Raw genomic sequence first — 72,089 nt, forward strand, 5'->3', positions numbered from 1 at the left:
GAACCACGATTACTGGAAATAGAATTTCCTGCAATAGCTCTTGGAGATGTAAATGACCCTGGTTTAATTTTATACTATCAGTAACTAGGTTCCAACTAGGTTTCTAATTTTATGAACTACATTTGCTCTAAGTGCTCTAAATTAACATTAAATTAATAGCTGTAATCGCATTGTTCTCAAATGTATAGAACTTTCTTGCTACACTGCATGACACTACAAAACACTAGGTACTGATCAAAATGTCTATCAGCAATTAAAACAGCTTATACTTACACGTTAGTGCGGACGTCCGTTAGCTTCGATAAACCGCTCTCACTTAAATGGAGTGTAACACACGCTGGATAATATCACTCTTTAGCGTGGTGTAATGTTATAAACAATAATTAAAAGTTTGATCTTTCTGCACTAAAAACAACGAGTTTCACTACCTTCAATTCTTTGAGTTGTTTTTCTGTTTATTCTAGAAAATTAATCGAACATGTCATTTAGGAACCGAGCCTGCTATGTTCAAAATGTTCCATAGAACCATCAGCATTGAGCCGCTCGACAGATGCTTGATCACAATCCACGATGAGAAAGGAGATTCAGCAATAGGTAACTTATGTTAACTTCGCTAACTTTTCGAATAAGTCGACTTTTATCAAATTATTCTATCTCTATTAAAACAAAACGCCACTTGCACAGTTCCACTCACTAAACATTTTTCAGCCTGTAATTTGTAGTATTATATGATTGTTAAAACTGATTATTTCCTTTGGGCCATACTCACTCGATCATTTAGGTAGCGTCAGAAAGATTTCAAACAGTGGCATTCCTCGAATTATTCATATACTTATTAAAATACGTAGAGACACGACTGTCCTGTGATTGCGAAACTATTGCACTTTCACGTTGTTTAACCGAGACCAAACACATTAATTCAATTCGTTGAGCTCCAACGAGACGCACCTACGACCGTTTGATCCGTTCGACTGTCACTTCGGAACTCAGCACGTGAAAGCTTTACGTCTACTTACTGATTGAAGGGTAGCAAAAGAAATGCTTCGTCATAACTGAGACATGGCTTTCATGATGCGGTGCTAATGATAATAATTCCAATCATTTGATCTACTTGCTATCATTAGTCTATTCTGACACGAATATGACAAAAATAGTAAAGTCCTATCAGTTGAAAACAGCTTTAGTTTGTTTGCGTCTCATAAACTATTATCTACTGGTTACAGTGGACGGAGGCGGCGGTAGTAATTTGCTTTTCATAGCGACATAAATATTGATTGGTTCATTATATCGAGAAAAAAACCTCCACGGGAATGTGGACAGTCTATTCATCCTCACTCACCGACGACCGGTACTCTAGCTTAACAATGCAATATGCTGCTTTCTCTGAATAACATAAATATAGTCATACTACCGGTACCGCTCACCTTGACCTAACTGGAACAAGTGTGGGAATTGACACAGCCTGGAATGACCCATGTCCTTTCCAGCAGTATCCGTTGCGTGCTATCGATCATTATGAATTATTGACTTGTCATTTGAACACGGCAACCGGCTACCGCTTGCCGCAGCACATTAGATTCATCGCCACTTTCTATTTAAACAGGATACACCTGTCTAGCGGCTATTTTACATTGAACTTACACCGGCTGGCTGGATCCTTGACCTTTCTGGAAAAAAGGCTGCGTTGATTTAGTTTCACTAGTTTCACTGGTAGGTATCCTACCTTGTAGGCAGACAGATGTTCAACTTGAGTTTCTCAAAAACTATTAACGAGTATTAGTGACCTTGAGAGGATAATCCAGGTGGAAAAATTGGTATAAAAATTTGTAATTTGCTCTTGCATCTTATCAATAATGAATTATAAATAAATGAATTATCATGTTTATTATAGGGGAATAAGAAACTGGCGTTATCCGAACAGTGGGCCCTGCCGAATTGTACATTACTACAGTATCCGGAAGCAACTCCGTCACAGCACAGTCCACATCCTTCCTTCATACTGAATTTAGTATTTACCATCGATGAAGCATTTTATCAAGCCAAGTTTATAAGTGTGGCTTGAGGTACGCAACGAAGCCTCGTGTCCATGGGCAAATTATAACTTGTTCCACTACCTGTTTCTAGGACCGAGATTGGCAATGCAAAATGGTAAGGAAAACACTTCACAACACAACAAAACCTCGCTTTGTGCTGAACTTGGCTTTACCAACGATGAAGCCTCCAGCCGGAGCCGATTTTAAGAATGGTACTAGCTCGAGGCGCGCAATGAAGACTTCCATCCGCGGGCTGAATATAATTAGTATTGGCGTGCCCAGACTAAACCATAGGTGGGGTACCGATCTTTCAAAACTATATTTTGGTCTGAAAAATTCAAGTAATCAAGAACTTATTTATAAAAATTGGTAGAAGGAACCTAAAAGTGCGTTATTTGTCATAGACAATAATTCAATTATCGGTAGCAAGCAGCCAAAATTGGTTGAAATTTTGACGCAAAGTTTGAGTTTGTACACTTTAAGGGCATTTTGAGTAGTTTCAACCTAACTTTAACTAAATCCAACCTATTTACAGGTAGAATCATTTAAGAGTGACCAGGTGACGGTTTATCCTACATGCTGTTCAACATCGCTCTTGAGGGGGTAATCCGATGAGCGGGCATCGAAACGAGAGACACGATTTTTACCAAGGGTAGCCAACTTCTAGGCTTTGCAGATGACTTCGATATCATAGCCAGGAACTTTGTGACGGCGGAGGCAATCTACGCCAGACTGAAAGTGGAGTCTAGGAGAATTGGGCTAAAACTAAATGCGTCGAAGATCAAATACATGAAAGGAAGAGGCTCAAAGGAAACAAACGCGCGTCTCCCACGGACGGTAACCGTTGACGGCGACGAACGAGAAGTGGTAGAGGAGTTCGTGTATTTGGGATCGCTGATGATCGCGGACTACAACACTAGTAAGGAGATCCAGCGGCGCATCCAAGCGGGAAATCGGGCCTACTTTGCCCTTCGTAAAACGCTACGATCAGGAAGTATACGCCGCCGCACGAAGCTAACAATGTACAAAACCCTTATTAGACCGGTAGTTCTTTATGGACTTGAAGCCGTGACGGAGGTGCTCACGGAGGTCATACGCGCCCTTGCCGTGTTTGAGCGGAAAGTGCTGCGGACGATATTTGGCGGAGTACAAACTGAAAGCGGAGAGTGGCGGAGGCGTATGAATTACGAGCTACAGGCACTGCTTGGGGAGACTCCCATCGTACATCTAGCGAAAGTTAGCAGGCTACGGTGGGCCGGACACGTCGTAAGGCTGCCGGACGACAGTGCGACGAAAATAGTCCTCTTCAACAACCCCACCGGCACCAGGAACAGGGGGGCCTAACGTGCACGATGGCTCGACCAGGTCGAAAGCGATTTGCGACTTCTGAGACGACTAGGAAATTGGCGACGAGTGGCCCAAGACCGAGTTGAATGGAGACGAGTGCTTGAAACAGCACGAGCCACCCCGGCTCTATGCTGCTGAAGAAGAAGAAGAAGAAGAAGAAGAAGAAGAAGAACAGCACCATCTCTTGAAAAGCAACGGTTCCTATAGTGTCCTTATAGATTTTATTATAGATTATTTTACACAGAAGCTGTGGCACGAGCTCCAGTGCTCCAACCTTGGCACGCCACTACTTGGAATTGGATATGAAATTTGACAGGAAGGTTTACTAGAAATTACTAGACATTGGACATGAAATAAAATTTTAAATTTTACTTGAAACTAGATTTTGAATGAAATATTTTTTTCCTGTGTGGACTTATCACTGCGACCAGTATAGTTGATCAATTGTAATATCGCCCGGGTGTTTGCTATATGACCTGAACTACATTTCTTTTTGCTATAATCGCCATTGAATGAGCGATATGCTAATTAAATTTTATGCGTGCTTGTGTGTATAGGGGTTTACCCTTCCTTCAAAACTTGATCTACTTTACCCACTTCCCAGCTAGCATTTTCATATCTATAAAAACCTGATTTAATCCACCTAGTGGTGAAAGGAACCTTTGTTATACGGTCTTAGGTGTATTTGAGATGGAAGTCGACACGTCTTCGGAAAATAATTAATGTATTGGTTAAGATTGCATTGTGCGTTGGTTTACATAAAATTTTACAACATTGATCAGTTCAGGAAAGTTGACAGTAGTGGTTTATTTCATTTATTTATGCGAATGGTTCATTTGATCAATGTTACCCCCGTTTTACGGCACTTATAAATTTTGATAGTTCCTTTTCTTATGAATTTGCTGAGTAAGTTATTACTAATGTGGATAAGTGCATGTAAAAGTAAATTGTAAGAGAAAATATTATTCTTTAACATTAGTAAAGGTTTAGTTTATGTGGTTTTGAACATTGCATAATTTTCTGTCATGCCATTCTATTTGATTTAGATCAATAAAGTTTTCTTGAATAAATTTCATCAATTTTTATTAACCTTCGGTTTTTTTTGTATGCCAGAAGGGCATTGGGTTAAAAGGCCACCGCGACAGTCTTAATGATCGTCTTTTGTGGCAGGCCCCGATTGCTGTACACAGTTTACGGACCGCTCATACCCATTGATGAAGTTGAGCGGGATAGTTGTAATCCTGTGCCCCAATTCGGTACTACATGGTTTATAAAGCCAATGACCGTTTTGGGATTTAGGCTCCATACCTAATATGGAGTAAGAAGGAAACTTCCTAAGAAGTTGTGCCTTGATAATGCAAGAGCTCCGCAATAGCAGAGCAGATGCGCTGAACTTCCAACCGGAACCATACCGACCTTCGGTTACTCACGCTGTTGTATTTTATGCAACATGTGTAGGTTTCAAGCCATATTGTTATAAAGTTTCAAATCGTTGTTTAACTAACGTATATTCTTCAATAAACTTGTTATGAGCAAAATGTCAGAATTATTCAATGCATTAATACTTTAAATTGTTAAGAAAACAGATCAGCATAAACCGACATCACAGAAACGAAGCAAGCAGTATGTGAGGTGTACCGCAATTGGCCCCAACTGGAGTTTTCTCGCGTTTCTTCATATGGAAAAATGGTGTCTGTATGCAGTAAAATTATCATTATTATAATGTTAACAAAGAGGTATATTATTTTCAGCAAAGTTGTGTATTTTTACTATTTGTATAATTTTCTAATACACAAAAAAGTCATACAACAATTACAAAAAGAGCTAAAATAGAAAAACTGATTTTACAAATGCATATGCAATTAATAAGATTTCTCTACCTTCGCTGAAGAGATAGAAGGTTACTGTTTTCAGCAAAATTTTGTGTAATAATATGCTCTAAAAGTTTGCAGAACACATCAATGTGTTATATTGAAACTGAAGAAAAATAATTTTTTTATTTCACTTTTAGGGGGAATAATACAAAATTTAAATTCTACCAGACGATAGAGCTTTCAATTTCAAGAAACTCTCCCAAAGGCTCGATAAACTTAAAACCAAGTTTTCCTGGTGAAAACTCTAGTACGCACATTTTCTTTGGTTTTGGGCTATTGTGCGCGCGAGTAACCGTGTTACAAAAGATTGTGCGAGTGTTCGAGGGTTAATATCTTTTGACCGGTAAAACCAATTCTTATAAAATTTTGCATATATATTCATAGTGTCAAAACCTCTCGTTTGATATTAAAATAATTGAAATTAGGTAGATTATCTTGGTTAAAATCATTATAAATTATTGTTAATTTTGGTGTGGTGTATACGATTGCTCATAACTTTCAATTTAAACGTCCAATCAAAAAACCATTCAATAGTGATCTATCCGGCTATATTATCTGCCAAATGAAACTAATAGCGTATAAATCGGTCTGGCCATCTCTGAGAAAGAGGCGATCATTTGGACCTTGTCAAAACTGGTTTTTTAAGGCTAACTTTTAAACCACTTGTTTGTTTTCAATAAAACTTGGCATAATAGTTTAGCAATAGTAAGAGCTTTTATTTGGTACTAAGATCGTTGAAATCGGTTGTGTGGTTCCGGAGAAAATCGTGTCACGTGGTTTTCACATTTTTGCTTATAACTTTTAAACGAAAAGTCGGACCACGAAACAATTCAATAGTGATATTCTCCACTATAATACCTTTCAAACAAAAGTAATAGCAGACAAATCGGTTCAGCCATCTCCGAGAAATAGGCGATAGAAAATAAGCAGCGCACACACACACACACACACACACACACACACACACACACACACACACACACACACACACACACACACACACACACACACACACACACACACACACACACACACACACACACACACACACACACACACACACACACACACACACACACACACACACACACACACACACACACACACACACACACACACACACACACACACACACACACACACACACACACACACACACACACACACACACACACACACACACACACACACACACACACACACACACATTGCTCAATTCGTCGAACCCTATCGATTGGTATATGTGGCTCGGCCCTCCGGGCCTTAGATCAACTTCGTGTTTTTCGACCAATTCCTAAACCTTTGTTATATAGTATAACAAAGGTAAAAAGGTAAAAATCAGCATTACATACAGATATACATGCAAAATAAATCGTATTTCATGCGCAAAATTGGCATATCCGTACTATTTTGGAGGCGATATACGTGATTACAAATAATTTTGAGCGTAACGACTATACAAGTATTTATATACGATAATATCCGATTAAGCGCGAGTCGCTCCGTACTACTCTACGATTTTGTGCTGAAAATCGTATGTATGTCAGCCATTATCATTATATATGACAGAAAATCAACTTGATCCCACTTTATCCAGCTTTAGTTACGATTTCGAGTTTGTTAGGAGATATTTACGATAGTTTTTGTACATTGATATCCCAGCTAGCATTTTCATATGTATAAAAAAGGTAAAAATCAGCTTTACGTACAGATATACATGCTAAATAAATCGTATTTCATGCGCAAAATTGGCATATCCGTACTATTTTGGAGGCGATATACGTGATTCCGAATAATTTTGAGCGTTACGACTATATAAGTACTTATATACGATAATATCCGATTAAGCGCGAGTCGCTCCGTACTACTTTACGATTTTGTGCTGAAAATCGTATGTATGTCAGTCATTATCATTATATACGACAGAAAATCAACTTGATCCCACTTTATCCAGCTTTAGTTACGATTTCGAGTTTGTTAGAAGATATTTACGATAGTTTTCGGACATTGATATACGAGTTGGTGCTAGCTGGGATACGAGTTGGTGCTAGCTGGGTTATTCCTCGCTGCCAGTACTATTCCATATTATAGCCGTCCCTGGCGAGGACTCATTAGTTCCTCTGACCAGTACACTTAACTAAAGGAGGGACTTTTGCACTGGGTAAATATAGAATTCAGCATGAAGGAAGGGTAAATGAGGGGCCTGAGAAAAAACTCATGCTAAAGTCACTTGACATCGAATGGCTTGATTCTACTAAGATTCGAACCCACGACCACTCGCTTGTCAAAGCAGACTCGGTAAGCTTGCGTCTACGGAGCCCCCTTGAATGAAATATACTCAAATCGGAATTCGAAATGGGTTTGAATTGTTCGAAATGGGTACTTGAAAATGAACATGAAGTACATATAATCTTTCATTTTCAATTTAATAGGTGAAGTGGTATTCACTTTTGAAGAGTTCCATATGGACATTAGTCATCAGCTTCATGTAACCAGTATAGACACTAAAGAGTTTCGAATCTTATTATCAATCATTTCAAAATCCCGTTGATTGATAACTTTAAGATTGCATTATTTGCATCTACCGCTCATAAAAATATCAATCTAATGCGAAACGTTAACCTCCTCCTGTCTGTAGACAACAATAATATTGAAATTTATATTGAAACAAAAGGTTTCGATTTCGATATTCGTATTAGGACTAACAATTCGAATCGAAACAATGAAATTAAGCTGTAAATTATAAGCCTTAAATACTAGGGTCCTATATTCTCATCGTCCGCTCATCTAAATTTTTAAGGTAAGCGGAAAATTTTCGATTTTGAAAGTCGCCTATAAAATGGGAATGGGAACGGAGCCTCTAAGCCCGGAATTGTAAAATATGATAAAATAGCTAAAGTGAAACCTTACGTCAACAGGGCACAATTATCTCCCTAAGGACGGCTCGCTTTTAACGATTTTTCGGAAAATTATTAGTGTGAAAATTAACTTTTTATAAAACGTATTTATTTGAATATGAACTGTAACTTTTAAACTAACTTTATTCAACTGCTAAACTTTGTAGAGCACATGAATGATTCAAAATCAAGTTGAAACCATTTATAGTGAATTTGTTTATTCAATTTGGTATGGAACTGGATAACTTTTATGTGTTCATTTGCTTCTATTTAATAGACAAAATTCATCTAGTTACAACCCGGATTGATAGATCTATTAGATAGATCATGCAACTGCTACACAGATCAATCTGAATATTATTTGCAGCTTGATTATTAAGTTTCTTCGAATCAATCTCTTTAGCGTGGCAATCGGTGAAATGCATACTTTAAACCCAAATTCAAATAATATGACCTTCAAAATATTGTATCACAATTTAAGTGTCACAATGAATTAAAAGATGTCTTCCTTTAGAGGATACGCAGACAGCACCAACCACCCCAATACTGCTGTTGCAATCTGTTTGGAACGAAGCAGCGTCATAAAGCGGTAATTAATTTAATAAATTTCTAACCCTAATTGAGTCCATGCTTGTCGGCTCCTAGAATCGGCAAATTGTTTAGGGATTTGCTTATAATAACTCTGGGAGAACTGTTGGTATCACGGTGTTGCAAAAGAGTTACGGGTGAACAGATTTTTAGTATAAAAGCCTGTGCGAATCCGTTTAGCAGCATCAAATCCGCATTATCCATTGGTGAAGTGACCATCAGATCTTCCATCTTCCATCTTAAGTGCAGTGAAAACTAAAAATCTTACTCTCCGATAAAATGGCACATTTAAAATTGATCGGATCATTGGCTATTGTTCTGCTACTCGTTCTGGCTATAACCACTTCTACTGAGGCGGGCTACCGGAAGCCCCCATTCAACGGCAGCATTTTCGGCAAACGAAATGGAAATTCTATTGGTGAGTTAATTTTGTCATTGTAAGAAATTCGCATTTGAAAATGCAATGCTAATTTTCCATTTCCATTTCATTATCCTCTAGACTATGAAGGTAATGCAAAAGTACTGTCGACAATGTGTGAAATAGCGGCCGAAGCGTGTCAATCGTGGTTCTCCCAGGAACAAAAATAATATCGCTCGACGACTACCGGCACCGATGAACCCCCCAAATCGTGAACGCAGATAACTGAAGCAGGAAGTTTATTTTTTTATGGTTTTGCGCCTAAGTACGACTGATATAGCAGCCTGCGTCACATTTGTACGGAAAGGAAAATGCATTCGACGGCCTGTGAATGGAACAACTGAGAGTGGAAATTCTAAACATAATTGCATCTATGTAGAAATAAAATTACCGCAAAAAATTATCTAAATGATAAGTGTGTGTTCATCATTACTCTATCACAAATAAGGTCATTTAAGCTTCTAGCTATTACATCAGTTCTGAAATGATGAGGTTGGTAATTCCGGTGACTATGACTCTGTTCACATTCCTGAACTTCTGTGGTTATCCTAGAATTGTTTCAGCATAACATACGCAAGGACTAATTTAGGACGGCTATGAAAAAAAACTACAAAATATAATTTAATGGAACAAATTTTGCTAAAATCTAATGTTTATTAAACCTTCTACAAAAATGCTTTGACGCCCTACCGGGTGCCTCACAGTGATTGGTTCGAACCTTAGCCATGGTCAAGAAAAAGATGAATGCCGAAATGTTCTTCAACCCTTTTGTGGCCTTGACGATCAGCTGCTTTTCCGTTTTGGCCACGAAATTCCTGTTAGGGGTTCACCCAAAAATTTTCATACGGTCGAAACTGGAGGACGTTGCGAGGACTGGCGGTCTTCGGTGCAACATTTATCTTCGGCCGGTCCCTCTCCTCCAGTCACTGGCTTGTCCAGGCTGGGGATGGTGCCCTTCTCTAAAACATTTTAATATAAAATATAGGTTGTCATTTCAATAGTCGACAGTTTTGCGATAAGTAAATCAGCGTTTATTTCTAATTCCCGTCGTAGTAAGTGAAGCTATTCTAATTTTCATCATTTGTAGGATGGATTTAATTTACTTACTTACTTATGTGTCCATGTCAGCCGGTCCGGCAGAACAAAGGGATGAAATCGGAGATCCCCACTGCTGACGGTTACCCGCCATGGCTTTTACCTGTCGCCAGGACAGGTTCTCGTCTACAGTCCGTATGTCGTTGGCTAAGCTCCGTTGCCATGAGCCTCTGGGTCTGCCTCTTCTACGCTGTCCTTGTGGATTCCAATCGAGTGCTTCTCTGCAAACCTCGTTCGCTCCTTTTCTCAAGGTGTGTCCCATCCTCTTCCACCTACGTTCAAGAATTTCTGTTGTTAGATCCGGTTGTTAGACCACCAGGGACGAATGATATATCGCAGGCACCGATTAATAAATATCTGCAGTTTTTGCGTTGCATGTGCAGAAACGAACCACGTTTCGCAAGCATACAGCAGTACGGATTTAACGTGTGATTTGAAAATTCCGGTTTTCGTATCAGGTTTGAGCGCCAAATGTTTTGCAGACCTGCAAAGGGCACCTCCTTCCAAGGGGCCTTCCTGATCGGTGTGGCTATATCGACCTCCACGTGTTTTAGTACCACCTTGGGCGTTGAATGGCTACCAAGATATTGACAGGACACAGTCCCGCTCTTTATCATTTAAAGAATATCGGCAAGGTATCATTCGACTCCAGCCGCTTTTGTAATTCTGAACCTGGAAGTTCAGCGCATCTACCCTGCAATTGCGGAGCTCTTGCATTATCAAGGCACAACTTCTTCGGAAGTGTTCTTCTTACTCCATATCAGGTATGGAGCCTAAATCCCAAATCCCAAAGCCTGGCTTTCTAAACCACGTAGTACCGAATTGGGGCACAGGATTACAACTATCCTGCTCAACTCCATCAATGGGTATGAGCGGTCCGTAAACTGTGTACAGCAATGGGGGCCTGCCCCGATCATCAAGACTGCGATCATTAAGACTGCCGCAGTGGGATGGTAAATTGCCGAATTATGCGCTCCAGAACTTTCACGAAGTTCCACAGCCTCTTATTCAGCAACTACTATATCTACTTCCTCGTGGTACCATCCGGAATACGTGCCTTAGTGGAAATCGGATAATCGGTGGAAACTAGGATCGTATGCGGACAGACAAGGGGGCACTCATGCGAAGGCTGAGTGTAAATTCACCGCCTGCAAATGACGGATCTCAGTAGGAAAAGGTTCGAATAAACCAAAAATACTGGGAACCAGAGCAGAGGGTCCAAAGCCCCTAAGGAGGATGGGTTTTAGTAGGTGTTATCCATGGCTATAATGTAAAATGAAAATGGATAAAACCCCTAATCCAAGGTGTCATGCGACCCGTGCCCAGGGATGAATGGTGGGGGGGAGGGGGGGGGGTTCTACAAATACTCAGCCGCTAACGGAGCCTTTGCAGTACAAGGGCGCCCTTCACAGTAATCTGCCCTTATTGCACCATGAGGGGCTCTGATGTGGCGGACTTGTCTTTCCCCTCAACTCGTGGGATTCTTTATGAGAACAATATAAAAAATTTAACACTTCAAGGCACCGGTTACCTTCCAAAGCCGGAACCAATGGAGTCGGATAACTCCATCGCACGTGATTCTTCGGAATCGAGCGCAATAAGTCGACCGAAGGATGAAAAGCTGGAGGAAACCTTCAACCTCGACAGCGACTCGCTGTACAGAGGACCTTCAGTCTCCTCGCTGATCCTGAGTTCGCTAAAAGGGAGTGTGGAAAGTCGAGCGGATAACCTTCCCGATCCGGAGACGCGACCAGACGATGACGGGGCACCAACGTCGTCTCGTAGTGGTCTCAAGCGACTCTCCAGTGCACAGAAAAGACGGCACAAGCGGTATCTTAGCAAGGGATACACAGAGGAAGAGGCCATGAAACTGGCCCTCTGCCCTGCCGACCAGCTGCCGCAACCTCTCGCGCAGAGCAAGCGGCAACGGTCTGAGTATCGAGTGTCACTATAGACGGCGGCGGTTTCCCTTTGTTCGTCGAGTAAGTTAGTCCAGGCTCTCTTATCCCACCTACAAGCTTGTTCAACAGCCCTCTCCAGTTCGGCGTATCGTTGATGGGCAGTTGTCTTAGCCCATCTGGTTCCCGTTCGCTCAATGCCGGTTTTCGCATCTTTCCGCTCATCAATCTTCCTCCAAGTTTCATCCGAAATCCACTTCCTTCACCCTCCGCGCGCTTTGCCGAGCGTTTCGTCACTGATCGTGATGATGGCGTCCTCGATGCCGATCAATTGCTCTTCGATGGTTCCTCCAGGTGGCAACTCCGAGGCTCAAGTTGTTCGACAAAGGCTCTTTGCACCTCAGGATTCTCCAATCGGCGGACGTCTCAACGGCACCCAACTTTCTCCTCTTCTCAAACGCATCTCAGCAATAACTAGATGATGATCGAATGCATTGTCAGCGCGGCGTTTGTTGCGTACATCAAGAAAGCTCCTTCGCCATTTTCGGCTCATGCAGATGTGGTCGATTAACTTTATATGCTGGTCTATGGGGAAAGAACGATTCATCAAAGACCATGTTGTTATTGCCACAGAATTCTTTAAACAGCACCCCGTTTTTGCTCATCTCTCCTGGGCTATGGCGTCCCATCACGCGTTCAACGTCAGCGTTGTTTGAGCCAATCTTCGCGTTGAAGTCGTCCAAGTGGATTTTGATGCCTCCCTGCGGGAGTTTCTCAACCGTGCTGTTAAGCAAGGTTAGTCAAGAGAGGTTTTCTGATGTTCAAATTTGTTTTTCACCCCCGCTGGTTACCCTTGACGATCACCGAAATTTTCAAAGCGGAAACTGTTGAATGGATAAACAACGTCGATGGTTGCTAACCAATCCTCCCGCGCACTTCTGTTCTACAAACTGTGAAAACTAGATCACCTATTTTAACTCACCTTGCTGTTAAGCATGGTTTCCACTTCATCAGGGCCGCATGTGCCTCTGGGCTCAGTAAGATTCCAACACCTCTTCTTCGGGTAGCATTTTTACCTCGTTTGCCAAAGAAGAGCAAGACTTGCCTGGAATATGTCTTTTGTTCGTCAGTATTCCATCAACGAACCTCGTTCAGCCCCAGAATTTCAAGCTTTAAGTGGCTAGGTTCCCTTGCAAGTTGGGCCAGCTTACCTTGCTGGGCAAGAATCAGTATATTCCATGTATAGATTGGATTCCGTGTTTCCATTCGCTTGTCAGGTATCAGGTATCAGCATCTTTGGCTCGAGCAGCACGTTCCTCACAATTATGTGGAAGATTTGTGCCTTGCCCATCTTGCCCGTGTCATCATTTACCTGATGAGGACGGGAAGGAAAACAGGAGGAATAGGAAGGGGTGGATGAGGAATTTGGACAAACACAAACATATATATACCGAGAGATTTTTGTACCCCCGAGGGGATACTGCAATCCTTGGTAGTTAACTTATCAAAAGTACACCCCCTGGGGGGTATACTCATGATAAATAAGAGCTTATAGCTCAATACCGCTTTCGGTAAGGAACATCAAAATGTCTCGTAATTTTAGTTTCCTAAAATCCGATTCATTTAAGACGTAGGATCCAAAGATCCTATGACGCAATTGTGCTACTGCAGGACAGTTGCAAATTACGTGATATGGTGTACCGTAGTCGGATTCACATAAATTACAATGAAACGATTCAGCTCGCTGAATCGTAGCCATATGATAATTTAGTCTGCAGTGACCAGTCAGTGATCTGACAAGAATACTGCAATTTACCTTTGAGTGTTGCAAAAGAAATTTCGCAACCTTCTCACAAGGCTTAACAATGAAACTTTTCGTTTGACGACAAGTTTCAAGATTTTCCCAATAACGTACATGTTCAGATGAAAACCAAGATCGAATCTTTTGTTTTATCCAACATGCCGCAATTGGTAAAGCAGGTTCCGGTCCGAAAACCGACATTTCTGCTCCAGATCTTGCTAGTTCATCAGCCCATTCATTTCCGGTTATACCAGAATGGCCAGGAACCCAAACCAGATGAACGGCATTTAGAATGCTTAGTTCTTCTAATTGGGTGTGGCAGGCGATGACTGTTTTAGATTTAGAATTAGCCGCACAAAGGGCTTTTATAGCGGCTTGACTGTCAGAACAGAAGTAGATAATCTTGCCTATCAGTTCTTTCTGAAGTGCAAACTGAGCTCCGCACATAATTGCAAAGATTTCAGCTTGAAAAACGGTGCAGTAACTACCCAACGAATAGGATTCCTCCAATTCCAGCTCACGGCAGTAAACACCAGCACCCGCGCGACCTTCGTACAAGGAACCATCGGTATAACAGACCACATAGTCGGAAATTTTCCTTTCCATGTAGCCTGACATCCAATCCTCTCTAGGAGGAAAGTCACTTGAGAAAGTCCTATACGGGAAAGTACGCATGAGCGTTACATCGCTAGGAGCAAGGGCAAACTTGTCCTCAGCAACAATTTGCGACCACAATCGAGTATGACCAGTGGAACCGTCCACAGACTGCCAAAGGCCAATCGCGTGTAGGCGATAAGCACATATTAGTGCCTCTTGCTTCAGGTGGAAGTGTAGAGGTTTAATATTGAAAATAGCTTCTAGGGCGGCAGTAGGAGTTGTAGTAAATGCACCAGACATTGCCATTAAACACATCCTTTGAAGATGGTTTAGCTTTGTCTGGACAGTCACAACTTCCCCTCTCTGCCACCATACAAGACAACCATACGCCAGTATTGGTATGACAACGACCGTGTATAACCAGTGTATGTATTTGGGTTTAAGCCCCCAAGAGTTGCCAATTGCTCGTCTACATTGCCCAAAGGCCATGCACGCTTTTTTAATTCGGAAATCAATATTTGTGGACCAGTCAAGCTTGGAGTTGAGAATCAACCCCACGTACTTCACTTCGTTCACAACATCAACATCCGAATCGTAAAAGCGCAGAGCGCGAGCTCCATTGGTATTTCTACGTCTTGAAAATAAGACGATAGATGTTTTGCTCGGATTTACCGAAAGTGCAGTTTCTCGGCACCACGTTTCTACGACACGTAGTGCCTGCTGCATTAAGTCAAATAATGTGCTTATGCACTTTCCAACTACTAGGATGAGATAGTCATCCGCAAAACCATATGACGGATAGCCTAGACCGTTGAGTTTCCTCAATAGGCCGTCCGCCACAAGGTTCCATAAAAGAGGCGAGAGAACGCCACCTTGTGGACATCCACAAACACTTTGCTTCCAAATGCTTACTTGCCGTAAGGACGAAAAAAGCAATCGGTTACTAAGCATTTGTTCTATCCACTTTATGATTATTGAAGGCACATTATGATAACGAGCAGCCTCCAAAATGGAAGCGAAAGATACGTTATCAAACGCGCCTTCAATATCCAAAAAAGTTCCTAAGCAAGATTCCTTTTGTGAAAAAGCAACCTCAATTTTATCCACCACATCATGTAATAAAGTGGTTGTAGACTTGCCACTTTGATAAGCATGTTGTGCTGAATGAAGAGGAACTTCTACTAAGCTTGTTTCGCGGATGTGGTGATCAACAATCCGCTCAAGTGATTTAAGCAAGAAAGACGTTAGACTGATTGGTCTAAAACTTTTTGCTTGCTCGTATGTCGCGCGTCCACCTTTAGGAATAAACTTAATGGTTATTTCACGCCATTGAGTTGGGATGTACCCAATAGCAATACTACACACAAACATCCTTCTCAGAATGTGTTTAAAGTACTTGAATCCTTTTTGCAGTAGAATAGGGTATATTCCATCTGTTCCAGGAGATTTGTATGGAGAGAAGCTGTTCACGGCCCACTCAATCGCTTCAGTTGTGACAAGTCTCCGAGCAAAAGCCCATGAATCTAAGCCACCTAAAACGATTTCTGGATCGTTTCGAACTTCAGGTTCCACACAGCCCGGAAAGTGACTATAAAAGAGACATTCCAGGATTTCATTGTCATTCGAACAGTATTCACCGTTCGAACTTCGAATGTTATTAACCTGATAATCTTTCGATTTTGACAGTATTTTATTAAGTCGACTTGCCTCGCCGAAACTGGAAACGTTGCTACAGAACCTGTGCCAGCTCGTGCGTGCTGAAGATCGTAGAGCCTTTGCATAGGCTTTCCGGGCCTGCTTGAAAGGCTCCACGCCATCCCTCCGACGTCTATTCCAGGCTCTCCTGCATCGTTTCTTTAGTTCCGCGAGATGAGAGTTCCACCACGGTGTTCCTCTAGTCGTTTTAATAGTTTTTAGCGGGCAAGCTACTTCAAAAGCTTCCGCAATAAAAGATGTTGTGACATCTACAGCCACATCCAAGTCGATCGATGACTCAATCGTCGGTTCGAATCCTTGAAATTTCGTCGCCAGTTCCTCCTCAAAGAGTTCCCAGTCAGAAAATCTCGGATTGCGAAATGTTGCAGCGTTCAAGGAGACACCCAAATGATCAAAATATATAAAGCAATGATCAGATATTGGTGTCTCATTTGAAACATGCCATTGTGCCAACTCATGACTGATCCTGTTAGAGCAGAGTGTTATATCTAACACTTCCTCTCTACCAGCTCGTATGAAAGTTGGACAATTGCCAATGTTGAGTATTCCAAGGTTGGTACTACTCAAATATTCCATCAAATCAGAGCCTCTCAGATTGATATCCGAGCTGCCCCAAATGATGTGATGGGCATTGGCATCACTGCCTACAATGAGCGGAAGCCCATTAGATTGGCAGTATCTCACCACATTTCTGAAATCGTCGCTGGGAGACGGTTCATCGTGTGGTAAGTATGCAGAACAGTAGACATAGCGCCTATGGACATCATCCACGACGAGTTCTACTGTGACTGCACAAATATCTCGAGTAGTCAACTCAGAGATAAGGCATGCACTTATTGACCTATGCAACAATATGCATGCCCTGGGCATCAAACAAGGATTTGTCATACCAGTTTTGCTGAAAACAGCAAAGTTCTGGTTTCCAATATCCGTCGAATGAAAGTACCCCTTGCGAAAATATGGCTCCTGAACCAATGCGATGGTGACAGAGCCATTAAAAAGTTTTTCGCATAAATACAAATTTGCTGCCCGTTTGTGTTGAAGATTTATTTGTGCGACTCTAACTATTTGACTAGCGGAGTATATGCACAAACAATCTCCAACACAGATCAGACAGCAAATTGTAAGCGAAGCCAATTAAGTTGGCCAGAACGCACTTGGCGTAAAACCCATAAGGGAAATTGGGCAGGACTACTATGCTGTTCCCACGAAACGCAAGGGACAACAAAGATCGACCGTACCAGAGCCCCGCATGGCACAGTAGGGGCAAGATGCCCAAAGCACTCCGTTCGCGACTGGCATGTTTTCACCCCTCCAGCCATTCAGTCATCGGCACGGAGGTAGACCTTGACTTAGGGGCACCTGATTTGCCGACTCCCGGCAGGATCAGGTCCCGTGGCTCAATTTTTGCCCAAACGTACAATTCGGCCCCAACCGCCAAAGGGCGTAAGTGCAGATTGTGTAAAACAGACCGATTAAGAGTCTCTCTCTCTCTGTGCTAAGCCAGCTGAGAAAATAACTCTCTCCCGGTGTGCTCATATCCCGCAGCCGCGCCCTCCGAAAATCCTGCGCCGAACTGCATGATTAGGTAGCCGGAAACCACACGGCGAGTGTTCCACCTTCTCTGTCTGTATACGACAACCAAAGTTGCATACCACCAGGTGCGCAACTTTGGCTACCGTACCCCAGCCGGCACCTCGTGGAGGATTCCGTGTTTCCATTCGCTTGTCAATGCAGACTCCGTGACCTTGCACCTGTCAGATAGTTTCATAGCGATAGACATCACCTACATAATTTTATTAACATGTAATTATCAAAATAGGTACACGATATCGCCCCCATGGGTTCAATCCCGGTGTAGTGGTTAGTATTCACGCCTCGTTAAAGTGATTATGAAAAAAAATATCGCCCACATAAAGGTTAAACGCGGTAAAGTCAAGCAGGCAAGCAACTATAAAACTTTCAAACTGCCGAGGATTACGTGCAGTAGTCTGAGGCGCCAGTATCAACGGCAAAAGTGCACCTCTCGAGGTTTACTACTCAATTAATACGGTCTAAGATCTACATCAGAAATTCGAAAAATTCGCTAAAATGGACGTAACTTATTTATCTTTCAATATTTTTCCCGAAGTTACGCCATTACAAATATTTTAAAAAGTTTTTGTTCCTCCGGTGTTGGGCCGCTGAAGGGGGGGCCTGAATTTTAGGCATTTTTAATTAAAGTTTAAACGTGAAAACCAAATCTATTCTTGCTTTTAATATATACGTGATTATTTTCCATGCAAAAATCTACGGAAAAAAAGCCAAAAATGAAAGAAAATTTTTTTGGCCGATTTTCGAAAATTCCACTGTTTGAATTTCAATTTCTATTTCGTGCTAGAAGCGTTAACTCAACTCGAACACTAGGGGGGTGACAAAAATTTTAAAAATAATTTGTAATGGCCTTATGCTGGTTCCGTTATTGACCGTTATTGACATATGGCCTATATGACCTTCAACGCTTCATCACTGGATCACTGTTTAGTAATAGGTATAATCGATAACTCAAGCCAGCAGTTTTAGTGAATAACCTTGTTGCGCAAGGCAATCATGGGTAACATGAGAGTAAAGTTCGGATTTTTTTTGAATATGAGATCAACGCTATTTAGCTAAAATAAGACATTGTTGGTACTTTTAAGTCTTATCAATATTCAATATAGTGTTGAAGAAATTAAATCTTCCATTTCGCAATTGAATGTCACATGCACAATGATAGGGTATCGAGGAAATTATATTTTAGCAAACGGCCGTGAGTCATTGTCACACATAAGCAGACCACATGTGAGCAGCCAATGTGTACCGTGCGGTGCCTTATTTCCGTGTGGCTAATTTTGGCTCCTAATTCCGTGCAGCCAATCTCACAATCTCTCTAAAAAGACATGTACGTTTTCTCCAACAATGCCTGAATGAATTTTTTCGAAAATATTCTGCATGTTTCGCTAGGAAACCGTTAGGCGCCACAGTTTTAGACTGTGCACGGAATTAGAGCACCTCACAGTATCCCATCACAAAAGCACACAACTCAACTTGACTAATATACTTATATGCGATAAACTGTGAGTATCAAGTTTTATGTTGCTCTGCTTTGTTTAAAATGATATCTAGTTGAAACCCGGAAGAGTTTGAAGTCAACTCAAACTGACATGAGTTACTCAACACTTGAACTAGTTTGTGCGATCGGTTAAAAGTTGGCTTTAGGTATTGCATATTATCAGCAGAATGCGTTCAACTAAAAGTCAGAAATCCAAAATCCAAGAAGCGTTGTAAGAATTGTGAACTTGGCAGCTTGTAAGATTTTAAGCCATTTATCTAGATTTTATTTCCTGTTATACAATTAAAATACGGTAAAAATGTGATTGTTTCGATAGCGAAATTTATTCATATCACAATATATAAAATACGACGCAAAAAGTCAGATTGCGAATGTTGTCATATGAGTTGCTAAACTTTATTCTACGGAGGAAAGTATACCTAAGCGAATAACGTAAATCATTAACCTAAAGGTAAAGCTTGGTCACTATTCCTTAGTAAACTCACAATGGTTATGTGGAGAGCAGTAGAGTAACGATGGCAGGATTTGTAAAATCAAATTCTAATTTAATCACCGTAAAGTATATTGAACCAATAAAGTGACTGTAAAATATATGATTCAAAAATGAATTTACGGCCTACGCTTTTCATCGAAATCGCTGCTGCTCTAGAATTGACTAAATAAATTAGGAAGATTTAGGCTTACAAACAGAAGGGTTATTCACGTCTATCCGGGAGTTTGCGGACGCGCTTGCTGCAGGCACTTTTTCTTGTTTTCGAAGTACCGCTACGTAGTTGCGGAGATGTACCATATAGTCTTGCATTAGAGTAGTGTAGGCCTATACGAGAAAAAACGAGGTTTAACATGTTAGGTCAAATCATAGCTTCCTCTTCAGGAGAGATAAATTACTCACAGTGTCTAGAACGTAGCGTGGAATATATCCCTTCAAATCCAAACAGAGTAACCACTCAAAAATGCAGTAACCTGTTTGGTCGTCAAGTTCACGCATTGCCCAACAAGAAACTTTATTTTCGCCCCTGCAATGAAAAACGGTGCTTCGTGAAAGTACATAAAAATATAAAAGTAAACATCCCTGTTATTACCTAGTATACTTGGTTGTAGCGGGAACACTGGGGTACTCGATACTGATCGCAGCACTGACAAATACATTTCCGCTTTTTTGCGTTGCAGACCCACCGGATTTTGCTTTCCCATCCTTACTTACTCTATCCTGGCTTTCCGACTCTTTTAAACGTTCTTGATGTTCAGTCAACGCATCGGAAAACACTTCCTCCGGGTCTGAATTGCCTCCGCTTCCGGCATGTTGGAAATCCTGCGCGCCAAGACTCTTACTGAGCGTCGCAAATGCCGTTTTAGTCTTTTGCTCACTACTGCTGCCTAACTTAAATTCACTACAAGATTTGGTAACGTGCGGCGATGATTGAGCCAGCATACCGTCCTCGTCACTATCGCTAGCACCATTCAGTCCATCGCTATCATTGTCTTCCTCGTCTTCATCGGCCTCCTCGGTGACCGGTGTCAGCGGACCCATAGCTTTCGAATCGGCAGGAAACAGATCAACACCTTCTATCACGCGTCCTTCGCGGCACAAATGCCAGCAACGCAGGTTGACGAAGTCTCGACTTTTGACGACACCACCTCCGCCGCCAATGGTCGCCTGATAGGAGATGTCTGTGTGACTGTCGATTTTCTGAAATATGTTTTTTTCTATAGGAATAGTGACGCAGGAAGGGTTATTCATGTATTACCCGAATGATTTTCGACTCCAGCAGTGTTGGATTCCAGTTGGGTACTTCTTCTATTTTATAATACAGCTCCTGCAGCAGTTTTCTAGCAGGATAGTGGATTTTCCCCTAAAAAATTCAAGTGTATTTTGTTACAATAGCTTTCAACTAATCGCATTTATGAGGACAATACCGTTAATCGATATATTTTTCCAAGTTTATCCTGAGTGCAGCTTTGGATTGTGTCTCCTTTGGAAGTCATCTTTTCCAGCTTCCAATCGGTCGATTCTAACAGAGAATACGCTTTGCGTACGCATTCACTGCCCATCTTTTTGAATTCTTCATCCTGCAACGTGCAAAAACATCTGCATTAAAAACAAAATACTAAACTAGAGCTTGTGGGTGATCCACTTTGAAACCGTTAGTTCTGTAGAACATGATAGATCGGGTGGACATGTGACAATGCTCACGGCTGAAGACGAACTGTGCGTTCTCTGTGTTTGGTTATTTGTAGATTCTCCCCACAATAATAATTGATATTCAAAATAATTCAAAAAGTGAATCTTGCTCATACCGAACATATAGTCTATGCAGGATGTAGGTTGCTGTTTTGACGATCGGTGGATAGAAACTGATCTACATATGGCACAATGTAAGCGATAGAATAAAGTCAAAACCTTGATTTAACGAATTCGGAGGTTAAATTAAGAACAAAAGCGGGTGCGCTCGAATCGATCAATCGAACGCGACATAACGAATGCATTAAAATTCCGGCTTCCTTTTATGTTTGCATACATGAAACTTGATTATTTGAAACTTGAAACTTTTTGTGCACGTGTTTTGTGATTTCTGATATTACCTATACCTTTTCTAGTGCTTTTTATAAAATGTGTAATTGCAAATTACCAACATTAGCAGGACTGGCAACCATCAGCCGTTACTATTGCAGTTTTTCGTCATCAAATGTAGAAGATAGTAAATTTAGTTCATTTTCATAGGCATTTTAATCTGGAAAACTATGTAGTCATCAACACAAATGTTTGCTCGAAGTTTTCAGAACCACGCGGCTAACGTTGAAATCTAAGCTGATTTTAAAGCGATTAAAGTGGCGTTGCAGACCGATGATTGTTTTAAAGCGGCTGTAGTTGGTTCGCCGTTGCGGTACGCACAGAAAAGTAGCCATTACGTAGAGTTTGATTTTGAGCGTGAATGTCGAGGGTAGCGACAATAGATGGCCAATCCACTCACGAGGTCAGCACATCAAGGGCAACTATGGTTCTGATCACATCGCGATGAGCATTCAAGAGGTTAAGATCGATGAGTCAGCAGCGGTGTTCATAGTAAGGCAGCTGGAAGGGGTCGTTCCATCACAATCTCTGAAGAGCGAAACTGAAGAAACTGCGCTACACTGACTCGATTCCGTCAGTACCATTTGGGTAGTAGGGACTCCACACTGGAGCGCACTACTCAAGATTGGAGCGGACTAGTGCACAGTAGAGAGCTTAGAGACAACAGAGAGTCGAGCAGTATTCCCAAGCCCTTGACATAGTTATCGCGGCTTAAAAGCACGTCTGATAGCGTATAGTCGAAGACGAGAGGGTTTGATTTCCTGGAGAATGTAACTTCGCATTTGTCGGAGTTCAGCATCTATGCACCATTTCGCGAAGATCGATAGCTGCTCTTGTAGAACCGCGGCATCAGACGTATTCTCTACTTTTGCATACAGCTCAAGATCATCAACAAACGAGAGTAGGCGAAGAAGTAGCAAGCAGCCAATAGCAAGTTGGAGGAAACCAAAAGGTTGGTGGACGAGTTGTACTCGTTCATCAACTCACGGTCTAATGTTCATCTCGACATTAAAAAGCTAGCGGTGAACCTCCGCTCTACCGTCATAGCTGCCGATGTGGAGAGGCATGAGCCTTAGCGGCCCTGACCATGCCTAGCCATGCGCGTACACCGCTTGCCAAGCGCAAGGCGACTACGCATGACCATGGACCCCGGTAAACATGTGGAGGCGGTCCCGGCTGCACTAGCCGGGCACTATTAGCGGGTGGTTAAGCGTAAACCGCCTAAGCCTAAACCGATGAGGCTACGAATGCAAAGCCAAAGCCAAGACGGGCCCATAAGGGCGACGCCTTAGTAGTGAAGCTGACAGGCCAAATGTCGTACGCGGACCTACTTCGTAAGGTTTGAATGAACCCCAAGCTGCAGGAACTTGGGGTCAATGTGGTAAAGACCCACCGAATCCAGCTCAAAAAGGACCCAACTCGGTCCAGAGCTCGAACTATAGGGATCTGGTTGAGCAATCCCCGGGCTAGGCGGGCCAGGTCAAGGACCCATCGTAGCGTACTCTCGTCGAGTGCAAGAACCTCGACGAGATTACGACGGCAGTTGACCTGAAGGATGCTCTGCGGGACGAAATCAAGGTTGAGGTGGCACCCACGGACATCAGGTTGCGAAAAGCATACGGCCATATGCAAACCGCAACTATTAATGTGCTAGAAGCCAACAAAATATTGGCGTCCGACAAAATAAAAGTAGGATGGTCAGTGTGTACACTTGTGACCTAGTAGCGTGTGGAACGCGGTTTCAGGTGCATGGCTTCGGCCATCATGCGGGCAAGTGTAAGGCTCCCAATCGGTCCAAGCTATGCAGGCGTTGCGGCGAAGAACACTTTGGCTACACCCTCTAAACCTCCCAGATTCTTGCCCTGCACAGCATAAGCAGGTAATAAGCACGCAACAGGTGGCCCACTGTGTGCGACTTTTAAGAGGGCCATGCATCGATAATGGTGCAAGTTATACAGATTAACCTAAACCACTGTGACACGGCACAGCAGTTGCTTTGGCAAACGGCAGTCGTGCGATATTGCCATTATCGCGGACCCCTACCGGGTCCCCCGGGGCAGCGTAAACTAGGTAAACGATAAAGGTCGGATGGCGGCGATTGCTGTTATGGGTAGATACCCAGGAGGTGGTATCGACCGGCCAAGAGGAGTTCGTGATTGCTGTGGTCGATGGCGTCTACATCTGCAACTGCTACGCTCCACCTAGGTGATCACCGGAGCAGTTTGACCGGTTGCTAGACGCGCCTACCGACGAGCTCACGGGCCACAAGCCGGTGGTCATTGGTGTAGACTTCAATGCTTGGGCAGTCGAATGGGTTATCAGGTGCGCTACCCTAGGGGGCAAAGCTTACTGGAAGCTATGTCCAAGCTGGACGTAAATCTGGCTAACGCGGGATCCGTCAGTACCTTTCGTAGGGGGGCACAACAATCGATATCACCTTCTGCAGCCCAACGTTGCTTTTCAACATGGGCTGGAGGGTGTCCTTTGATTACACACATAGCGATCGCCAACCACGGTACACGATTGAACGACGGATGTCACGGTCACGCGGGTTGAAGTCGACCGGGAGGAGGTGGAAAGTGAAGACCTTCGACAAAGACCTGTTCGTTGAAACACTCAGCGCAGAGCAACCGCTCGAACCTGGGTGCCCGTAAGCTGACCAACGTCCTAGTACGAGCATGTTATACCACTATGCCTAGGACGGGGCAGCCTACGAACGGTCGTCGCTCGGTATGCTGGTGGAGTGAGACCATCGCTCTTCTCCGTTCCAGACCGCGTATAGTCAATCGAATGATATCTTTTTTCCGATCACGAATGAGGAACTCGTTGTAATTTCCCGGGGTTTTACAAACGAAGAAAACTCCCGGTCCTGACGGGATTCCGAACGAGGCACTCAAAGCGGCAATCCAAGCATATGCCGATATGTTTAGAGAGACGCTTCAGAACTGCCTAGAAGTATGCGAATTTCCAGACAAATGGAAAGTCCAAAGATTGGTGCTGCTACCGAAGCCGAAACCACCTGGTGATCCTCGTCGCACAGGCCAATTTGCCTATTGGACACGTTAGGCAAATTGCTAGAGCGGGTAATCCTAAACAGGCCGACGCTTGTAGTGAAGAGTGATGTCGGGCTGGCAAGCAAGCAGTTTGGCTTCCGTAAGGGGAAGTCCACTGTTGGCGCCATCAAGTCCGTCATAGAGAGGGCCGAGAAGCCTATAAGACAGAAAAGACAAGGCGCCAGGTATTGTGCCATAGTCACAATCGATGTCAAAAACGCCTTTAACGGCGCTAGCTGGAGAGCAATCGCGTTAGCGCTGCATAAGATGAGGCTATCGGACCATCTATGCAGGTAAGCCACCAGTTACTTTGAGAACCGGACGCTAGTAACGACACGGCTGATGGGGCGAAGAAGCACAAAGTGACAGCGGGTGTTCCACAGGGCTCGATTCTCGGTCCCACACTCTAGAATGCCATGTACGATGAGGTGCTGTGGCGCGAACTGCCCACTGGGGTCGAGATCACAGGTTTCGCCGATGATATTGCCGTAACAGTTGTAGGAGAGTTTCTAGAAGAGGTGGTAATGCTGGCTTCAGATGCTATAAGCGTAATAGAGGGTTGGATGGCTGGCGTCAATGTACGGTTAGTCTAGACCAATTTTGGAAAACCTATGCATGCAAAGTTGCTAATTAACATGAACTCTTTACACACACAAAGTTTCATTGAATTCTGAGAGGGAGCAGCCAATCCCATAGACGAATTGGCGTGAAATTCCTCATATAAATGAACAAATACTTACTTTTTAATGCGTTTTTCAGCAGTACAGGAGAAGTTTGGAAAATGTTATTCCATGGACTTTATAGATTTAGGTTCGTATTTTTAGACCATGCCTTCTGATTTTGAAAATCAACGAAAGTGTAAGATGTCGTGGAAAACTGTAATATTTTGGAACAAAAACTTCTATAACTTCCTTCAGACAATAGAGAGCAACTACCGTAGACCCCCGTTCGTGTGACCGTTATTAATCTAAACACTTTTTAATTTGAACCCCGCTGGTTTGCACGATTTGCAAATTAAAAATGGTTCAAATTTCATTCTCAATATGGCATCATTTGCCTTCGCAGACAATGCACATAAAAACGATTTGTTTGTACTGATCTAGCGGGTATAATCATAGGGTAGATGCTCCAGTAATGGAGGGATTATGTCGGGGAATAGTGTGTAAAGACAATTTGAACGCTCAATTTAGCAGTTTCCAATTGAAGTACATGATAATATGGTGCACCATAGTGTTGGCTTTAAATACATACCAAAATTATACCATTCTGCTGGTTGATATATCTAAAATATTGCTTTTCCTGACATTAGTATGTGCTTCTAAAGAAGTGGTAATGTTCCTATAATAGTGGAAAATTTGCCAATAATAGTAGAATGTTGTTTACCGCCTTAGTAACGCTTGCAATAAGCATGACAGCAGGTAGATAACAACGTAGGCTTGTTTTAAATGCTATGGATTGTTACGAATTTCTTAAGCAATTGAACTTTATTGGTCTGCTGAAAAGGAATTTGTAATTTTTGCACCAACATCTTGAATTTTAACTGTGTATCTTAGATAAAACTGTTAACAAATATATATTTAATAATAGAAAACTAAAATTATCTCGAAATCCGCCAAAATTATAATATACTAGAGGACCCGGCGCGCGTTGCTACGCCGTTTTAAAAAGGGGGTACATGCATAATCCTAAAGATTTGATTCTTATCCAACGCATCAGCATTTGTGACTCGAGCAGCAAGTCCAACGTAACGATTTGGGTTTTATTACCGACCCTTAAAATGGTAATGTTGGCAAAATCGTAATAAAATATCAGTGCAGTGCAGGAATCTCAATACGCCATAGAAAAAATTTTTGCCACCAGTAACCCCCAAATTCATTTGCTTGATTAATAGTCGAGTTATGGGGAAATTTGTGTTTTATTTGTATGGGAGCCCCCCCCTCTTAGAAGAAGGAGGTTTCTCAATCTACCATAGAAAAAAAAATTCCATCTCCAAAAACCTTCACATGTCAAATTTGGTTCCATTTGCTTGATTAGTTCCCGAGTCCTAGAGAAATTTGTGTTTCATTTGTATGGGAGCCCAACCTTCTAGCGGGAGAGGGTCTCAAACAACAATAGAAAAAATCCTGTCTCTTGAAACCCCTACATGCCATATGTGGTTCCATTTGCTTGATTAGTTCCCGAGTTATGAAGAAATTTGTGTTCCATTTGTATGGGAGCCCCCACTTCTAGAGGGGGGAGGGGTCTCAAACCATGCTAACAACATTCCTCACATCAAACGCAATGTGTATGTCAAGTTTCATCAAAATCCGTCGAGCGATTTGCGAGTCTATACCGAACACACGAACAGCATTTCATTTTTATATACATATATAGATATAGATATATAGATATAGATATAGATATAGATATAGATATAGATATAGATTTCGAGTTTCCACCACTACTGGTACTACCACAACTACTGGAGCATCTACCCTAGTTTAATCAGTTTCACATTTCATTTCCTAACGATTACGATAGAAATCCGATCGGAGAATAACATATTCGCTGCTTGCAACTACCAACTAAACGAGACTAAATCAAACCACCAAAACAATAACAAAGAGCAGGGCGGCCAGTTCATACAAGTTTCAGCATATTTAGGGTTGCTAGTTGTTCAAATTAAAAACGAACCCCGTTAGTTTGCATGAAGAATCGTTCAAACGAACGGGAGTCCACTGGCTTCAAAAAATGCATCATTTTATGCCCAAAAAGTTATCCCAACACAGCTTCCAAACTGGTTTTCAAATAAAAATGTTAGAGCAAAAAAAATTAATTTTTAAGACCCACCCTGACATAATCAAGAAAAATCGTTATATAGCTATGCACAGACGAGACACAATTTTCGTTTCTGCAAAATAAATTATCTACAACTTTGTGGTAGGAAATATCGCAACCACCCTAGTGATTAATTATACTAGAAGATAAACGAACTTTTCATAAACGGAGGCTGTTTGTAACATTTCTTGTGTAACGTTTAATTCATTTATTTCATAATTTAGGCACAAAATTTTATGCAGATTCTTTACTCTGCTAAATCGGTTATCTTATAACACCTGCAAAAAGTAACCCTACGAACTGCTCTGTATTATAAACACAAAAGATACGATGATCTTTAAAATTAACTTGAATGTCAAAAAAGTCGTTCTATCGTAAAAATTGTACTGGTAATGCACGTGAATCGGTTCGTTCGAAATTATGGAGTCAGTTCCGGATCTTTTCGACTGCAGTAGTATTTGCGATCTCTGATTATTGCCGACAATAGCACGAGTCTTCGAGACACTCAACGAATTGGCGACCAGTAGCCCAGGACCGAGTACAATAAAGACAAGTACTTGATACAGTTCGATCCACCCCTGCTCTAAGCTGCTAGAGGAGGAGAAAGAAAAAGTTTTGTATACAGATCTTGAAACTGCATTCTATCAGGTTCAGGTAAGGGCAAAAAAAGTATTTTCATACTTTTGCTGTTTCTTTGGTATAGCCCGAGAAAGTCATCTTGGACCACTGTTGTTTTTACTGTGTATCAACAAAATACCGATTCTTCTGCTACCTGACTTCAAGCTTCTGTTTTTGCACACATTTCTGCAGCAACAAGACTCACAAATCTACTTCTCGCAATCAATTCAGTGCTTTGAATTTTCAGAGTTAATCTTCTCTCCACACCCTCCACTTTACCTCTCCATTATTACCTGCGCATGCTAAAGAGAATACCTAACAGGTATGATACAAATAGAAAATCCAAATTGAAAATCTTTATTCAACATGGCGATCGGGTTTAAAGTTTCGTTCATACTTTTCCGTCAAACATTAAGGTGCGGTTAGGTTGGGTTTTTTGGAGCTACATGCGGCTCGCTGTTGCTCAATGTTGGTTCTGTCACCTGAATATTAGGGGCAAGTTACCAGAGCAACATTTGGTCTTAAAACAATCGCATATGACATGATTATGATGTCAAAATCTGTACGCTGATTAGGCGTTAAATTACACTGTTAACAATCTTAACTCATTGGAATAGCTTACACTCACGAATGTACAACTGTCTATAGAAGATTCCTTTTTTCTAGAACCAAGGAAAAAATTCCAAATAAAGTTCTTCATTGCGATGCAAAATAGCACAGTAGGTTCGCACAATCCAAAAGATGAGACTCTACTGAGTACGAATAGTTCGCTTAGAGTGAAATAAGCGCAATTAAAGATCAAAGATCGTGTGCTAATTGAATAAGCATATGTGCCGCTTCAAATCAAACCATAGAAAGCCCACATCACAATTTGACAAGATTAAGTTTTTCCGCTATGCGCTCCTAGGGCTCAAGCTATAAAAAACTGCGATGTGCAAAACATTTCTGTCCAGCAGAGATAAAAATAACAGTCCAAAAAATAGCAATACAGTGGACTTTCGGAAAAGATAATCGATTAGAAATTAGGTTGATTAACTTTGCCGAAATATTAACTTCTCTGAGTAGTCCTAAAAGCCGTTGAAAATGACAAATACAAAAGCGAAAAAAAAAAATTCGTATATGAATTACACATTTTAATGCATATTGTAGTTGCAATAGAAAGAAATATGTAGCAAGATCTTCATAAAATAATACTAGGTCATTTCAGTAAGTTCAAAATGGTCTGTTATACTAGTTTGCTTCTGTTTTTTCGTAGTCTACGTTTTGCTAGTTTTCGCGCTTATTTTTTGTTCCCTGTTTTTCCTTCTTTTGCATTAAAAATTCAATCTGAGTTTGCGCTTTTTCAGCGTGTTATCAAGAACCCTGCAGTAACTATGTACCCCTATCAATCTATAGTTGCAACTGTCCAGCACAAGGATTTAATTTAATCCCTACTATGATGCGACTCGGTATGAAACTGTGGAAAAATAAACATACAAGCAAAACACACGTGTGTGAACGAACGCTTGGACAACCCAAAAGAGTTAAGCCAAAAATTAACTTTTTAGAGCGTTGCATTAGAGCTAATATTCGCTTAACCATTTACCTGTTCATCTTCTTCATCCTCGCTGTTAGGAATGGAATCATAAGGAGAATAGAAGTTTCCAACGCTTTCGGTTCTACCTGCTAAAACTGAGTTCAAGAATGGCGGCAGAAGTGGAGTTTGCACATCCGCTGATGGATTGGTAAGAGCTAGAGTATTTAAAAAAAAAACATTTTGGCAATGAATGTAATAATGAGCTTTTTCTGTTTGCTCTTACCGACATAATAGTTCCTAGCATATCTCTCCTGTGGAATAACTCTGCAGTCTAAAAACCATGCTTCGCCCCATGCAAGAACGAAAGACACCACGATCAATAAAACTTCGAAAACGGGTTGAGGTGTCGCTGTCCACTGCAAAAGCGAGATTGGTGCGGATCAGTTAATAGGCTAAATGGGTCTCACTTTATCTGCGTTTTAACTTACATTGTACATAAACACTTTGTAGATTAAAAAGCCACAAGAACCAGTTGTAGAAAGCTACAAACGAAACAGAACGAATTATAGTACGAGCGTTGGCGATAAAAAAAGAAACAAGTACTTACAGAAATCACAATCCAATGATTTAGATGGAATAATCCATAAAAAAGAATCAAAAATATGAACCGCAATAAGGCGGTTATAACGACATCGAACAGGGAGGTGTAGATAGTGTAGTGAATCACTTGAGTTTGCAGAGCATGGACAATGTTGTCACCGGTTATCTGAAATATCGACGTTGAGTTCGGTTATCTTAACAACTTAACTAGCAAAAATCATAGAAAGTACCACAACACAGATAATCCACAGCAAGGAAATAAACACCACATCGAATGTGACAAACAGACAGAAGAATCGGCGGACAACGGACATGCGACCCTCGTCCATGTAACCGGCGATGAAATCCTCACTCAACAGGTTAACCATGTGAGACTGGGAACGTGGAACTGCAATGAATAGAAAAACTGGATCGTGATCTATGCAAGAAAAGAAATACGAATATATTTTACGACCTGTGTGTCCAGACATCCCGGGCTGTGCTGTGGCGAATTGTGATTGATACGTTTGATACTGTTGGTGATGGCTAGCGTACATCGAGTGAACGGCTGACCTGATGTCATCATCAGCCATTAGAGAAGTGAAGCGCGTACGCCTCTTACGCCTGTGCTATGCAGCGACAATTTACAAGAATCCTTCGGAAGATTGAGGAACAATGAAGCACGATCGTTAATTGAGTTTAAGGTAGACAAGACACTGTAGTTGCTAATATTAACAGAAAGAATGCAATAATGGTGGTAATAAATAGCAGAAATTAAAATGGTAACGCTGTACAGTGTGAGAACACCAAAATAAAAATGTTAGGTTTTTCTTTTCTGCATCGATAAGCAAAACAATAAGTTATAGATGAAGGAGGGAACAATACAAATGTTGACTCATTTACTTTTTCTTTGGTGAAAAATGACGATGTAGTAATGCGTTCGGTTGATAGGTATTTACAAGTAGATAAAACGCAATATAAGAAAAGATAACCTAACAGGATTGAAAATTTCGAAACATTTGAAATTTATCAAAATTGCAATATCGTTTGTTAAGTTTATATTCCTTTATAGGTTAAAACTATACTAGTTGATTAAATGCATTTTTCTGCATTTAGGAGAAGTTCTAACTGATGATTAGCATGATATTTTTACTACATTATATACGACCAAATAACTCAGCGGATGAATCTATTCTAATAACAAGTATATATCTGCTAAGATCATCGACATTAAGAAAACCAATAAAAATAAGATTTGCTATTATCAATTGTTTCATTTTTTTTTAAATGTGCAACAAACGCAAATGTGCTATTTAACAAACACTAAAACGAAACTGGACAGACAAGACAGAGGAGACAGCTATTTTGTTTTATTTGTAAACAGTTTACCACGGCTTATCCACAGTATGATGGTTCTAGCATGTTTCACTGCGAATTGATTCAGTGTTTGTTTTGTCGCCAGTTTCTGTTTCAAGATCAGAACGAAGGCATTTCTTCTGCTATTGGTATGAAGTCAGGGGAATGGGTCTTGAATTGATAAAGGAACTAAAAAAATCAATCGGGAGCCAAAAGCTCACACGAACAACACACGGGAAGCAAAGCTGAACAGAATAAAAACCAGCAGCAGCAAAAGGTAGAGCAGACACTTCGCAACCTGCAGACAAATTGTTTTCATCTTGATTATTCACAAGCCTGTTGATTAGAATCCACTTTGTTAAGAAGATAAAAATGCGATTTTCTACTCGAGACGGTCACTGCTATTTATCAACACCGCCCTAGTGATTTCTCAGCTTGCTCTAACTGTTTATATTGAAGAACAAACGCAACTAGAGAACTGATTAAATTTACCACTCATTTTTGTTGCAAAACACTTAATTGTTGATCACCGCACAAATTTTAATCTTTTATAACAACCGAATACATTCACTTTTTTCTTTATCTAGCGGAATGACTAACCGAACTGTACAGCTACAACAAAACAAACGATTATCAAAATCAAACTGTCATATTGGTACGCTAAGATCTATCAACGCAGAATCAGGTAAATAGCGTAACACAAGAAATACGCAACCTGATGTAGGCGCAACGGGCGCAACACGCGCAACACAGAAGGTGCCCACCTTAACCAATTCTCACTCACACTCACACAGAACACTTTGTTTAAAAAATAATCGAAATGCAAGCCAAAAAAATATGCTTTTAAAAACAAAATCGCAACAGCTCTACAACAGCTCTGTGAAATGGCCGAATAAATAAAATTCTCCTTCATTGGGTAACGATCGTAACGAACATTTTGATTTAATTCTAAAGCCTTTCGATTTGCCGTGCACCAGCTGCGTCCGCGTTGACTCAAGCACGCAGCCGAACTTTAAAGCTGCGTCAAAATCGTTCGAGGGGACTTTATATTTGCTGTACAGTCGAAAGATACACTGGTGTAAAAAATACAATGTATGATGTTAGAATGGTTTTTGTTGGCATCTGTGCGTAGAGAAGTGAATGTTTATTCATGTTATACCTAGCTGGCGGCATGATAATAAAAAATTTAGATTGTTGCGAAAACTTTGGACAACCAATTACTGCACCCGTTTACTGCTTGCACGAATGCGTCCATGCACGATTTTTTTCAAAAATTGAACGATGCCCAAGTAACCAGCAGCATCCAGCATTAAAATAGCGATAAAATAGCAATATATGAGCTTATATAACAAGTAAATAATGCCAAACTGTCCGGCTGCTTCCATTATATCCGTTTATATTGCTATTCAACAGCCAATAGAGGTTTTCCGTCAAAATTTTTTTTTCCACTAAATGTTCGGTTTTGACTCTTAGAAATGATACCCATATAAAACTTTCTTTATTAAAACCTCTAACTACTGTAAAAATGAAAAACTAAAATACGTATATTTCAACCCGTCACTTCTCGGATGTATTACATGCCTTTTTGTACCAGTGTCCTCTATTTTCACCACTTCGAAACCATTTATGCCCCTCTTTACTCTTGTGGCAAGCAACGCACGAAACGAAAAAGAAGGTAATCATTAGCTTCATTCGTTTTGTCCTTTTCACTCAACCGCTGATACACATATGTCAATATCTGTTGTGCAATGCTGCCAGAAAATCTGAAAATTTTAATAAACAGTGCAGCCGAAACGAATTTTTTAAAACTCAACATTCGTGATTTGGTGAAAAGAAACTCACCATTCTTGCAATTTACATTGTTTGAAAAATCGTAGTAAATTCTAGAGTCAACGAAAAAAATATATTTTTGCACCATTATCACTCGTATTGGGAGTACTTTCGAGAAAAAATAAGAAAAGAAGGGGTATGATCTGACGGAAAACCTCTATTCTGGCCATCCTCTTGACCGATTTACTGCATCCCGTTTGTTTATATTAACACATCCATTCAGCCTGATGTTTGTGTTTGTCATCATTCTTCATTATCCCCCTCACAGTTCTAGTGCTGAAGTAATGCCAATATAGAGCCGATAGATTTTTGACGTAACTTATAGTTCAAATCAGCACTTACGTTTCTGATATCTGGCTAATCAGCATTAGAGTGCACAAATGATGCCAATACAAAGCCAATAAATTTTTGTCGCAACTCATAGTCAGAGATCAGAGACGTGTAGAACACAAACGTGCATCTATGCAATTTGTCTTAGTCTTTTTGTTTGGGCCTTAGCAAGTGAATATTGAGAGATTATAAATAAAATTTGTGTTTGAAAAGCTCTAAGCAAGCACCGTGCAATGCACAGTACTTGTTACAGCTTTCTATGTTGCAAACTTCAACCATTAGTATGTTTATTAGAGCACCTAGTTCTAACGATATTAATATATTTCGTCAATCGTAATGAAACATTTCGAGTCACTTGAAAACTTGGTCAATAAGAAACTGTATTTTATATTATCACTAGCTGACCCGACAAACTTCGTCTTGCCACAAATTAAACTGTGTTGTATATAAATCGTGAATCTCGGATGACCTTTGTCGCAATCTCGAATTTTGCAAGTTTCTGGGGAGTTCATGGGTGTTTTAATATACAAATTTTCCTCACAGTAAATATGGCCAATGTCGAGTTCCCGTTGAACCCACAACGGATATTCTAAAATGTCCAGATCGGGTCAAAATACTTCCAAAAGTCCACCCAAGAAATCGCGTTGAAAAATCCTTTGATTTGATACCCCATTTGCCATATTACTGAAGAGAATTCAAAACGGCCAATGTTCAGTACCGGTAGAACCGATACCGGAAATTTCGGAGTGTAAGATATCACCTTGCGCTCTACAGGCTAGTGTAAGATTCATTCCTATTGACCACAAATGAAATGGATAACTTTTGGGTAATCTGCTAAACAGAAGATTTCTAGTTTTATTTCACATGCTACTTGTGACGTCAAAAAAAAATCCCGCTGTGATCTGGAATATCTCCGGGAAAATGGAACCATAATTTATCAACTTATTTTGTCATTAAAGGTCAATCTAATGTGGTTCTTTTCAGACCAATTGCATAAAAATCGAATTATAATAAGTGGAGATAGAACCAAAAGTGTAACTGCAAGTACCATCATTTTTGATGTCGGGGACGTAAAGGTTAAACGTCTTTCTAAGACCTGACCCTTCTTTATTGACAGACTTCAAGGCCGGCTATTGGAGTACAGGACAGTTACGGGGCTAGTGCAAAAATCCTACTGGTTCTATCTAGAAGCACCGCCTAGCCCAGATTCGAACATACGACGACTGGCTTTGTTAGACCAGCATCGTACCTCTACGCTAAATTGGCGGTTAACCAAACTTCAGTACTTTCCCTAAAAAAACTCTTTAGGTGTCGTCACTTGATTCCTAATTTATACCGATGTTCCTTAGGGGAATACCACCTAGTTGCATGTTGAAAACATCAGTATTCCGCAGAACACCGATCGTAATCCGTTACACGCTTGGACCAGGAACACGACCCGAGAGATCAACACCGGTACATCGCCGCCACTGTACCCCGAAGCTACCAACAAACTTAGCTACCAGCAGCCGAGAACAAGAAAGTCGCCTCAATCTCGTCAACTATTGTCACTCTTCCAACAACGAACGGAAGCTCACCCGAACAATGCTGGTGAATCATGTTTCTGCAATGGCTATGGTGGACAGCATCTTAGAAGTCAATGTTGGTTCTGCAACGTCTGGTGCAACGCCTGCGGCAAGAGAGGTCACATAGCCAAAGTATGCCGGTCGGGGAAATCTCAGAACGCTTCTACTGATCGGGTTGAGTCCTAAGAAACGCCGATTTCCGAAACCGATTTTGTGCAGTCCCTCCATCAAGTACTCAACGTCTCATCCACCAGAAAGAAACTTATCGATGTCGAAATCGGTCGTCGCTTGCAAATGGAGCTGGATACCGAAGTACCATGTGGAATAATAGGAGAATCAAAGCTTCGAATCATCAAGCCGAAGTTTTCGCCGCTGCCAACAGATCGGCAATTTTCTAGTTACACTGGACATCGCATCCAGTGCATTGGTCGTCTCCCTGTGCAAGTAACCATCGGATCTACTTCGTGCAGATTAAACCTGTAAGTCGTGTCCGACTTTCTCTTCAGGCGCGAATGGATTGTTCATTTTGCTAATCAGATTAATTTGAACCGAATGTTCCATGCAGAGCAGTTCGTCGACTCACTCCCGAGCACCGAACTTACTCCGGATCAAGCAATTCAATTGTCGAAGGTTTTGGACAATTTCGACAATATCTTCAGCGACGTTCCCGGAAAGCTCGAAGGACCACTTGCGAAAGTTCACCTGAAACCAGGGACATCCCCAGTTTTTGCGAGGGCTAAAGACGTACCTCGTAGACCTAGCACTGAGTGATCGATATGCTGCCGAGATTGATAAGAAGCTAGCCTCCTAGAATCCGGGTGGACTACTCCGAGTGAGCATCGCCAACCCATATCGACATGAAAAAAAAGTGGAAGTATTCGGATTACCGGTAACTATAAACCGGTCGTCAACCCAAGAATGATTATTGACGAACATCCGATACCGAAAATCGAAACGATCTTTAACAAAATGAAAGAAGCGAACTTGTTTTGCCACTTAGACTTAACAGATGCCTACACTCATCTCCCAATTGACGATGAGTTCCGTCATGTGCTCACTCTCAAGTCTACAACGCACGGGCTCATCCGTCCCTCACGAGTCATGTAAGGAGCTGCCAACATCCCGGCTATTTGGCAGCGACGTATGGAATCAATTCTTCAAGGATTGGATCACGTTGTCAGCTTCTACGACGACGTCATCGTCGTCGCAAAAGTCTTCAACGTGCTCCTGCTAGCTCTTATCGCAAAGATGGACAGGAAAAAGCAAAATAGTCTACGACTCAACCGTACGAAATACAGCTTCGCCAAGCATCGGATAAGCACGTTAAAGCTATACGTAACGCACCACATCCGACCACCTCGGAGGAATTACAGCTGTTCCTAGGCAAGACAACCTACTATAGTGCGTTCATTCCCAATCTCTCTTCAAGGGCTAGAGGTTTACGCGACAAAAAAAAGCAAAGCCATGGGTATAAACGTCCTGTTGTGAACTTGTCCCTTCTTTATCGACAGACTTCGCAGCCGGTTATTAGAGTACAGGACAATTACGGAGCTAGTGCAACGATCCTACTAACTCTATAGCAGCACTTCCCAGCCGAGATTCAAACATACGGCTGGCTTGTTAGGCCAGCGTCGTAGCCCGACGCTAAATGGGCGGTATACGCGACATGTTGCTATCCAAACCAACCATTCAAAATTCGAATGCCGGCTACCGCTCCAGAATTCCAAGCCAAGCGATACATTCCGATGTCAATCGCTTGTTTCTTCACGAGAGAAGAAATAACAAAGACGAGTTCGAACAGTTTGCCCTACATCAGATTCAGCAACCGCCAGTACGAGCGGAACACATTGCACTTAAGTGCAAGTGCGATGGGACCAACGAACAACACTCTGCAAGCCAACATCAATGAATTCATGCAGCAGTACCGAAGGGTCCCTCACTCCGAAACCGGACAACCACCAGCAAAGTTAGTCCTTGGTCGAAGAATCCGCCGGTTGGATCTCGTCAGACCACAGGATGTCAGCACGAAGTTAGCGGAAAAACACCGAGCAACGTTTGATTCATCGTTTCGTTACTTCGCACCGGATTAACACGTCTACTGCCTGTCGGGAAATCCTCAAAAGGACAAGTGGATCCCAGGAATTGCTGCTCGTCTAGAAGATCTGCGCTACGACATTGTTTACAAAGGAAAACATCTAAAACATCTTATTGATCAAATTCGAAGTTTCCACAACAACAAATGCAGCGAGAAATGCTGTCTCCAAGTGAATCAAGCTCGAATAGAATCCTACAATTTCCATCGAATGGAACGGGTGTGGCATCTCGTTGTACATACTTTTATAGAAATATCGTGACGTCACCGCGACCGCAATTCGACCGGGAATCAACTTCATCGTCAGAATTGTCATCTGAGGAATCCAACACTGGTGTGGACGGTTTTTAACGCCGAATAGCAGTCCGGGCCGGTCAAGTGAAGGCTTACCACCAATATTGCGCCGTTCGAAAGACAAAGTTGCCCACCGCATCGATATTCTCCATAGTTGAAATTTCTTTCGCAGAAGGGGGAGACAATGTTATGTATGCGCTCTACTCGTTTTTAATCCACAATTTGTTTCGAGTGTGTACTCAATAACCTGTCATCCGTTAGTTATAAAGAAGATGTAAAATCGCGCGTCACGCGTCATGCGCGTCTCTCAATTTCGCGATTTCTTTTAATTAATAAAAGTAATGGTTTAATTAATAAAAGTAATGTTTTAATGTCTGTTCGCCAAGTTCCATCTCTACTTCCACGTGATGCCGACTGGGGTACGCAACCTCAATTGTCGTGCACTAACAGAGAAGGGGGCACAGTGGTTCCCGCCCACCTTTTAGATGGCAGCCACGTCACCGAAATACGAACCTTAGGTTAACAGCATACTGTACCGGAAAACAAAAGTTAATGGAAATAGAAGAAAAAATCTATCTGGATTATTGGCAACGACCTTTAGCATGAGAACACGGATACGAATCGGACCATGGAATATACTGACCCTTGCTCAGCAGGGCAAGCTAGCTCAACTTGCAAGAGAAGCTGACCGCCTGGAGCTTGAAATCCTGGGGCTGAGCGAAGTCCGCTGGCCAGGTACTGAAGGCGAACACAAGACATCATCCGGGCAAGTCTTGCTCTACTCTGGCATGTGAGGTGAAAATGATACTCGTGAAAGAGAAGTTGTATTCCTACTGAGCCCAGGGGCACATGTTGCCCTGATGAAGTGAGAACCACTAAACGAAAGAATAATCGGAGCCAGATTCAGAACACGGGTTAGAAACCTTACAGCAATCCAGTGCCAACAGAACAGATACTGCTGACCTGCAGGAGAAAGAGAGTTTCTGCAGCCAGCTGAACAGCTTGTTTGAGAAAATCCTGAAGGGGGACCTACAAATCTACTTGGGCGACTTCAATCCGAAGATTGGCTCAAACAATACGGAACTTGAACGCCTTCAACAACAACATGGTTATTGGTGGATCGCTCTTTCCACATAGACCAGTACATAAAGTCACGTGGGTTGCCCGCGATGGCCGAAAATGGCGAAGGAGCCTTCTTGATATACGCAACAAATGCAGCGCTGATATTGCATCCGACCATCATCTTGTTATCGCTGAGATACGTCTGCGCGTCGCACGTGTCCAACGACGGGAGGAGAAAGTTGGGTGCCGCTACGACGTCCGCCGATTGGAGAATCCTGCGGTGAAAAGGGCTTTTGTCGAACAACTTGGATCCCGAGCTTCGGAGTTGCCACTTGGTGGAACCGTCCAAGAGCAATGGACCGGCATCAAGAACGCCTTCATCACGACCGGTGACAAAATCCTCAGCAAAGTGCCCAGCGGGCGGAGGGAGTGGATATCGAATGAAACTTGGAGGAAGATCGACGAGCGGAGAGAGGCAAAAACCGGTATTACTCTCAGAGTGCTCTGTAATACAATCTTCAACCAGTTCCAGGAGAAGATTGATACTACTCTCCGGCGGCAGCAAGCCAGTTTCCGTGCTGGCCGATCATGTGTAGACCATATCACGACGCGCCGCATTATATTGGTGCAGATCAACGAATTCCAGGACTCTCTTCTGCTGGTGTTCGTTGACTTCGAAAAGGCGTTCGACCTACTCAACCACGAAAACATCTGGGGCGCACTTAGGCGTAGAGGAGTTCCAGATAAGCTAGTCCATCTCATCGAGGCTCAGTACGAGGCGTTCTCGTGCAAGGTTTTGCACGACGGCGTCTTATCCGAACCAATAAGAGTTACTGCTGGCATGAGTGCATTTTATCACCGCTTCTGTTTCTCATCGTTATGGATGAGATATTAGTTGGAGCAATTGACAGTAGACCAAATCGAGGATTGCCTTGGAATCCTCTAACGATGGAGCAGCTAAATGACCTCAACCTTGCCGACGACATTGTCTTGCCGCACAACGCCGAAATGATATGCAGAGCATGTTAGATGACCTCTCCGAAAGCTCCCAGGCAGCAGGTCTCACAGTCAATGTAGCGTAAACTAAGTCTATGGTAGTGAACATTAACGACTCCACCAACTTCACAGTAGCGGGACAACAAGTTGAGCAGGTAGACGCCTTTCAATATCTTGGTAGCCAGACAACGCCCGATGGTGGTACCAAGACTGATATAGCCACAGGGATCAGGAAGGCCAGGGGTGCCTTTGCGGGTCTGCGAAACATTTGGCGCTCAAACCAGATCACTCTACGTACGAAACCCCGAATCTATAATTCAAACGTTAAATCCATACTGATGTATGCTTGCGAAACGTGATGCGTCTCAGCGGTAGGCAACGCAAAAACTGCGGGTATTTATTAACCGGTACGTGCGATATTCCATTCGTGTCTGGTGGCCTGACAACTATATATCCAATGAGGAACTCCATCGTCGCTGTCATCAACGGCCGATAGCACCAGAAATTCGAGAACGTAGGTGGAAGTGGATCGATCATACCTTGAGGAAAGGAGCGAACGAGATCTGCAGAGAAGCACTCGACTGGAATCCGCAAGGACAGCGTAGAAGACGCAAACCCAGAGGATCATGGCGACGCAGCTAAGCCAACGACATCCAGACTGTAGACGAGAACCTGTCCTGGCGACAGGTGAAAGCTATGGCGGGTAATCGTCAACAGTGGAGATCTCTGCCGGACCGGCAGATACGGACACATAAGTAAGTAAGTAAGTATGTTTGATATTAAACGTTCCGTATAGTATTGATATTTCGGCTAGTCAGCCACATACCCGACAAATGCGACGGCCATTGTTGTTTGGGGTACAATACTGAGGGGTTCATCTTAATGGGAGTACTGTCAAACCCTGTAAACCCAGATAGCGATGTCGAGGAGGTGCATCGGAAAAGTGTCGAACGCAAGAGTAAGTCGCTGAGAACATTCCGTTCACCTCATTCATAGAAATCTTGTTCAGTATGTGCCTTACTGTGCCGCTGAGGTGCTGATCGTGTGAAACCTGTCAAATTCGCCTGCGCCCAGCCAGACTGTTTTGATCGTTTTGACAATGTTTGTTACATTGGCAGGGCTGCCAATTTCTAACATTTCAAAATTTAAATGTCAAAAAGGTGGGCCACAGTGTGCCATGAACTGTGCCATGTATGCCTGTGCACTTGGTTCATGACTACCCAGGTAACCAATAAGCATTTCCAATGCAATATAAATGCAAGCCAATAAGCATTTAAGTTGCCTTAAATGCTACTTAAATGCTATTTTGGCAAAATATGCGGCTACTTTACTGCTAGCCCTCTTATAGTGCTGACAATGCTTATTTGCAGCTAGTTACCGACCAGAAGAATTTAAATAGAATTGTGGATGCCAATTTACAACAGTTATGCAGTCAAAAGGCTGATAAACAGCAACCTGCAGTATAAAACGCCAGGGATGCTAATAAACGATTGATTTACTGCTTATACTAATGCTTATTGGTTACCTGGGTATCCGTCGACAAACTGAATAATCATGCCTATTTCATGCCTGGAAAAAGCTTTTCGCTTTTTGTGACAAACACATTTGACATATTGTATTTTTTATAGCAAATTTGTTTTTGCTTGCATTGATAACTTTGATCAAATGTTTTAGAAGCAGGTGTGCGTTTTAATAGCTGCCATCCTTCTGTAGTGGGACGGAAAGCTGCGCCTCCCGGGGCCCCGGAAGGGTTGCACATAAATTTCATGTGACGCGAGAAGGCATTGGCAGAAATTCAATATGTTTATTGGCTAAACTATGAGAGAACTATTGACTAATTATCTCAAATTTTAGACAATCAATGATTGCTCATGAATGTCGGATATTTTCCAATTCAATATTGAGCCATTTATTATGCATTAGTTTAGTTACCAAAGAAACCCTGAAGCAATGATGAAACATAATGGATTTAAGCGTTCTAAAGATTACAAACTAACGAATCGTGGAATATGTAACAAGGCTTTTATTTTGTGAAACAAGTAACAGAAAACAAGATACCATACAACACACTCTGCATACAGTGTTGAATCGTTTCTTTGTCTTACATGATTTCGTTGAAATGACGAATTCGCTTTAATAAATTTTAATAATAGGATTCAAAATCAAAGTTCCGTCCACAGACAAGTCGTTTGATCAAAGCCAAAAGAAGACCTTTACGATTCCTCCGGGGTTTAGTTCAGTAGTGCGATGGACAATAATAAATACACCTAAAATCCAGTTTCAAACGAAGAAGCCGGTAGAGAAAGAAACGCCCTCCAATTCGTATCTTCCGAGAACACGAACTGCCCCGGAGAAAAACGGAATATTTCAAAGTTTGCAGCCCGCGTCGAATCACATTCAAAATTTTCTTTCGAAATCCGTCGGTGGCGGTGGTACAAAAAATTGCTTCCACATTTTCAACAGTTCTTCCTTTCTCCCGCGGCAGAGGTCGAAGCAAAAATTGTAGCTGAAGATATTCAAAAACGCCCGCTTCTGTGCCAAGTTCAACCTCGTGGCAAGCAGCGAAAAACCTGAAAGTTTGTCTCGACATGGAAAACGAAATTGCCCTGAAGATGCTTTGGCGATGATTTAAATCTGATTGTTTGGCCGACAGGTTGGCTTCTGTGAGAAACACCGCATCTTTGCCAACTCTGCTCCCTCGGGCTGGACCTGATACCTCCTGAAAAAGTGTGCAAGGTTTAGTAATACGTACAATCAGTTTCTGTTACCTACAAAAAAGTACAGCAACCTTTACTTAAATTCGACTAACTTGGGCAAACAGTAGCATTCTTCATAATGGCGAGACTAATTGCATCCTTTCATTGGAGCGATCTTGCATCTGCGTCTGCATTGAGCAGATTGCACCACGAAAAGAACAACACACGACGGCAAAAAAGTCGACAAACAGCTACCAAATTTGAATATTTTAAAAGGAGGTACCCACGTTTTCCCTGTGGGAACATGTTCGAGAAGTCAGCGTTTGAATATTTCAGGATGCGCCACGCAAAAACTGCCGGTTCGGATGTGAGCAGACACACCACCACCGCGCCACGCCTTAACGTGCAGCTGGTGATGCTCGACATAACATGTACTCTCAAATGATAATCAGCACAAGAAACACTTGGTTATAAATTTGAAAGTGTAATCACATTCAAATCTGGTGGACGTCCTTGAGACAATTTGGCGTTTGTTTGCTACACGGCACTGCCCGTTGCCCCATTGATTACGCTGGTGCGATCATTGTGACAAAATATTTTCATTAAATTAAAGAAAAAAAAATTGGAAATCTTTCAAATACTTAGTACAGTAAGTACAGAGTTCATTTATCGATCTGTACAAAGTTTGACATTCATCGGCAAACTTCCAAAAGTCTATACTTTAATAGTAGAAATCCTTGGGAAGATTATGATTTATTGGTAGAAACTATTCTGGAATTTTTAAAAAAACATTCGGATTATAACTTTAAAAGCGTTCAAAATCCGACTACCACCAATAATTCTAGTTCGCCGATGATTTTCTGTCTCAGATAATTTTGTGCATGGATGTTCATCAGCTTGATAGAAAAATATATTTTAAGCATCATATATTCTAGATGTTATTCAACTACAATGACCTCAAAATGACATCATTTATACATTTTTTTATTGCTACGTAAAAAGTAGTGACCTAAGCAAAAACGTAAAAATAATGAAAGTTGTAACCTCCTCAGCCAACCAATCAATCTCGGAGGCCTCGCTCCGTCATGTTGGGTTAAATTTCAATTCGCGCGGCACTATTGATATATTGTGTGTACAGGTATAAAAAAAGTAAAATGTATGAAATAGCCATAAAAACTTTAATGCGCTGTGAAACTTCTGATACCTACATGTTGCCCATAAATTTTCCTGAATAGAGTTGATCAAACTAAAGTAGACTCTGTCGTTTCTTTTGAAGTTCCGAGACGCCAACCAAGCATGTACCGAAAGTTACAGTGCAATCTCGCACCCAGTGTAGTAGCTACAGTCATGCTTAAAAGTTATAGTCTTGTGAGAATTCAGTTTTGAAATTCAATTCAAAAAGTCGTTTATTCGAATATTTTATGGGGAAGATATAAGACGAAGCCGTACCGAGTGAGTAGCATAGCTTAAGATATCAACTTTGTACTATAATTTATGATTATTCTAATACCAGCGATTTGGGTACAATTAACAATTAACATAATAAGTTCAATGGTTGGCTTGTAATTCTTCCGAATAGATCATTACAGATACAGTCAACTGCACTAATGCAGGCTAATTGTTCTAAGCCCTTAAACCACTTAGTGAAAGATTTTCATTAATTGGGTTGAACCAAGGAGTTTCCAGTGATTAAAAAACAGTAGAATTCAATCATATTCATATTTATTTAATTTCACTATTTTCTATATAAATCAGTTCATCAAAGAGCCCCTTGGATGACAAATACGCTGTGTCGCTGTCAAAACTGACGTTTTACTTTGTTTTAGATGATCCATAGCGAATTTAACGGGAGCTCGATTAAAACGTAACCTACTTAAAGATATCTCAACGAGCGAAAGTCGATTTTATCGGGTTTGGAGTAACAGTGGAGTGTGTTTTAGCACCAGTATATTATCCTCCATCGATATACGATATATTCAAACTATTGCGATTTGCGAATGGGTTAAAAAATGGACCTTTAGTGCGGTATCAATATAGAATTGTTTATCCAGTGAAAAAAAACTCTGTAAATTACGTTTGAATGAAGAAATGAATGCAGTGATAAATGCGGCTGGCGATGATGAATAAACAGTACTTGATAAAGAGACAGAAAATTAATAAAAATATTATATTTACACTGATAATTGAAAATGAGCTAATTAAAAATAAAGATAATTTTCAATTAAGACGTTACTGCGAAAGTGCAAATGGAAAATGTGCTTTTAGGTGTTGTTCCCTTGTCGCGGAAGTAGTTTACTATTTATCTCATGTGCGGTATCAACCTAATTATTTTTGAATGAAAGAGTGCAGTGCAGTGATAAATGCAGACAACGACGATGATTAAATAGTGCTTGATAAAGAAACGAACATTAATAAAGAATATACTGACACTGATAATTGAAAATAAGCTAATTAAAAATAAAGATTATAAAAACACTTTTCACGGTAATTCTTTTTATGTCTTATCATTATTGGTTTTTATGAGCCTAGCGTCGTTATAATGCGTTTCGAGAGTGTTTTTTAATGTAAATTATAATATTCAATTTACAGTATTTTATTTTAATTTTGATCTAATCAAAACTTTAATTTTGAGCGTTTGTCTTGCACTATCATGTTTTATGTTTCTATTTTTTCACTCAGCGTTTTATCGTTCACAAGCGTTAGCTTTGGACTTATCTCGACTCAATCATTATAGGAGTCATTCCACGCGAAGTGTCCGATTCCGGTATAATAGACCTTTTCGAATATGAACCAAATTTTGTCTGATTGTTCATTTTGGGTCAGAAAGTTAAACCCTCAAATGTGGTGCGGGTTGGATCTTCCCTTGATCAATGGAAGTGCACTTTTAAAGAAAAACCCCTTATTTGTCAAACTCTCTTATTTTCTTTCGTTAATATTTTCGGTAAAAGCAGGTTTAATAATAAACTATTTTCATATTACAAAAAAAAGTACATTGGGAACATTTTATATTTTCGAACAACATATGTTTTAGCAGCAGTGTTGTCAAGTATTTTTCGAATCTATTTGAAAATTTAATTTGCAGTTTTCTCTCAATGATGATAATTATATCTTAAAAATTGTACCGCATTGTAATTCCCATTTTCAATTTGAAGAATTACAATACATTAAACTAAAACTGTAACTAAAAAATGTTTTTTTTACTAATGTGTATATGAACAACAATCTTGCCAGTCGTTTTGTTTCGGAGTGAAGAGAATATACATGCATTATAACCTAAAATTGTCACGGTTTGACGATCTTTATGAGCCGGTAGAACAAACGCTTGATAAGCTATTGTACAACAAAAATGTTCTTGCCAGTCATAATGTAACAGTTTATAAAGATCGATATAGTGCGTTAATTGTACTACAACTAAGTACTAATATGTAACGAGGAGTAGCTGGGGTTTCAACAAGCCGGCGTAGCATGCCACATCGCGCATACAACCATTGATGACGTAAATTGGCCTCGAAAATTATGAGACTTAACGCCGATGGACTATTTTGTGTGGGGCCAAGTGAAGTCTCTGTTTTACGCCGCTAAGTCGCATACGATTGACGCCTCGGAAGACAAAATTAGCCACGTTATCAATAATATGCTGCTTCGAATGCCGAAGAAAGTGTTCGAACATTGGACTACCTCCGAGCTTGCCGACGTAGCCATATGCCGGAAATAAAAATCCAATAAAAATGGCAACGGATTATTTTCCGAATAAGTCTGATTTATATATTTCTATAAAAATACTTTTTTTCTTAGCTTGGGCGTTATTCGCATCGACGAATAAAAATTCAAGTCTGCTCGGACTACCGTAAAAGAAACCAATAGTAAAGCCACCGAGATTTTCTCTTATCAGCTAATGATGCTTACCACTAAAAACTATTGTTTTTAAATCTGTACAAAAAGTATGCACCGGACCATTACGGCTTCTCGATTGCTATAGTTCTACCATACTGCGACAGATCAACCACGTGACCAACGAGAACAATCGCAGTCTGACTCCCTGTTTTGTCCATGAATGCAGGATGTAACCATTAGCGTGCCCAGGCTGGGGCACACTGAGGCACGTGCCCCACCTTCTCTGTAAAATTTATTGTAAAACAAAATAGTTTCTGTAACCCAGAAGTTCGCTGTTTTTAATATAACTTTGCGACAAGTAAATTAATTGCGAAAAAATCATTCCAGTTTCAAGACCAGTTATAAATTGGATTGCAAGTATTTTTTTTGTATGCCAGAAGGGCATTGGGTTAAACGGCCACTGCGGCAGACTTAATGATCGTCTTTTGTGGATTACAAGTATAGTTTCAAGCTTAATTTATGCCCTATGTTAAGTTCAAATTAGATTCTAATTGCATGCCCAATTTCAACACCCCGATTTCAAGTCCCATTTTAAGCAGGCTTCATTTTCGGTTTTTTGCTCAGAAGATGCTCATTTGACTACAGCGCCCCAACTACACAGAATTCGCAAAAGTAGTGTAAAGGGCAATTGTAGAGCTAATTATTATCTACATTATTGTTGAAGAAAGTATAGTTCTATCTTTCGTATTTACGGCGCCATGGGGCTGCTACCCTATTGGTAGCAAAAAGAGCGCTCATTTGGCGCCATAAATACGAAAGATAGAACTATACTTTCTTCAACAATAATGTAGATAATAATTAGCTCTACAATTGCCCTTTGCACTACTTTTTCGAATTCTGTTTAGTGGAGGCGCTGTAGTCAAATAAGCATCTGCTGAGCAAAAAATCGAGAATGAAGCCTGAATTTAGGTCCGATTTCAAGTCCAATTTATATTCATTTACAATTTGGAAATTCTCATGAACCAAACAGCATAAAGCAAACAGTTTCTTATGAAAATGTAAGTAAACTTTCTTAGCATATTCACAGATTATATCCAGATAGACACCAATAGATTCAGAGGTAGTCTCTTTTCTGCTGCTCTCCAAAAAAAGTAAATGAAGAAAAATGAGACGGAAGAAAAATAAACAAAAAAGAGCACATGGAAAAACGGCGTTAAAAGCTAGACAAACGGAAAAGAAAAGCAGGGAACACAAGAAAGAGAAAAAGTAGAAAAATTGACATGTATAATAGTAAACCGAAAGAAAAAACGTGATATAATGGAAGAGAAAACGGGACATAATAAGAGAAAAAAACTATATTTGAAAAATTTAATTGAAATTGGTCAGTAGAAAAAAAGAAACGAAGAGAAAAGAAGATACAAAACGACAGAAAAGAAGGAAAAATTATAAAGAAAATAAAGAAAGCGCGAAAGAAAATTCGGACAAACTGGACAGAAAAGATTCAAAATGGAGAAACGAGAACAGAAAAACAGAAAGAGAACAGAGACCGCATCGGGACAAAAAAAGAAACAAAATGGAGAGGAAAAATAAAACCAGAACGCAAAAAGAAACTAAAGGAAAAACCGGTTTGAAAATAAGAATAAGAATACGTAAGTCTCTTCGTAGTGATAGTAGCATTTATCCTCGTGTGTAATAATAAATTCGGTTGTTTTACATGTCTCTCTCTTGTTGGCTGGTTGCTTGGTAAATTCAATAGTAACCTGCGTGTTTTCGTCTCTGAAAGACGGCTGATACTGCTTTATCCTCTCACAACAAAGAGAGGATAAACACGTTTACGTGTTACGAAAAATTAAAAATAAACAAATCATGATTCCGTGTTTCTAGGAATAAAAGAAAATTATGGTGTATCTAGAGAAAAATTATCTAAGTATTGCCACTAGAGAGTACCTGGCCAAATACCGACGAGCTAGGAACCAGTTGACCACGATCCTGAGGAGAAAAAAGCGCCAAAAGGAGGACAGAGATCGTGAAGAATTAGAGCAACTATTCCGAGCTAATGACACGCGCAAGTTTTATGAGAAGGTGAACGAAACTGGGAGGGGCTACACACCGAAACCTAACATGTCTAGGGACGAGGGAGGGAATCTAATTACAAACGAGCGCGAGGTGGTCGACAGGTGGAAGCAGTTCTTCGATGAACACCTCAATGGCGAAGTCGCAGAAGGAGGCGGAACGGAAATTAACCTAGGAGCGCCCATGGAAGATAGTAATGTCCTAGCACCTGATCTCCAAAAAGTCAAACGAGAAATCAGGCTGCTGAAGACCAATAAAGCCGCTGGGAAGGACCGCCTACCGGCAGAGCTTTATAAACATGGCGGAAAAACGCTAGCAAAGGCTCTACACTGGGTTATTTCGAGGATTTGGGAGGAGGAAAAGCTACCGGAGGAATGGATGGAAGGAGTGCTTTGTCCCATCTACAAAAAGGCAGATCGGCTAGACTGCTGCAACTATCGTGGTATTACGCTGGTAAACGCCGCCTACAAGGTACTCTCCCAGATCCTGTTACGCCGGCTGTCACCGATAGCACAAGGTTTCTTAGGGAATTATCAGGCGGGTTTCATGGGGGCTCACGCAACTACGGACCAAAAACCAACGTGCCCACGCATCACATCTTTATTGATTTCAAAGCAGCATACGATACAGTCGATCGAGACAAGCTATGGCAGATAATGCACGAATACGGTTTACCGGACAAACTGACGCGACTGATCATGGATCATGGATCATGGATCGAGTGATGTGTTTCGTACGCATCTCTGGGACACTCTCGAGTCCCTTCGAGACGCGACGAGGGTTGAGACAAGGTGACGGTCTATTGCTGTTCAACATCGCTCTTGAGGGGGTGATCCGATGAGCGGACATCGAAACGAGAGGCACGATTTTTACCAAGAGTAGCCAACTTCTGGGCTTTGCAGATGACTTCGATATCAATGCCAGGAACTTTGCGACGGCGGAGGCAATCTACGCCAGACTGAAAGCGGAGTCTAGGAGAATTGGGCTAAAAATAAATGCGTCGGAGACCAAATACATGAAAGGAAGGGGCTCAAAGGAAACAAACGCGCGCCTCCCACGGACGGTAACTGTTGACGGCGACGAACTAGAAGTGGTAGAGGAGTTCGTGTATTTGGGATCGCTGGTGACCACGGACAACAACACTAGTAAGGAGGTCCAGCGGCGCATCCAAGCAGGAAATCGGGACTATGCCCTTCGTAAAACGCTACGATCAGGAAGCATACGCCGCCGCACGAAGCTACAATGTACAAAACCATTATTAGACCGGTAGTTCTTTATGGACTTGAAGCCGTGACGCTGCTTACGGAGGACATACGCACCCTTGCCGTGTATGAGCGGAAAGTGCTGCGGACGATATTTGGCGGAGTATGAACAAACTGAAAGCGGAGAGTGGCGGAGGCGTATGAATCACGAGCTACAGGCACTGCTTGGGGAGACTCCCATCGTACATCTAGCGAAAGTTAGCAGGCTACGGTGGGCCGGACACGTCATAAGGATGCCGGACGACAGTGCGACGAAAATAGTCCTCTTCAACAACCCCACCGGCACCAGGAACAGGGGTGCACGATGGCTCGACCAGGTCGAAAGCGATTTGCGACTTCTGAGACGACTAGGAAATTGGCGATGAGTGGCGCAAGACCGAGTTGAATGGAGACGAGTGCTTGAAACAGCACGAGCCACCCCGGCTCTATGCTGCTGAAGAAGAAGAAGAAGATGATGATGATGATGAAGAAGAAGAAGAAGAAAGAGAAGAAGAAGAAGAAGAAGAAGAAGGTGTATCTAGATCCACCATGAGGAATATATGGGTAGGGTGCGCTCATGAGCGACAATACATACGTATAAAACATTCTCGTTTCTCTTTTGCTAGGCTATTAGTCGTAGTAGGCAAAATTCATTGAATATCACGCATTTAAACGATAAATTGACTGCCTGAATAATACACGTTTAAATCGTTTCAGTCTCTTCTACGCACTTATTGCTCGGAATATTACGAAAAAGCGCGCCGAAGATACCGAAACGATCTAATGCAGGATTGCACTTTTATGAGCGATTTCGCACTTTGGATGGTACAATTTTGCTTGCAATCAGCAATACATCGTGCAGCTCGTTGAGCATTTGTTGAGACTAACTGCAGGTTGAGAAAATTCGATTGTTTTTAAATGTATGTTAATAGCGCCTCAAATCTTACTTCAACATCAACCACTATTTATGTACATATATATGTATTTTGATAACATCCAAAAATTGTTATGTTAAAATGGCTTGACTGTGCTCCAGGTTGAGAAATTCAAATTTTTGCAAATCGATATTATTTTAAATTGGCATTAACTTTTCAAAAGGGCCAATCTGCAAAATGTAAACAAACCGAGTGAGGATTTCTTTTCCTATGCTAGTCCAGCATAAACTTGTGTAAACTTGCTGTGGCCTTTTTGAGTTGAGTTTAAGTCTTAGTAAAATACGAAACCTGGAAAATAAATAAAAAGAAAACTTATCCAATTTAATTATACTATGTATATTTTATTCTTGACTACTTGAAACTACGCAGTAACAACGACAGCAAACATCGAGAACACAATCGACATGGAAACAGCAGTTAGCATCTGTAATCTTCAACCCTCCCAAAAAAACCACGCCAGAACAACGGTCTGGGGTTTCGAAACGAGAGGAACGATCTTCAGTAAGAGTAGCCAACACCTAGCCTTTGCAGACGACCTTGACATCATTACTGGAAACCGTGGGACGGCGGAGGCAATCTACGCCAGACTAAAAACGATGAGTAGGAGGATAGGGTTACAAATTAATGCGTCGAAAACTAAATATATGGTAGGAAGAGGCTCCCGAGAAAGTAACGTTTGCCTCCCACGGACAGTGACTGTTGACGGCGATGAACTGGAAGTGGTTGATGAGTTCGTATATTTGGGATCTCTGGTCACCGCCGACAATAATACGAGTAAGGAGAGCCAAGGAGAGCCAACGACGCATTCAAGCTGGAAATCGAGCCTACTTTTCCCTCCACAAGATGTTTCGATCTAGGAGAATACGCCGCCGTACAAAGCTGACGATGTACAAAACGCTAATCAGACCGGTAGTCCTCTACGGACTTGAAACAGTAACTTTGCTTACGGAAGACATACGTGCACTTGCCGTTTTTGAACGAAAGATGTTGCGGACTATTTTGGAGTGCAAACGGAAAGTGGAGAGTGGCGGAGACGTATGAATCACGAGCTACAGACACTGCTTGGAGAGATTCCCATCGTACATCTGGCGAAAGTTGGGAGACTACAGTGGGCCGGCCACGTCGCAAGGATGCCGGACGACTGTGTAGTGAAATCCGTTCTCTTCAAGAACCCCACCGGCACCAGGAATAGAGTGGCTCAACGTGCACGATGGCTCGACCAGGAGACGCGCAACGAATTGGCGGCGAGTAGCCCAGGACCGAGTATAATGAAGAGGAATTCTTGATACGGTAAGAGCCACCCCGGCTCTCGGCTGAATAAGTGTAAGTGTACGAACAACGGTCTTCTTTCGCCAAATTTTTAGTTGATAGCTTGTAAAATTGGTGACTAAAGGGGACTTTGCTTTCTAGTTGTATGCCAGGGATTTGGTTCAAAAAGAACCGATTTGCGTGGTAGGCATGGCGTCCCGTAACGCTGGAATGTATCTAATGCAAAAAATACTAGAATTCTTCTAAGGGGCCATCCATAAAGTACGTCACGCTTATGGAAGGAGAGGGGGTTGGTAAAACCGTTACGATTTGTGACGAACGGAGGAGGAGGGTATGAAATTGTGTGACGACACGTAAAAAAATTTTCAAGTAGAAGATTTATTCGGGGAATTATAATTCAGCTTTCATCTTAAGTTACAAATACAGACAAATTTTGCTGATTGGGCCTTTAACCCTCTAACGGGTAAGTCCGTCTGTAGACGACCTTCGCTCCTGGAGTTCCAGAGCCGCATACGGAATTGGCAATATATAAAATGTGTTCAGAACAGATTTCTTGACATTTTGATACTAATATCATAACATTCTGACCATGGATTCAAAAGTTATCATATTTCAAAAACAAAAATTCCGAAAATAATTAATGCGCGAATATTCCCTTTTTTACTTTTGAAGGAAAAGGACATCTAGAACAAAATGATTGACCTAAAAATGGTTTCTATGGGTAAATGTCATGCATTATTTTAATTTTGTAATATATCTGAATTGAAAAAATATCTGGGCAGAGCGTTAGACATGAAAAAAGAAAAAGAGAAATTGGACTTTTTCTTACCTGGCGCTCCTCCAGATAATTATTTTTGTATGAAAATCAGAACTTAAGGTTTTTTGTGTGTGCTTTCATTATAAAATAGTCATTAGCTTGATCGCATCGTTTTTACGTTGTTGCCTACATGGGCTTCGTTTTACTTGGGCCTTCGCTGCTTGGGCTATGACCCAACTAAAAAGAAACTGGATGTCAAAATTGGTTGTCAAATTAGAGCTGACAAGCAGACGTCAATTCTTTCAAGGGGTGAGCAAAGGCGTATCAACTTGTAATTCGCGTTAATTAATTTTCAATAATAAAATTTTGAAATTTTCACAGTTTATTTGAAAAAGAAAAAAAAATTAGCTTTTAGATTCAAAGTCGCGTAGCTTCCGATGCATTGTTCTCAACGTATTAAATGTTCAAACTCGGCTAAGTCTACGGGCATGCAAATGCACTTGAATAAATCAACTTACTCAGGTCTTTTTGAAAAAATAGCTTTTTTATACCGCAGACTTCGCAGCTAGAATACAGGACTATTGCGATGCTTCTTCTCTTCAACTCTTATTTACATCTTACATTTACATTATCTGACGTAGCAATATATTCAACTCAATAATATATATGTATGCTTATGCGCATTTTACTATTGTTCTCACATGGTGCCTCTGAATTAAACGAGTTCAGAAATGGTTAGTACGATTGGCCCTAAAAAGTTTGCCTTGGCGTGATCCTAACAACTTGTCACCGTATCCTGACAGATGCCGGATTTTGGGGATAGATACTTTCGGACGACGACGGAAGATTCAGCAATCATTATTTATAGCGAAGTTACTAAATGGTGAAATTGATGCCTCCGAAATGATGTCAATGTTGAATTTCCGTATCCTAGCTAGAACTCTTCGAAATATCGAACGGTGTTTGGGTATAATGAACCGTTCTCAGCATGCATTCGCGCATTCACAATTGAACAGTATTACGCGTATGACGAACCAAATAAACGTTTTTTGTATAGAACTAGGTAATTGTAAATTAATATTTTTTTGAAACGATGATTCTACAATTGATGAAGGGACGGTAAGGGAAAGTAATGAAGAAGGATTTTTTTTCCGGGAATGAAGGGGAAGGGTGGAAAGGAAGGGGGGGGGGGTAATAGGTAGCTATGCTTAACAAGTTGTCGTTGTGACTCCTATCTTTTGTCCAATGCTGGAAGGTGCATGGGTCGAACCAAGCTGTAATCAGAGATTATAACCGGATTTGAACCCACAACCTTAATCTCTGATTACAGCTTGGTTCGACCCATGCACCTTCCAGCATTGGACAAAAGATAGGAGTCACAACGACAACTTGTTAAGCATAGCTACCTATTACCCCCCCCCCCTTCCTTTCCACCCTTCCCCTTCATTCCCGGAAAAAAATCCTTCTTCATTACTTTCCCTTACCGTCCCTTCATCAATTGTAGAATCATCGTTTCAAAAAAATATTAATATATGCCTGACCGCATTTCAAGGTCATGACTAAAGTCACGAGTTTGGTCAATTGTAAATTAGCTAAATTTTATTCATTAAGATGAAATAATATCAAATAAACAAAATAAACAAAACAAACATCTCACTTTACGCTTCAAACAAACAAAATATCCGATATAAGCTCAATATCGATTCAACATTTTGCAAATTGTAATACAGGCCGGACTCGATTATCCGGGTGAATTTTTTTTAAATGCGTTTTTTGGAATGTGTTGACGTTGAAAACGTATTTACGATTGACAAATTTTTTTTTTCACCCGGGTAATCAAGTCCGACCTGTACTAACAAAAAACGATGCATGCACCCCTCATAAAATCTTGTCCTTCTATAAGTTGGCCCAACTAACGAACCACTTTCACTAGTTGGGCCGAGGTGGTGGCCCAATCAACGAAATACATCTGTATTGAAGGCTGCTGTAAAATTAACGTACTGATGCATTTTAACACAAATAGTTATATTTTTTGAATGATAACTTTTTATTTTCAACATATATGTGTGAGCAGGACTCATTTATTCTTCTAGTTAGAACTTTTCTTAAGGATTTACAGAATATGCAGTACACTATTGAGGAGCTCCTTGAGCACCGATCTGTCTAAACCAATAGTAGTCGCACAAACTCCTGAAAGGTTACGGGGTACTGGCAGAGACCATGGGCAATGTTTACCCTGGATATTCGTGCTGAACTCAATCGATGAATATAAAATAATATCAAAGCCCAAGGCTGATTATAAAGTGCTTCCGCAGTGTTACGACAAAATGTGTTAAAATATTTGCATTATAATTTGATTATTATAAATTACGCGTTACCGATAATGCAATTGTAAGATTACTGAATTACTTCGTGCAATCAGTTAAGAAAAATTCGTGGACGAATACAGCTCGAGCACTAAAGTATCTATTAATATACCCATAGCATCATAAGCAATAAAAACGACCTAATTGAAGTCAACTGTTATCGAAAATAATGTAATGTTATGTGACCTCTATGATGATATTCTTTGTATTTGGTTGCAGTTATATAGCCATTAGAAAGTAATTAACATAAATATCTGCATGCACCCGGTGATAGAATTGACGGCCTAATGTCCCAACATAAAACTAGATTCAATTTCAGCTGACGACGATGATATTCCGTGTGGAAAAATATTTGGGTCACCTTCATCGACCGTGGAAATACATAAAAGAAATGAATCCTTCTTGCAGTTGTCCTCAGGTGTTTGACATAATAAATAATGACTGATTGATGCCATCGGTAAATAAATAATAATAAAACACATAAAATTTCATTAAAATATGCACAATTTTGGTTCGGCAAAGATTATTATTTGGTTAATCATTGTAATGGTCTACATTGTAATGTTTCCATTTTCTTGGAAATGCATAATAATAACGGCATCACTCGCATTTCATACCATTATGTCTCAATCTATATAAAAAAAACTCTTCAAAAAACATCCTACAAACCTTCATGTGATATCTCAATAAAACCGAACAGTCAACACTTACGTGCAAATAGACGGCAATTATTCAATAGCCGGTAGTTACCAACCCAAAGCTTCGGGGCAGAAGCGAAACTAAAATCTGGTTTCAATAGGTCCAATTAATAGCTCCACGAGCGCTCGATTGAAACAGTTCAATGAATCTAATTTCCATGAAAAATGCATACAAGTACGAAGACCAGCCCTTTTTCCCGAGGCGTTCCCACGCTCCAGCCATAACGGGAGAGCCGCCGTACACCGAAATAATGATTCACCTTTACAGCCTGGTGTGTAAATGGGCCGCCATACGCACACAGAATTTTATGTTCGACTTCCAGAAAGCTCAGCAGCCCGGCACTGCTCGCTGCAGACTAAACCATTTTGCGATCAGTAATTTTTCGTTTCCTTCGGGAGTGAATGGCCAACACCCGGTTCGCATCCAGGGATCCCGTCTGGCTTAATCGAAATTTCAGGGCCACCTCGACTGGCGCCCAAGAAATGCTCAATCGCTGGCAATGGTTACGTTTTGTGGGGAGCTACAAGCCTTCCAATTATACTCGCTGCAATCAAAATTATTAAACGTGATTTTAGGCGAGCCGTCTAGCAAGTTTGGCAAAACACCACCCTTCTGAAAAGTGAAAACGGAACTGAGCCATTATCGTTTGGCGGGTGCTGTAAAATCCGTCGTGAAACTAAGCCCATCAGTCCGTCGGGAATTCTCATAAAAATCACCTTCTGTCAAGGCTGTCTCCGCCAAAACCATGTCAAAAGAATGATTAGTTATCGGAACTCTGAATGTTAAACGTTTTTGGCCCCTAAAATTAACAAGTTAAAAGTCTTTCAGATATGTTTTTATAATGAGATTCGAGCTGTTGTTGAGAGAAAACCAGATCAACTGATCGAGCAGCCTTTTTCTCGGGATTGGGACTTAATTTAATAAACATTGGATATTTTCTCTATCGTCCTATAGAGAAATTGTGAGATAACGACTAAATTCAAAACATATGTTTATATATAATTGAGCTCATTATATGCTAATTCGAACTGTTTCTGTTATTTGTCTGCACAAGCCTGTGCGAAAGCATAAAACTAGACACACACGAGTAGGTAAACTTTCAACGCGATAACATGACGATCTTCTGCCTCGGTCGGGGACTACGCAATCAGTTTGTGCCGATAATCGATTGGTTATTTTAAAATACATTGTGCGGCGAGAAACACTGTGATTAGTTTTGGAAAATCCGTATAAACAACTGTGTTTCGTCATTGAGTTGAATAGGAAGTAAGTTTGACTTGTCGTGATATAATTTACAGTTAACAGCTGTGAATGTTTAATAAGTTGGATTAAAAATTTGATCTCGTCGGTTCGAAAATGTCATGAAAGTGGTTTCCAAACATTTTTTCTCGCTGAAGCTGCAACACTCTGGTTGGTAAAAAATTTCTAACCAAAATTTGCTTTTTGACTTATTTGATATGAAACTCGTCGAAAGAAACGATCGGACGCCAGGCAATATTCGTGTGCCTAGGTCTGTGCCATTTATCATCCTCTCCCCATTTCCAACGCATAACTCATTTTCGAATGATATCAATCTTGTGAAATAGAACACGTAAATTTCCAAAGATGGGCTATAATTGAGAAAACTCTTGCAATCATGATTCATATACTAAACGTGTCAAAAATTATGCTCGTAGATAACTAATCAAGTTGGAAGCAATGATTTGCCAGAAACTGATAAAATTTCTGGATGATATATTTATTGGACACTGCGCTCTTCACCATGCGGAATCTGATTTACCGACGAAGTCGGAGATTTCTCCTGTGTAGGTACGTCAAATCGACATCTTCCCACGTAAAGGTGAAATTGCCTCTGCAATGCAAAACGGCCACAGCGCCGTCCGTCTGTCCAATAATGGCCGCAACGCAGAACACCTTTGCAGCTGCAGCAAAACTTACACTGGATTCGGGGCGATGCACAGCAACGGTCTATTTGAGCGAATGAGAGCAAATTTATGAATATGTAAATTTTATGACACGAATGAAAAATAACTCTTTTTCGTCATAGGAAGAAACGTACATCTACCGACATTCGATTCCACCTTCTTTCGGATTTGCGCCGGTCTGCGATGTTGTTCTGGAGCCACGGATCGACCGAAAAGTGCATAAATCAGTGAGATATTTCCCTCCCATGCGCGTTATCATCATTCCTTGGGTTTCTTCACAAGCGCGTTTCTTTGCATATACCTACTCTCGGACTCCACACATCATGCTGGTTGTGTAGTGCATTTTCGAATTTTTCAATAAATCACACCGCAGAAAAATTACACACCGGAAACTACGAGCTTGTGATAGATTTATGTCTTGACGTGCATCAAACGGACACATTCTCTGAAATCCAAAATGGTTTAGCTCCAACTCCGACCGATATGGTTTTGCTCAGGTCCTGAACTATAATTACGAAATAGAACAGCTTGCATTAAACATTTGATTCCAAATCAACCGTGCATTCACTCGGACTCGCCAATGTCCTCTTCAATAATAAAGCAATTAGTATTTTTTCATTAGAAATTGGCAGACTACGTACATGCAAATTCTATACAATTTTCGAGAATTTCCAGCAAACGCACCGTTGACATCGGCTCTTGGTTTAAAAATTAATCGCAATTATGCTCACTGCAAATGAAGTGGTTCGATTATTACGACAAACAGTGCACTGAGTTTGACAGTGATATGTTTTGACGGTAATTGCAGACTCGGGCCCGATGTTAATTGATATTTTCGTTAAATGGACCCGATTGCCCGTGGCCTTTTTAATGAATAGTAGCGTGGGAAAGTGCTTCGACGGCTCCAACATTTAGCCAGCAGTTTAGTGGCAGGATAGTTTCTTTGATGACAGTCCAATGAAAGGGGATGATTCAATTAAATTATGCGTTCATCAACTTTCTATATTATTATGGTCGGTTCCGGAGAAGTAATAAATGGCAATTTGAACGCACGTGGTTGTTTGTTGTAAAATATGCCTTCAGGGACATTTTCCAGTGAAGTAATTATTTTTACCATTAGGTCCTCCGTTAGTTGCGATTTACAATTTACAATTTATTAGTGTTCCAACAATAACTAGAAAACTTTTGTTAATTAATTGATTTATTCAGTCCATTTAAATTTCTTACTTAGTTCATACATACATACATACAATTCCCTCGAAACAATCTTTTGCTTGCACTTTTTATTTCTTCTACGACTTCAGTTATGGCTGTACCTGATGATTGGCGCCGATAGTTCAGTGATCTATGATTTAGAAGTTGCTCATTCGGCTTAGCTGACCGACCTTGCGCAGAATTAGGCGCGCTCACAGTAATTTGTTTTTGAATCATATCAGTTCTCATTGAGATTTGACCTAAATTACTCTTGACTTTCGTTCTTGATCTTTCTTCATTCGCCTTTCACCTTTCTTTTTCGGTCTTTCGACTTTTATTTTTTATCTTTGGTTGTTTAATCTTTTGTCTTGAATTCTCCGGCTTGTTTTTTTTTGTTATCTGTACTCTGTCATTTTTATATTCGTTGTTTTTTATTTTCTTACCAACTGGTTTTCTGGCATCGTCTTTTTGTCTCTTTTCGAACATTAGTAATTATTATTTATCGTCTTTTATGGCGTCGTTGGCTACTCTTGATGACGTTTTTGGGTCATTATTTACAGCCTTTTTTAACAATTTTTTATCTTTTTACAGTCGCTCCATCGCCTTGTCTGCATCTATTTACTCTTTACGTCGGTTTTTGCCATTTTTGTCGTGTATTTTTATCGTATGTTTGTTGTCCTTCGTTTTTCATCATTTCGCTGTCTTTTCGTCGTTCTTTTGTAGTCTTTTAGTCGTCTTATTGTTGTTGTTATTGGTGCGCCGTTTCGCCGTCTTTTTGTCATTTCTTTGTTGTATTTTATTCATATTTGTCGTCTTTTTGCCACTTCTCTGTTGTAGTTTTGTTATATTTTATTATTATTTTATTTTTTGTTACACTCAAGTCTTTTTTTACACGGTTTGTTTTTTTCAATTACTCGAAAACGGTGCAGCTAAGGAACTATTTACAACCTACGTGAGGAATGTCGAGCTACTCCCAAATGTATTGAGAAATAAATGAATGGTCTCTAAGTTACCCCGTTCTTAATACTCAAAAAACTAAACCGTGTAAAAAAAGTACTTGAGTGTATATTATATTCATGGTCTTTTTGACATTTTTTCATCGTATTTTTGCTTTTTATTCATCGTTTTTGGCGGCATTTCGTCGTTTCTGATATTTATTGCTCCTTTAGCATCTATACGTCGTCTATTTATCGTCTTTTCGTCGCTTTATTTTGAATCATCATTCACTTTTCGTCAAATTGTTTGTTGTCAAATATAACAAGAATTGTGTCTTAATACTATCGTTTCATCGTTTTTCTGTGCACATTCGACATCTTTTAGTCTTTTTCTTAGTGTGTTTCGTCTTTCTGACGCTTTATAACATTTTTTCCATTTTTTAATCTTTTTGTCACTGTTTTTGTATTTTTTCATTGTTTTTTCATGTTATTTTCGCGGCATTTTTGTCGTCTTTCGTTGTCTTTTCGTCAACTTTTCTTCACTTTTTCGTTATCTTTTAATCGCATTTGCGTAATCATTATGTGTTCGTGACCGTCTCTACTTTACTTAAAAGGGATCGTGATATTCTGCAGGAATAACTAAAGAACGAGTGTTGCGATTTGCAGTCCGCCGCCAGCGGCAGTGGCTGCGAATTGACTGAACCAACTAGATCGTGTTTATATTACCGTATTTATACATGTGTGGAATAATAGCCTATTGCTAGTGTATAGGGTAGTGAGGACCATAAGTGCGATGTTTGAAGTTGTGATCATTTCATGAGATATAAAGAAGGACAACAATAAAATATATTTTATAACGATGCAATAACTCAATATCGTTACATTCATCTATAAATCATGTGGAATAATACTGTTATGCAAAACAAATTCTTTGATTTCTGATTTGGTGCCGAATCGCACTTTTACCCCACTAGCGGGGCAAAAGTACGAATACCGCGGGCAAAAAGTGCGATGCTTGAATCCATGAAATTGATGATCGTTTAAATCAATGAACATCCCTCATGAACCTACACTATTCGTCTGCCTCGCCGATAATGCACGCATTAGCTTTGAATTTTATCACGAACAGAACCTTATTATGAACATCAGAATTCGTTAAATTAAACTCGCGTCGATGTTTTCTCATGATAAAACCGTTTGCCGATGCTCGGCGTATATATCCATTTTGCGAGTTTTCCAACCTCTGGCTCCGAGCATTATTTTCCGAAATCCGTTTTTTTATTTCGCGTGCATATTAGAATTCGAGATTTTATTATGTACTAGCTGTCCAGATCACGACCTTAGTCACCATCTGGAGTTTTGCAAGTACTTGAGGAGTTCAACCTTTGATGATTCATTTTGGTAGTTACGTAAACTATGAAACCATGGGTAGTTTAATATATAAATTTGCAATATTTCTTCACAGTAAAGTAGAAAACAACTCCCTCCATTGCTACGCCAGATAAAATAAAGCTGGTAGCAATGAAATATTCGCGGTGATTGTATAATATTTCGCCGAAGACTATTTCGTGAAAACCAATTCTTGGTTGACCATACCGCGGAATATAGTGTAATTTTTTTTCGCGGAGGGTACCATTTGGCGGGTGTTATCGCAGTTACTCGTTCGGGCCTAATTGAAGGAATGTAATAGAGGTCAGTAGACTTAGGAAAACAAATAAACCTAGGCAGAGATGATTTCTGCGGGGGAACTGCCCCCCGCAGTGGCCGACGCACAGTGGGACGGCTTCAAAAATAGTGAGACATAAGTACAGCCCGGACTCGATTATCCTGGTGCTCATTTTTATTTTCAGCCCGGATAATCGAATCATCATTTTTGGTACAAATTTTTTTTGGTATGTCAAGTTTTTTGACTTTTAGGTATCAGAAATGTTTTATTTATTATTGATCGATCTTTCCAAAAGTCAGAAAAATCCTTTCTTACGATTTTTTCCACTGATGATTTTTTTTTGGTACAATATTATTTGTTGTATGTTATGTTTTTCAATATTTAGGTATTATAAATGTTTTTTTATTATTAATCAATCTCCCCTAAAGTCATAAAATGCCTTTTTTGAAATATTTTTACTGATGATTACGATGATGATGATAATGATGATAATGATGATGGTGATGATGATTTTTAAGTAAAAAAATTGATATCATCATCGCAGGATTTGTTTTTGTTTTGTTCGCCTATAAAAGGGATATAAGAAAGGAATTTCGTAGCTTTAGGGAGGTGAATCAATGCTTGTCTAGTTGGAATCATCATGTAGCCCGAAAACTTTTCACCCGGATAATCGAGTCTAAAAACCCGGATAATCGAATCCACGGATAATCGAATACCCGGTTAATCGAATCTCCGGATAATCGAGTCCGGCCTGTAATAGCATCGAAACCTGAAGACACAGCATAATAGTTACTTCAGAAAAGTTTCTTCATTCAAAAAGCACTTTCTAGTGATGAAAACATATTCGGACATTAGGGTGTCCCTAATCAGATACAAAAAATATTTTCTCTCTTTTAAGTCCAAAATGATTGCTACCCACAGAAAAGTTGTAGCCTAACTATTTTCGAGAAACTTTGTTGAATACTGAAGATTTCTATCTCTTACATGAAAGAAGTTATAGAACCAAACTCTTAGGGACACCCTTCAAAACAGTTTTTTCGATCTAGCTCTTTAATAACGCTTCGTATGCTTTTCAAATGTTCTAAAAAATTATTAATCACATTAAATTGCATATTTTCGTCGAAGACAGTAGAGCTCTATCTTTTTCCCTTTAGCAGGGAGAGGGAGAGCAGCTATGAGCAGCTAATCTCACTCATTTTTTGTGAATCAATTTATGCTGTATCCCATCATGTACAACTTAAGGAGGAACACTGTGGAACATCTGAGAAAAGTAACCATACAAGTTCCGTTTCCGCAAAGCAAAACAATCAATATATTGTAGTTAAATAGCATTTCATTTAAATCGATGAATGTGTTGTAGTTTAGCTTTGAAATTTTAGTATTTTTTTCTACATTTTTATTTTCATCTTACTCATCTTCTTTATCTTCATTTATGGTATTGGTTGAAAGAACTGTTTCTTTTAGCAGTTGCAGTGCAGTTTCACTGAACGGCATAGTTTTTTACAGACTTTTTGTATGGAAGATATCAACGGATCGGAGCATACCGTAAGTTTGTTAAAAATATCTTGATTTGTGGCTTCCTTATTGAGAATGGAAAGCACATTAAAAAACCATGTTAAATCAAACATTCATACCGTGCACACATTCTTGCTCTAGGTTCCCAAAACCTTTTTATGTCCTTATTTCGACAATCTTGAGATTCTTTCGACAATGTACTAATCGGAAGAACGGTAGCTTCTACGATTGCTGCCTCATGGATTAAAATGTGGTGTGCGCTGGTGGGTTACACATTTTGCTGTAGGTTATAGATTTTGACGATCACGATCACGTTTTCGCGAAAAAAAAATTAAGCATTGATAGGTTTTGTATCTGGTCACCAGATTACCATTACAAAACTTACTGATTTAATTCAGGGAACATGCGAAAGCGGTACAAAACTATGGTTTCCAAAGTATTCAGCTTCAAAAGCGGTTGCCTTCATGGCTCTCTTTCGAGTTACACCCCCTTAAAGGTTACATGTAAAAATTAAAAAACCAGTGATAGCTGCTAAAGGGAAAAAGATAGAGCTCTACTGTCTTTGACGAAAATGTGCAATTTAATGTGATTAATAATTTTTTTTATCTTTTTTGTATCTGATTAGGGACACCCTAAAGTTCGAATATTTTTTCACCACTAGAAAGTGCTTTTTGAATGAAGAAACTTTTCTGAAGTAACTATTATGCTGTTTCTTCAGGTTTCGATGCTATTACTTATGTCTCACTATTTTTGAAGCCGTCCCACTGTGCGACGGCTTCCAATAGAGAGTCGCCGCTAACACTCGCGAGTTCGATAAGTTCTCGAGTTATGCAGAAATTTCTGTTTCATTTGATGAGAGCCCCCGCCTTCAAAGGCGAGAGGGGTTTCAAACCACCTTGAAAATCCTGCCTTCAACAACCCTCACATGCCAAATTTGGTTCTATTTGATTGAATATTTCTCGAGTTACACAGAAATTTGTGTTTTATTTGCATGGGACCCCTCTTTCCAGAGAGGAGAGTGGTCTCGTACCATCATAAGAACCTTTTTTTTCCCTGTGTACAAATTTTCGGGCCGATCATTTAAGTAATTTCCGAGTCTATAAGGAAGCACAGACTGACAGACAGACAGAAATTCATTTTTATAGTTAGTTAATTATAATATTTTTTGACATAGAACTACATCATTAATTTCGATTGGGGCAAACCAACCACCGGTTGAAAGCCCCATTAAAAAGTAAATAAATAAATAAATAAATTGATTTCGATACCGGGGTGCACTTTAGAAGAATAAAAAAGGAAACATGAAACCACAAACAAACAGACATAACTCTTTGAAGAAAATCCTAACGTATCAATCGCCTATTTTGCCAGAACAGTAGCACCATCATTGCAATTGACATATATATGCCAAATATTAACTTACAACAGGAGTATCCCTGGGATAAACAAGTATCTTACACACGGGCTTCTACTCCTTTCGTTAAAATGCGCCCCTTAGCTAATACGGAGACGTTCACAACCAAAAGCAAATTTGAAATGACTGTTACAGCGTGCGAATAATGTAAGATATTTGGACAGTGTGAGGAGACGTAGATCGTAGATAGTACTTGTGTTCAAGTGTGTGAAGTAAATTTTTTAATCTTTTTTCATTGAGTTATGTTTGTTTGTCTGTGGTTCAGTACTGCATGCTTTGACATCGAGCGTACCGCACCGGTTTAATTGCAAAATGGCACGGCAAATCTATTGCTACTGTGTTACCTGACTCATAACGAATATATGTTATATACGGGGGAGGGTCTCGTAACTCACAAACTTTGTGGTTTTTCGTTTAATTGATCATAAATTCGAATAGAGCATACAAATATCAACTATATAACATAAGAAATTACATGTTTACTCCAAAAATAAAAGCATGAGAGATTTTAGAATTTTGGAAATAGGGATGCGTTATGAGTCAGGTAACACAGTAGCAAATGCACATACAGGGGTTAGACAAAATGATCGCGACAGGCAAAATTTTGACGAAATTCATACTGCCATAACTTCTACAAAATAACACATTGTTAGATGAAATTAGTTGTATTCGATAGGCGAATTTTTCTAGTTTTTTTTTTAAATATTTTAAGATTCGCAGTATCCAGTGGACATCAAAGATATTCTGGGTTGTCCGGTGGTACGTCAAATAAGATTTTGACGTAGGACTACGTCTTTGTTTACTATACTGGGACTGGGTAGCACTTTGTGAAAACGAAAACAGAAGTGTAACTGTTCGCGCAATATCTCTACGTGATTCCCGGTTCGAGCAGTTATGCCTATGCAACCAATACCCAACTTAAATATTTTGTATCACCGCACCTAAAATTGGCATCTTGTACTTCCTTCGCCTTAATAAAGCTAGTATAGAAATTGTTAACCAAACCCACACGCGTTTTTTTTCTGCTCTCAACATTAACGAGCAATCCCTTTCGATTTCGCGTGTTTTCGGGCTCTGGCCACTCTAGTAACGTTTGAATGAAAAGATTTCAAATGGTAATAACTACTAAACTACTGAACAATTTATATGTCGTTGGACAGATAAAATTATCAGCAATTGTATGGAGGGGGTAAGAGAGCAATTTTATGGAGAGCGTAAGAGGGGGGGGGGGGCTCCTATACAAATGAAACACAAATATCCTCAAAACTCGAGAACTAATCAAGCAAATGGAATCAAATTTGGAGGTAAGAATTTTTTCTATGGTTTGCTGAGACCCCTTCTCGTTCTAAGAGGGGGGGCTCCCATATAAACGAAGTACAAATTTCCTCATAACTCTAGTACTAATCAAGCAAAGGGAACCAAATTTGGCATGTGGGCTTTTAGAAGGCAGGAATTTTTTCTATTGTGTACTGAGACCCATCCGTCTTTTAACAGGAGGGGGGGGGGGGGGTGGCTCCTATACAAATTAAACAGAAATTTGCTCATAACTCTAGAACTTATTAAGCAAATGGAACCAAATTTGGCATGTGAGGATTTTTGGAGGCGTAAATTTATTTTATGATGGTTTGAAATCCCCCACCCCTGTGGTAGGAGGATAAGGACTCTCATTAAAAAAATCAGAGGGGTTGTGTACAAGACTCGACCGCATATACAGGTGACGCAGGACTACGTAAGTCTCTTTGTAGTGATAGTAGCATGTATCCATGATTGTAATCATTCGACCCTTCATGTATACATGCTATATGCAACATATATACATGCTACATGCGTTGTATGTAACATTTATCAAAGCAGCAAAGCAGTAACATTGCATACCTTCAATTCTCCAAACGTTTCAGAGTTATTTCTATGTGCATTTGGAAACAATTTATTAAAATCAAGAACACAAACTATTGCTTTCCTGCTACCTTACAGAAATTAAAGATTGTTTTTATTACCCATGGTTCCGCACGTTGAAGGGATTTTACCAATTCAATCCTATTTTATCAACAGCACATCTTTTCACTACACTTCTAATGAAACGGCAAGCATGCGTATTCATACAGAGTCATATTATAACCGAACACTACAGCTGTAGCACATTTTTCCAACACAGATATCAAATTCGCCTAGGTTTAAGCGTCTCGCAGTAAAGAATTTGCTATCTGTTGGGACAACGAACTTGTATCATTTTTTCTGGTACACTTCCCTAATACAGATATCAAATAGGATTAGGTTTAATCGCGTTCGTAAGAAATCTGTTGGCACGAAAGGGCTTTGTCACTCTTTCTGGCGTACTTCCCAAGCAAGGAAATCAAAATGGTCTAGGTTTAATCGCGGTGTTAAGAAATCTTGTTCAAACGAGGAAACTTTGTTGCTTGTTTTGGCTTACTTCCCAAGCACAAATATCAAATTGGTATAGGTTCAGATCATCGTAAAGAAAATTCCAACCAATCACGTAGCGAGAATTCTGGTAAAACATAGGTTCATTATTTTCAATTTTCAATAGTTCAACATCAAGAATCCATATTTTTCTTTATTTGGGCTAATTTTTAGAAGATTTTCCAATCGTTTGGTGTAAGAATATTGAAAATCGATCGGAAAACCGCTGAGCTATTAGCGCTCAAAACCTTTCATTTTTCGTGACGCTCGCATTTTTCGATTTTTTGGAATGACACCCTATCTCAAAACTTGCCGTAAGACAGAAATTTTTGCGTATGTGCCATATTTTCTGCTGTGTAACAAGTGGTAAGCTGTAAGCTGTGAAAGTAAACTAGTAAAACCTTCTCGGAGCAAAATACAGTGAATCGACGCCGCTAACTTACGTGCCTGTTGACATTCATGTCAAAAGAAAAGGACGTCATATTTGCGATGAACGTGCTTTAGCTATAATGTTATTTGTATCCAAACGCCCTTTTAAAGGACACAAGCGAGTTTAGGTAAGATTATTGAAACATGTAAAGCTACGCAGCTATCATATTTAATACAATAATCTGTGGGCTGGTAATTCATTACTATTTCAACATTTATGATGCACACAAGTGATTTGAAAAATAAATCTCTATGTCTCAAAGGTTGTAGGCGTTTCAAAGCCACCATTGCATTCAAAGAAAAATTAAGTCTGAATATTTTGCTCTTCTCTTTTAAACATTCACTTAAACAATGGCACTCACAGATTCTTACATACATACATACATACATACATACATACATACATACATACATACATACATACATACATACATACATACATACATACATACATACATACATACATACATACATACATACATACATACATACATACATACACACATACATACATACATACATACATACATACATACATACATACATACATACATACATACATACATACATACATACATACATACATACATACATACATACATACATACATACATACATACATACATACATACATACATACATACATACATACATACATACATACATACATACATACATACATACATACATACATACATACATACATACATACATACATACATACATACATACATACATACATACATACATACATACATACATACATACATACATACATACATACATACATACATACATACATACATACATACATACATACATACATACATACATACATACATACATACATACATACATACATACATACATACATACATACATACATACATACATACCTACATACATACATACATACATACCTACATACATACATACATACATACATACATACATACATACATACATACATACATACATATGCCAGAAATGCAATTTACAATAGTCTTTGATCTAATGATCTGATATAGCGCTACGCCACCCTTTCGTACAACCCTTAGTACTGTATACCTTGTAGTTTTTTCATCGCTTATATCTTTATCTGTCATTTCCAGTCGACTGATGAAAAGAAAACGAAAATCCATTGAGAGGCAACCAAGTTACGGCCAAGCCAGGTGAGGTAAAGTTTTAGCACCTTTAGGGGGATTGTGTATAACGTGCCCCCCTGACCAATGTGCCCCCCTTCGTTTTTCCCTAAGCAAGGGAAATTAAAATGCAAAACCATCCAGAAACCATAGTATTTGATGGAACTAGCCTACTATGCAAGTATGACAGTTGTCACATGCTGTAAAAACAAAACAAAAATAAATTTGTTTTTGAGCAGCTTCCGATGTAACTTTTGGCGTCATTTCCATTTAAAGCAACTATTCCGAGTCAGTAACATGTGCAAGTTCTATGGGAAGATCAATAGTAGCAGGCATAGTGGGAGTGAGACTGAGAGTACTCGCAAACCGTAATAACGTCCCGACTTCCAATATCGAAGAGATCGTGAAATCGGATAACTGAAGACCAATAGACGCACCGAAAAGACCGGCACCAGTCAATATACTGGCTCTTCATTGGGTAATTTCCAAAAATTGAAATAAGGAGAAACTACTTGAGGGATGGATAGAAGGAGTAGTTCACCCTATCTACAAAAAAGACGAGCGGCATGATTTCTGTCGTTACTCATTACTGTGGCATTATACTGCTCTACGCTGCCTACACGGTGCTCTCCAAAATCTTGTTGCGTAGTGCATTTGGTGTCCGTATTACTATAGATCGAATTTGCATATTTTACAAATCCTTCAGAGAGGTCGCATCATATCTTCGTGGATTTCAAGGAAGCATACGATATAATAGTCGAACGCGAATAGCTTACTTACTTACTTAATTGGCCTAACGTCTTATGACAAGGCCTGCGCAGTATAATTTCTCCATCTGTTTCGGTCCATGGCAACTGATCTCCAGTTCCGCGGGCACCCAGTGCTCGCCAGATCTCGCTCCACCTGGTCTTGCCACCTCGCTCGCTGTGCCCCTCTTCGTCTTGTTCCTACCGGATTTGATGCGAAAACCATTTTTGCAGGATAGTTGTCCGGCATTCTAGCAACATGTCCTGCCCAACGTATCCGTCCAGCTTTAACCACTTTCTGAATACTTGGTTCGCCGTAGAGACGCGCGAGCTCGTGGTTCATTCTTCGCCTCCATACACCGTTCTCTTGCACTCCGCCAAAGATGGTTCTTAGCACCCGGCGTTCGAAAACTCCGAGTGCTCGTAGGTCCTCTTCTAGCAATGTCCACGTTTCGTGCCCGTAGAGAACAACCGGTCTAATTAGCGTTTTGTACAGTGTGCACTTTGTACGGGGGCTCAGATTGTTCGACCGCAAGTGTTTGTGGAGTCCGTAGTAGGCCCGACTTCCGCTGATAATACGTCTTTTAATCTCACGGCTGGTATTGTTGTCCTCTGTTGCCAGCGAGCCAAGGTATACGAACTCGTCGACTACCTCGAACTCATCCCCGTCGATTACCACGGTGCTGCCCAAGCGAGCCCTGTCGCGCTCGGTCCCGCCCGCCAGCATATACTTCGTTTTAGACGTATTTATCTGCAATCCAATCTTCTCTGCTTCGCGTTTCAGTCTGGTGTACTGATCTTCCACCGCCTCAAATGTTCTGCCGACAGCATCCACGTCGTCAGCAAAGCAGATAAATTGACTGGATTTGTTGAAAATCGTGCCCCGCATTTCGATCGCCGCTCGCCTTATAACACCTTCAAGCGCAATGTTGAATAGCAGGCAGGAAAGACCATCTCCTTGTCGAAGTCCCCTGCGAGATTCGAATGGGTCCGACAATCCACCCGAGATTCTCACACAGCACTGGATCCCATCCATCGTAGCCATGATAAGTCTAGTAAGCTTACCCGGAAAGCTGTTTTCGTCCAAAATTTTCCATAGCTCTTGTCGGTTTACGCTATCATATGCGGCTTTGAATTCGATGAACAGGTGGTGCGTGGGGACTCGGAATTCGCGGCACTTCTGGAGGATCTGCCGCAGGGTGAAGATTTGGTCTGTTGTAGACCGACCCTCCATGAAGCCGGCCTGGTAACTTCCCACAAATCTATTGGCTATTGGCGATAGTCGATGAAAGAGGACTTGGGACAGCACTTTGTAGGCGGCATTCAGTGATGGCTCGGTAGTTCTCACAATCCAGCTTATCACCTTTCTTGTAGATAGGGCAGATAACCCCGTCTTTCCACTCCTCCGGTAGTCGTTCCGTATCCCAAATCTTGACAATTAATTGATGCAGACAGCCGGCCAACTTGTCCGGGCCCATTTTAATAAGTTCCGCTCCAATGCCATCCTTTCCCGCTGCTTTGTTGATCTTCAGCCGCTGGATGGCTTCTTTAACTTCCCTTATCGATGGGGGTGGCACATCTTCGTCGCTTGCTGTGGTCACTTCCTCCGCTATCATGGTCTTCCGCCTGCACGCCATTCAGGTGTTCATCGTAGTGCTGCTTCCACCTTTCGATCACCGCACGGTCATCAGTCAAGATACCTCCATCTTTATCTCTGCACATTTCGGCCCGCGGCACGAAGCCTTTGCGAGATCCGTTGAGTTTCTGATAGAACTTCCGTGTGTCGTGAAAGCGGTACAGCTGTTCGAGTTCTTCGCACTCCTTCTCCTCTTGGTGGCGCTTCTTTTCCTTGAAGAGTCGGGTTTGCTGCCTCCGCTTCTGTTTGTATCGTTCCACATTCTGACGGGTTGCTCTACGCAGCATTTGTACCCGCGCTGCGTTCTTCTCATCCAATATCTGCTGGCATTCCTCGTCAAACCATTCGTTACGTCGATTCGGTGCCACACTGCCTAGGACGTTCTCCGCTACGCTGTTAATGGCTGTTTTCACGGCATTCCAACAGTCTTCAAGAGGGGCTTCATCCAGCTCTCCCTCTTCCGGCAGCGCGGTTTCGAGAGATAACGCGTAGTTTTCGGCGACCTCTGGTTGCTTCAGTCGCGCTAGATTATACCGTGGCGGGCGGCGGTATCGTACGTTGTTCACAACCGATAATTTTTGACGTATCCTTACCATCACTAGGTAGTGGTCCGAATCAATGTTAGCGCCCGGATAGGTTCTGACGTCGATAATGTCTGAAAAGTGCCGACCATCTATCAGAACGTGGTCGATTTGTGATTCTGTCTGGTTGGGTGATCTCCAGGTGTACCGATGGTAGAGGTTATGCTGGAAGAAGGTACTACGTATGGCCATGTTCTTGGAGGCGGCGAAGTCGACAAGTCTTAGGCTGTTTTCGTTCGTTTGCGGGTGAGCGCTGAACCGTCCAATCACCGGTTTGAATTCCTCCTCCTGACCAACCTGAGCATTACAGTCCCCGATGATAATTTTGACATCATGTCTTGGGCAGCGGTCGTATTCACGCTCCAACTGCGCGTAGAATTCGTCTTTGTCATCATCGGTACTTCCGAGGTGAGGGCTGTGCTCGTTAATTATGCTTATATTGAAGAATCGGCCCTTGATTCTTAATCTGCACATTCGGGGGTTGATCGGCCACCACCCGATCACCCGCTTCTGCATCTTGCCCATCACTATAAAAGCTGTGCCCAGCTCGTGTGTATTGCCGCAGCTCTGGTAGATGGTA

At 40.8% G+C, this 72,089-nt stretch overlaps 2 protein-coding genes across 2 annotated transcripts; one reads left to right on the forward strand and one right to left on the reverse strand.

Annotated features, from left to right (window-relative positions):
- Positions 1-9,012: 9,012 nt before the first annotated feature.
- Positions 9,013-9,327, forward strand: LOC128737181 (SIFamide-related peptide). The gene is made up of 2 exons (XM_053831768.1): positions 9,013-9,157; positions 9,239-9,327. The coding sequence occupies exons 1-2, from the start codon at positions 9,019-9,021 to the stop codon at positions 9,325-9,327; spliced, it is 228 nt and encodes a 75-aa protein (XP_053687743.1). The 5' UTR covers positions 9,013-9,018.
- Positions 9,328-19,671: 10,344 nt separating this feature from the next.
- Positions 19,672-32,479, reverse strand: LOC128733801 (steroidogenic acute regulatory protein-like). Its single transcript, XM_053827605.1, has 12 exons — positions 31,900-32,479; positions 30,986-31,165; positions 30,762-30,919; positions 30,539-30,697; positions 30,420-30,473; positions 30,215-30,347; positions 30,001-30,146; positions 21,273-21,425; positions 21,104-21,208; positions 20,438-21,045; positions 20,248-20,371; positions 19,672-20,172 (listed from the first exon to the last, which is right to left on the reverse strand). The coding sequence occupies exons 2-12, from the start codon at positions 31,101-31,103 to the stop codon at positions 20,020-20,022; spliced, it is 1,911 nt and encodes a 636-aa protein (XP_053683580.1). The 5' UTR covers positions 31,104-31,165; positions 31,900-32,479; the 3' UTR covers positions 19,672-20,019.
- Between the last annotated feature and the right edge of the window lie 39,610 nt (positions 32,480-72,089).

This window comes from Sabethes cyaneus, chromosome 2 (assembly GCF_943734655.1).
Source record: "Sabethes cyaneus chromosome 2, idSabCyanKW18_F2, whole genome shotgun sequence".
Classification (NCBI taxonomy): domain Eukaryota; kingdom Metazoa; phylum Arthropoda; class Insecta; order Diptera; family Culicidae; genus Sabethes; species Sabethes cyaneus.

What these genes read in the sequence shown, in the direction of transcription:
- LOC128733801 (XM_053827605.1), bottom strand. Translation starts at nt 31,103, where the DNA reads ATGGCTGATGATGACATCAGGTCAGCCGTTCACTCGATGTACGCTAGC. An exon ending in ATCATTGGATTGTGATTTCT is followed by an intron (nt 30,474 to 30,538) that starts GTAAGTACTTGT and finishes TTTCGTTTGTAG; the next exon opens with CTTTCTACAACTGGTTCTTG. An exon ending in TGCTAGGAACTATTATGTCG is followed by an intron (nt 30,147 to 30,214) that starts GTAAGAGCAAAC and finishes TAAATACTCTAG; the next exon opens with CTCTTACCAATCCATCAGCG.
- LOC128737181 (XM_053831768.1), top strand. Translation starts at nt 9,019, where the DNA reads ATGGCACATTTAAAATTGATCGGATCATTGGCTATTGTTCTGCTACTC. An exon ending in ACGAAATGGAAATTCTATTG is followed by an intron (nt 9,158 to 9,238) that starts GTGAGTTAATTT and finishes ATTATCCTCTAG; the next exon opens with ACTATGAAGGTAATGCAAAA.